Source organism: Sceloporus undulatus, chromosome 9, assembly GCF_019175285.1.
Source record: "Sceloporus undulatus isolate JIND9_A2432 ecotype Alabama chromosome 9, SceUnd_v1.1, whole genome shotgun sequence".
Classification (NCBI taxonomy): domain Eukaryota; kingdom Metazoa; phylum Chordata; class Lepidosauria; order Squamata; family Phrynosomatidae; genus Sceloporus; species Sceloporus undulatus.
The window spans coordinates 29792649-29855306 of NC_056530.1; the positions used below are offsets into that span (position 1 = coordinate 29792649).

Sequence of the window (62658 nt, forward strand, 5' to 3'; positions counted from 1 at the left end):
TTTGGTTTTTGATGCATTTTTCGGGCTCTGGGGCCATGCTCTTGAAGAGTTTATTCCTGACATTTTGCCAGCATCTGTGGCTGGCATCTTCAGAGTTAGTACTGGTATTTATTGTTTATTTATACCCCACTTCTTCCTATATATATATATATATATAGACTTGATGCAGCTTAAGATTTGAAAAAGTACAATATAGCTAAGCCTAGATACCCAAAAGGCAATGGATCTCTAAGCAAGATAAGCCCTGGTTAGTACTTGGATGCGGGACCCCAGAGAATACCAAGAGCTGTAGGCTGTATGTCAGAGTACATACACCTCTGGGTATTCCTTGCCTGAGGGTGTATCCATATGGCAGAATTAAAGCAGTTTGATCCCACTTTAACTACCATTAGTCTATCCTTCAGAATCCTGGGATCTGTAAACTGGTGAGGAACCAGGGCATCAGACTGTATATCTCACCAAACTACAGATCGCCTGATTCCACAGGATGGGGTCATGAGGGTTAAAGTTGTGTCAAAATGCTTTATTTCTGCAGTGTGGATTAGGTCTAAGAAAACCCTATGAGGTTCATGGGGTCACCATGTCAACAGGCTGCTTCAAGGCACGCATACAAACACACATCATCCCAATGATGAAGTTCGGTAGGGTTCACTAGAGCAGTGCTCCTTAAGCTGTTGTGGGTCACCTTAATGTGCCAAGGACCGAGCATCATATTTGTGCCCATTGTCTACAACTTCTTCTTTCATTCCTAGAAAATTGCCAAGAACCAGCAGCCAATACAGACCGGCACTGATCTCCACTGTGAGCAACATTGTACTAGAGCATTGGCTGCCATATTGTGGTCCTCCAGATGTTTGGAGAGGTCACCTCCCAGAAGTCCCTCTCTTTGGCCATGCTGGGTAGGCCTTCATCCTTCAGAGGTCGATCACATCTGGTGGGCTTTGAGATGGACTGAGAAGCATTCAAGCAGAGCTTTTTAACTGGACAATTATCTCACCAAACTACAGATCCCTGGATTCCATCACAAATGAAGCCATGACAGTTCAAATGGAATCACACTGCTACAGCTGTATAGTGTGGACATCCTTGGATGTCAGACATCCCTTAGATGTCGGACATCCCTTGGATGTTGGACATCCCTTGGATGTTGGAGTTTGATTCTCCAAGTCAACACAGGGATAGCTGTGTTAGTTCATTTCATGAGATGTCATCCTCCCATCTATCCAACCTTCTCCTATCACCACTAGTCCTTGGTGGCCCATAATTGTTTCTCTGTTTACTCTTTTTCCTGACCACACATAGGCTGGGTCCTTCCACTTCCCTCATTCTCCAAGGAACAAGGAACCCCTGTAGCCATTCTAGGTTCGGATGATTTGTTTGAAAACTGCTAAATTGCAATCCAGTACGTGCCAAGCCTGAGGACAATGGGAGGGTGGCTTTGATGCTTTCTCCTCCTCCCTTTTTAATGAAGAAGCTGGAGAAAAACAAGCGCCGTGGATGTACCCTCAATTAAAATCTCATCCCAAATTGATGCTTCCGTAGGTGCAATTCACAAATGGGGCAGCCAAACCCTTCCCTTTGAAGGAGGCGTGAAAAATCGGCCTGGAAAAAAGAGAGTCAACACTAGAGTATAGCTGGGTATTCATTAAAATTATTCCTTACCAACTGGTTTGCCAATAACCACTCTCCTTGCTTTTGCTACCCCTTTCATGATGACCAATACCTTGGGAGACGAATCATAGAAACTGGCCGATTTGTGTCCCTGGAAATACAACCTGTGTCCATTTGAAAACTGTGATCCATTTGGGCCTCGTACCTTTTAAACCGGATCACGAATCAGTTCGAACCAGTTCAGACGACCCTGGTTTCCACTGAATCCAAATCATTGAAGCATTCCAAGAGGGGGGGCATGCTCTAGACCAGTGATGGTGAACCTTTCAGAGGCCGAGTGCCCAAATTGCAACCCAAAACCCACGTATTTATAGCAAAGTGCCGTATCCTTCTGGCTTCCTAGTAACAAACTCTGGCAAACTCTTGAGTGATGGCACATGTGCCCACAGAGAGGGCTCTGAGTGCTACCTCTGGAGCGCTCCATAGGTTTGCCATCACTGCTCTAGATGCACATCTTAACCCACATCTTTTTGACACTGATTTTTTTCCACTTCTTTTTCGATAAATCGATTCCGCGCAATGTGTGAACCACATGCGGATCGGAATCGATTTCAATTTGCCCTTCGGACAGCTGGATCAGGTCCGTTTTGAATCGATTCATGCCTATGGATTATTTTAGAGCAACCCAGAATATTTTGAGCCCAAAGATACCCCAACGTCTCCCCATTACCTGCCATTCTGGAGCAATGGTGGATAGGTGCTTGCACATGTGTCATGCTGTGTTGTTCACTGCTGCCCTCACAAATGTCTCCTTCTGAGACCAAAAATGAACCACCCCCCAAGCGTCAATCCCATGGCTAGGCATCTAATTCTGGCCTTAAAAAGAGTGATTCACAGATACGTTGACACCATAAAGATGATGAGGGAAGACATTATATTTGGCCCATGCAGACACGACCAATGAATCAGTGCTGAGATCCACCTACTACTGTACTACTACACTACTGTAATGTTGTATCTTGCTATGGGGATGTAGTCTGATGTTTATTTTATCCTGCTTACTTACCATTAAGCATGGAATGGCTCTGTGAGGTAGCTTCATGAGCTGTACAGTAAATTGGCGGGTGGGTATATGGATCAACACAGTGAAAATCTGCATCAAGATATTAACCTTATGTTAAAGGGATGTTGGCTTGAGACCAATGTTTGTTTGTTGGACTGAACCATTTTAGATGGGTGTCATAAGTCGTGAACTGGCTCATGAGTATGAACCTGACCTTCAAAAGATCATTTTTTAAATTAATCTCTGTCATCATCACAGTTTTAATTGTCTACGGAAGTGATATGTGGCGCGCATCAACAGTAGTGGATGACCTCCATGCCAGTAGAATAGTGAATTCGTTTTGGAAGGATTTTGAACACAGATCTCCTTGGGACCTCCCTGAGATCCACCATTTACCCATGTTTTAGTTCAAGAACCTGGTACCACACGTGGTTGAGAAGATGGTTCCTATGCTGGCAATGGAAAGGCGGGGTATCTGTGAAGTCCCACTCCAATCAGCCCCAGCTAGCATGGATGATGTCCAGAGATGATGACAGTTACAAGCCAATGATGTATAGTGGGCTTTATGTACAACGATGTCCTATCTGTTGAGGATGCTTGGATTGTGACTTCCTGCATGGCGGGGGGTTGGAGTGGATGGCCCTTGTGGTCTCTTCCAACTCTATGGGGCTCAACAGACCACCCTGAAAGGGTGGGGTGGAGGCACCCATTCTTGCTGCTAAGGGACACCACAGCAGCCAAACTGCGCAACCTCCCTCTGCACCAAAAAGAACTCACTAAAAGCGGGTTCTTTTTGGTACCCGTGGCAGATGCCATGAGTGCACCACTGGCGAACTGTCACACATTAAAGATGCAAGCACAGTGCCGCAACATGCAAACGCTGTGCCATGCTTGCATCATGATGGACGTGTGGACAGGAGGCCGCCATGATGGCATCGCCGTTACGTACTAGGGTTCAGGAGTGTGCAGTTGCTCCACTCTCCCAAACCCTAGCTTTGAGGTTAATGTGCCACAAGGCGCCCGTTTGTTCTGGGCCTATGATTCTATGATTCTACAATTTGCTCAGCACTATGTGGGACCTCCATGAACATCTCATCTCCCACCGAATGGTTTTGTTTCTCAAAGAAATGTTTGATTAGGGATCTGGAGAAGAGATGGTTAAGAGGTTAAGAGGTGGTATGAAAGGATGTCATATTGAGGAGGGAGCAAGCTTGTCTGCTGCTCCTCCAGAGACTAGGACCCGGAACAATGGATGCAAACTACTGGAAAAGAGATTCCACCTCAACATTAGGAGGATCTTCCTGACAGTAAGGGCTGTTCAACAGTGGAAGAAACTCCCTTGGAGTGTAGTGGTGTCTCCCTCCTTGGAGGTCTTCAAACAGAGGCTGGATGGCCATCTGTTGGGGATGCTTTGATTGTGATTTCCTGCATGGTAGAATGGGGTTGGGCTGGATGGCCCTTGCGGTCTCTTCCAACTCTACGATTCTATGATTCTATGAATTCAGCTGTTCCAGGTAAACACATGCCATCAGCCAGACAGGATTCCTACTTGAAAAGCTGGCAATTCTGCATGGTTTTTGGAGTTTTCCTTCCTTCTAATTAATTCCTCCACTCCTTACCCTGAGGGACATAAGGAATAAGGAAGCCTATTATTTTGCTCCTTTCTAATGGGGATTTGCTTTAAGTCAAGGTGCAGTAGGCAGAGAAAAGGAAAACAGGAAGCACTCAAACATAAATAACAATATTTCAATGATTTTATTTTTAAAAAAATCAGCACATGGATTATTGCATAAAATATACCAGGAACATAAAAGGGAATATAAATATATGTAATCCTAGACATAATTAGCAATATTTCTTTTAAATTGAAGATGTATAGACCTAAATCCCCATGTTAATCCAACTTGAGCAGGCCCAATGAATCAATGGGAACTTGATGTATAGTAATTCAATACAAGTACAGTCCAGCCGCATCATATGCTGAAAGCCGCATGGGAGCACGCAGGGCACAAGGGGTGGCATGTCCCATTTAGATGAATGGGGTGCGCATGCTCTGCCGTGCCACCGCGCCCCCACATCCACAAGCCCCATTCACTTTTGTAAACTCTTCACTGATTACATTCAGTGATGGTGAACCTTTTCAAGTCCGAGTGCCCAAATTGCAACCCAAAACCCACTAATTTATTGCAAAGTGCCATGTCCCTCTTGCTTTCTAGTAACAAATTCTGGCAAACTCTGTGCTGGGACGATGGCACATGTGCCCACAGAGAGGGCTCTGAGTGCCGCCTCTGGCATGTGTGCCATAGGTTTGCCAAAGAGTTCCATGTCAAGGAGATGTTTCAAAGAAGGCCCTGTGTCTTACATTCATCTGGTGTCTTGACACGCAGCAAAGCCTTTGACGAAGATCTCAAAGAGCAATTATTCATTGTTCGTTAGCAAAATATTAATAGAAACAATAACTATGACAAAAAAACATGGCACAAAATGAACCCTGCCTTCTACAAAAATTGCCACTTCGACACCTGTTCTTCCAGTAAAATGATATTGCAAAACATCTTTTTTTTAAAATGGGAGGGAGTCTGTACAAATTGGTGTTTGTCAAAGGAATAAAAATCAACACAAATTTATTCTATGATTTTAGGATTCTATGCCTAAAATTCCCACAAAAAAAACCTTTTGTCTAAATCAACCCAGCATGAGTTTTTGGCTCTTAATCTTCATGCTATCCAGATGAAATACAGTCAAGTTACTTTAGCAATTTCTCCAGTTATATTTAAAGGCTGATTGACAACCATCAATCACCCTTCTAACTCAACCCAACCCAACCCAACTTGTATTTAAGAAGTATCACATTGACGTGCACGTTTAAACACACCTCGGGTTACATGTTAATATCGACGCTCAGTATTTGAAGACTAGTATCTAGCTCATCTTTCAAGATGAACATGGAACCTCCATTTCTCCAGATTATGATGGTCAACAAGATACCAAAAAGATCCATTGTCCCCTTTTGGCTCTGGACTTATGTCTTGCCCCATGATCTTGTCTTGATATCGTCGGCATAGATGCAATTGTGGGGAAGTTTGTGGGCAACCAACGCTGGATGGAAGATGCTCCCAATCTGACATCTCACTTACCAAGGCCAGTTACCAGCTCAGTAATATTTCTGACCACTGATGGATGTTTTCCCCTGTGTTTGCCATTGAGCTCCTTTCCTTCCATACTGTTGACTCCCTTTAGTCAAATATATTGGTCCTCCCTTTGAGATGCATGGTTGGCTTAAAGACTGTTGACCACTCTTGACTGCAAAAGCTGGTCCTCCCTTTGCCACGCATGGTTGGCTCCCACCTTGTTGGCCTCCCTTAGATATCCCTGCCAAAACTCCTTTGGTTATGCACTGTTGACTGCCATGTTGCTGACCACCAAGCCCTCCTTTTGTTATGCCTTGTTGGCTCCCACCATATTGGCCTCCCTTAGATATCCCTGCCGAAACTCCCTTTGTTATGCACTGTTGACTACCATGTTGCTGACCACCAAGACCTCCTTTTGTTATGCCCTGTTGGCTTGCATATTGCTGCTTACTCTTGGTTATACCTCCCGGCCCTCCCTTTTTAATGCATTGTTGACTTCCATACTGCTGGCTACCTTTCAGTGCACCTTGTTGGCTCCCCTTTAGGGCACCCTGTTGCATGCTCTTCTGGGGTCCCTGGAAATGTTGAGAAACGGACTGCCCTTTGCCTTTAGGAGCACACTGTTGCACAGCTTGGGGCACACATGACTGCTGGGTACCAAAAGACACTGATTTGCAAGGAGGACAGCATGGTCTCTGGATGTACTGGGAAGAACCAAATGAATTCTGCGGTGGAGCGCACTGCTGTGGCCTATGTGGAAAAGAAGGTCGCAGGCAAGGAGGTTCATAGGATGGTTGGCCCTGCAGAGAGCATGGCTGGATGCATGGTGGTGCGCAGGACGATGACCCCTGGGGAGGATATGATGGTTGCATGCTATCCGGAGAACATGATTGGTGATGCTGGGGAGGATATGATGATTGTATGTGGCCTGGTGTAAATGACAGGTGGCTTTGGGAAGGATATGATGGGTGGATGCAGCCTAAGGAACTTGGTGGTTGATGTTGGGGAGGACATGCTGGTGCAATTGATGGATGGTGCTGGAGATGGCTTATTGGTTGTATGCAGTCTGGTGCAAAGGACGGACGTTGTTGCAGTGGACGTGATGCATATGAAGGTTGACACTGGGAAGAGCATGGCTGTGTGGAGGAGTGACCCTGCTGCCGAGGGCATGATGGTATGTACTGGGGCATGCAGGGTTGTGGTCTGTATTGTGGTGCGCACGCTGACGCACCTTTAGTGCCAGCAATCTTCTGGCAGCAAGGAGGGGGTAGGCACACTTGCTTAAACTGCTGGCCACAGCAATACATCATTGATAGTGACTGGAACCACTTCAGGGAATCCTGGGAGAATGGATAATAAAAAAATGGTCAATCTATGGATGCCTCTCGGTTTGAGGACTCCCTTCCCGCATTAAATAAAAACTGCATATACTCGAGCCCCATTACAAGTAATGGGGCTCTTGTGCACGGCAGCATGTGGCAGTGCACGTGTGCCACAGGCATGCATGGCATTGTTGCTTCCAGCATGCATATGCTGAAAGCAGCATATAATGTGCCTGCGTATGACACGGGTGCACTGTACAATTCAACTAATTTGGATTAAAAGCACAAGTTTTTAAAAAGCACAAAATGAATGGATTTTGTGAAGTTTAAATGACCTAGCTTACTAACATTGAAACAAATAAAACAGGCAGTCGTATCAAAATACTTAAAACAGTTTAATATAAGTACTACTCATCCCATAAGAAGAGTCTTCTGCTGTACCTACCCAAAGGTAGACTAGATCAAGGAAATGAGTAGTGCCACTCTATTCTGCTTTGGTCAGACCTCACCTGAGACAATCTATGCCAGTGATGTCCAAACTCTGGCCCTCCAGGTGTTTTGGACTTCAGCTCCCAGAATCCCAGACCATTAGCCCAGATGGCTGAGGCTTCTGGGAGCTGAAATCCAAAACATCTCGAGGGCCAGAGTTTGGATATCACTGATCTATGCCACAAGGGACCCATCACCATATCTACCCTAGGGTTGCCAGGTCAGGACTACCCCGAGAACTAGGGATCATGTCTTATGAAGCCATAGGAGGCAGGTAATGCCATTATCTGTGATCCCTTCAGAAGTGATCTCAGATGCACAGGGTATGCCATTCAAATAAGAAACAAGTCAAACAAATGAGGACATCCGCAAATGTTTCACGGCAGTGCTCTTTCCTTGAGATTCTTCTGCCTTAACCTGAGGAATGGAGGACAGAGTCCAGGTCTTGAGATCTGGCAGCCCTAATCTATGAAGTCAGTACACTTGTCCCTCCATATTCGCTAGGGTTAGGGGCACAAGACCCCCTGAATATGGAAAAACTGCAAATAACAAAAACACTGTTTTTACCTGAGATGACACCTCTCTGGGAATCTCTAGGTCCTCCAGGGCAACTCTGTGGTCAATGTCCGACAGACACTGGCCATAGGACTGCACTGTTAATCTCAAAGAACCTACCAAGAAACGTCAGGAATAAACTCTTCTAGAACATGGCCACACATCCTGAAAAACCCACAAAAATATATGGATGCCGGCTATGAAAGCCTTTGACTTCACAACGAAAGGCACTGTTTGCCAGAAATAATAACACATCCTTTGGGCAGATATATAATTTGGCTGGAGCTCAGGCTGCTCACAAAGAAGCTCCCTGCTTAAGTTATCTCCAAGAAAGAGACATCATGATTAAAGACGGAGACTGAAATCAACCCAAGCTTTAATTCCTGGGATTACAAAACCAAAAACATTATATAGTCCGAGCGAGGAGGAATCTCATTGCTGAATGTCTCCCCATTAGCATTTACCCAAGATTCTCCATGGCAAAAGGAACAGGAGCGAAAGAAGAAGGATCAAACTTACCCAGAAGTAGAGGAGATGAGGGCACCACACGGAAGTCCAGAGCTCAGAGTGGGGACTGAGAATTTATGCAGCTCCTTCCAATGGTCTTGTGGAGATGAGCCAAATGTGATGCATGTGTGTGTGATCCTTATCAGCTAGGCATCTACATTTCTGCTATGCATTGTAGACCTAATGACTCGGTGATAGGGAACGTGCCGCCTGGCTCTCAAGTTATCACTAATGATCATGTTCGGCTAATTGTCAGGTGCAGGGAAAACCACGCCTGGCAGCTCTACCGTGGAAGACAAAGCCATCAAAGAAAGAGGAGAGCAGGTCCAGACATCGGGACTCCATGCTGAGGCTCAAGCAAAATACTGCTTTGGTGCCATTAATAAAGATGGGCATATATGGGGAAACGCTGAGTTGGAACCAAACCACAACAATGTAGAAAGAGGCATGTGTTCCCAATTCAAAGTAGAAATGTTTCCTAACCGGAATGGGAAGACTTGAGTTTTGCAAGGTCTCCTTGATTTATTTAAGCTAATTCTATATCGCCTCGGAGTTTTCTGTAACTCAGCATTACTCTCAAAGGTGAGACAATATCTCGCTACATACTGATTCGACAGACTAATATGGCGGTATCTTTGACTTCCATGGAGCTGAAAATATGGGTGGCGAAACGCTGCCCCTTTTGCTGCGTATCGTTCCCGGAGCAGTTCTATGATCAGTGTCTATCTGACGTTGACCACAGAGTTGCACCAGAGGACCTAGAGATTCCTAGAGAGATGTCGTCTCAGGTACAAACCTGGCGTTTTTGTTATTTGCGGTTTTTCCATATGCACGGGGGTCTTATGCCCCTAACCCTAGCGAATGTGGAGGAACAAGTGTATTTCTTACAGTATTTGGCCTTGCTTGGGGGGAGAAAGAGCAAGGGGAAGATTTGGGTGTTCTCAGGGTGGCTGTAAATTTATATGAAATGTGAACAACTGTAGGGAAGATCGTATCTTGGGCCACCTTCAACTCTTGCCTTGAATCAAATTCACGAATTGCATCAGCATGCGTTGAGATATGAACTTTGCACCTTCTTCTGCAAGAACGCCGGCAGCCAGGCTGGCGTGCGCTGGTGGTTTTGACACATTCTATATCTTCAGATTAGGAGGCCTGGCTGGCTTCCAGAAGCAAATGATAACATGTCCTAGCCGACTGCCAGCATTCATTTGTCTCACTTAGAAAACAAAACCATAAAACAGAATATGTCGTCCATTTGCTCTGGAATTAATTTCTGATGCCTGCCGGGCTGATCGATAGAAAGTGTGGCAAATCAATCGAGACAATGGACTGTGTCTATCAACTTTTAGACATGAGTAATACATCTCACAACTATTTCCCAGTTTGGTATGAGAATGGCGTCTTGTCTCTCAAATGTAGGATGAGCAGGGCATCTACAAGACCCTAAAGGCTGCGTTGGAGTGGTCCCCATATAAAAATATCCTACACATCCATCTCTTTGTGTCATTTTGATTACTGATTGTTTTAATACTAGGATGTCATTTTACTGTTATAAGGGATTTTTAGTAGTAGTAGTACTGTTTTTAATGCTGTGAAGCTGCTCTGAATCCCAATTCTGGGGAAAGAGCCAGATACAAATAAATATAGTAGTAGTAGTAGTAGTAGTAGTAGTAGTAGTACAGTGCGCCTGCATTATACGTGGATGCATTTTACGTGGCTTCCAGCATATGCTGGATGCATTTTACGTGGCTTCCAGCATATGCTGGAAGCTGCAATGGAAGGGAGGGAGGCATGCACTGGAAGGAAACAATGGTGCACACTCCTGTGGCATACGCCCCGCGCACCACCACCGCACCTCCACCGCGGGCACGAATCCCATTCATTTGAATGGGGCTTGAGCATCCACTCAAGCTCAAGCCCCTTCCGGAACGGATACCCCGCGTAAGGGAAGGACGGACTGTAGTAGTAGCAGCAGTAGTGGTACTTATCTAGTCTGGACTTCATTGGTTCCCTGCTCTACAGCAGTGGTTCCCAACCAGTGGTCCTTCAGGTGTTTTGGACTTCAACTACCAGAAGCCCCCTCTAGCTTGGCCAATGGATAGGAATTCTGGAGACTGAAATCCAAAACATTTGTGGACCAAAGGTTGAGAATCACTGCTTTACAGGCTTGTCAAGGATGGATCAGTTAGAATTTATGTGCCAATTCATAAGAATGAGAATGAAACATCTAGTAGTCACCTAGCAGGACTTGACCACTTCCTCCTTTCTTCTATCTGAGCCAGGCCTTACGCTCCCGGAGTGGTATGGTTGCTACTTCCAGGTGGCTGGATTTCAAGGTGTTCCAGGAACACTTGGAATGCCAAGGCTGCGTAGGAGGAAAGCTGGCATCGTCTCGTGCCACGGCTTGACAAAGCACACAGAAAACCATTAGCTTGCATCAGGGTATGGTTACAACACTGGAACATGATGCGTTTCACAGATTGCATGAGATCCAAAAAAATTAAGCTAACTTGCCCCTTAGATGTCACACTGCGAAGGGCGTCTTGAGACTGCATCAGGCGCTCATGCATAAAATGTGGGGCATGTATACATCATGAGTTGTGTATCCCCAGATCTGAAAGCCCACTTCTGGTGCAGAAATGGTTTGAAGGCCCTACATTGGCTCACCTAGACTGAACATTCAGGATGCAAGAAGCTACACTAAAGAAACTCCATTTGATTGTCCTGGGCCTGTGTTTCCTACTTTGGATAATAGCCACTGTCCGCCACATGAAGCAGAACACTTTCTCCTTATTTATCCTAAATACAGGTGGCAGTGAATCAGTATTCATTTATTCATATATGCATGCCTGTGTACAGTTTATATCCCAATGGAAGGAAGGAAGGCAACCAAGTTCCATGTGCAATATGATGGTCAAAAACTTTTATTTCTTAAAAAGCCCAATGTGTTTTGGCCTTATCGCCAATTGGCCTTCTTCGGGAACTATTCAGTGTTCAGACATTTCTGGAGTTGTACTCGGCACTCTCTATAAAAGTGGATATTTGGTTATTTGAAGAAGGAGGCCTACTGGTGGTAAAGAAAAAATGCATTGGGGTTTTAATGAAATACATGTTTTTGTCCATCATATATACATGGGACTTGGTTGCCTTTTATTCTTCCTCTGTGAATATTACTCCCTTCATTCTTTTGGCCCAAGACACACTGGCCAAAAGCAGTGTGCCGGCGTTGAAACTAGGGTTCCAGAGCATGCGGCAACTACATGCTCCAGAACCCTAATCCGTACGGGTGGCGGCATCATGGCGGCGTCCTGTCCATATGGGCATTGCCATGATGACGCTGCCACCACACAGCATCTGCACATCGCTGTGCATTGCGTACGTCATGAGTGCACCAATGGATTTTTAATGACATACACACAGAGAGACTTGAATATTAAATATGACCATGCCTTTCAAGCAATGATGGACACTGAAATATTGAAGCATGATTATACTTTATTGATCATTCCATCAGAAGCAAGGGAGAGCATTGGTAGATTATTAGGGATCTTAGAAATAATAAATAACAACAGGCAGCCCAAAAGATGGTGGCACAGATGTTGCTGTGACATGTTGATTCCAAGATAGCATAGTTCATTCAAGATACATATGTAAAGGCAGCTGTAGGGCAGATGAGACTGTTCATGAAAACATATGGAAACAGGAACCCTGTTGAAGATTCCTCCCATGGAGCTGGACAATGGCTATGTCATGGGTTCAGTTGTTTTCCAGTTTATCTCAATGGAGGTGGCGATTTGGTGAGACTCCTGAACATTGAGAGTTTCTCTTCTTTATCAATACAGTGCGCCTGCGTCATATGCGGGCACACTATATGCTGTGTGGGAGCGTGTGGGGTGCGCAGGGCAGTGCATCCCATTCAGATGAATGGGGCGCACGCCCATGGCATGCGCACCCCGCTGCGCCACCATGCCACTGCATGCACAAGCCCCATTCAAGTGAGCATATGCGGTATTTGGCTTAGGGAGGGTCCAGAACCTAGGGCAGACTATACAGGGACTTGGGGATCTGTTGTTGTCTGCTTAATTCAATCTACACTTTCTGCACTCATAAAGGCAAAGCTCATAGGTTCTCAGTGCCTTGTAGGGGATGTCTCTGCTTGTCCCAATAGCATCTGTAAACCAAGATCCTACATAAAAAAACATAGCTCTGCCCATGCCATTCTATGATATTTTCCCTACCTAGCAGCTGGGGAGAAGAAATGAAGGCACATTCATGGATGGAGTGCATCTTCTTTTCCTTCCCCCAGGAGCCCAGAGCAGCCATCTCTTCATAGTCTCCCTTCCTTCCTCACCTTTCCATTGATAAATAATAGCAGCCCCTTCAACGTCTTGAGCAGCTGCCAGAGGGGCTGGATGGAGCGTAAAGAGAGAAGAATACCCCGTGTACTCCATCTAGATTGGGACGTATGCATGTGCAAACCACCCATAGATGCATGTATGTCACTAACAGAATGATGGCTGGCCTCCACAAGACTCAAAGAAGCAATACAGTATGTGCACTCCTCTTTCCAATACAGAGAAAGATGACACTCCAGGAAAGGAGATTATCATATGGGAAAGAAGTGTATCATAGAGTAAGGAAACATTTACTCAGGACAAGATGGAAATGAGAACTGGGGAAATAAGGATAACAGTCCAGTTAACCTCCCTCAGTGACAGACTGAGGAAAATCAGAGGACCTGGGAGTCTTTTTATGCCTAGGTTGCATCCAGCTGGTCTTCTAACATCACTTGACTTCATAGGCCAAGATGATCTATGTCAAATTTCTGGAATGGGTTTTGGTTCCTGCTTTTGGCCAGCAGATGGCACAGGGAAACAATCTTCACTCGTGAAGATCATGTAGCTTCTGACCTGACTTCCAGAAGGTTCCCTTCCAGAAGGTTATGACCTCAAGACCTTATAGATATGGTATAATATGGAGCTGAGGTTACAAGGTTCTATATATCTGGAAGAATGTGAAACGAACCATTTACAGCACTCCGCCCTAAATCAAATGGATAGTCCCTACTAGAAGAAACCAACTGAGTCAATAGAACTTGGATAAGGGTTGATTCGACAGCTCTGTTTTAGAAGGGCCTAAAAACAAATATGTTGATCTAATGTGTAATCATAAGCATCATCCCATTTGGAAGACTAGATCAAAACTTTGTGTCCTTTCACATATGCACTGGATTGCATCTCCCGTCATCCCTGACCATCGGTCATGTTGGCTATGGATGAAGGCAAGTGGAATTCAGTGCTTAAAAGACAGCCATAGATTCCCTGCAAAATAAATGACGCCCTGTAAATATATAGGTATCTCTTAATACCAGGTGTCAAAGTAAGTCTTTTGTCTTGAGCTGAAACTCATCTAGGAGGGAATTTCGTGGAGGAAGATATTAGATCTGTGACGGAACAGAAATCTGCGGTGGCACTTCCACTTGTAAGCTGTGGGCATCGATAGTTTTTTGTGGGTTTAGCGGGCTATTCTAGGACATGGCCACATAGCCCGAAAAACCAACAAAAAACTATGGATGCTGGCCATTGAAGCCTTCGACTTCACATGTGGGCATTGACTTTCCTTGACTGGAGTTATTAGTTATTCTTATTTGTGTAGACACACACAGAGAAATAAGAGAAGGAGAAGGAGAAGGAGAAGGAGAAGGAGAGGGAGAGGGAGAGGGAGAAGGAGACGGAGACGGAGACGGAGACGGAGACGGAGGACAAGAAGGTTTGGTCCCCAAAACAATGAAATGCAGAGCCTATTCTCTGCAATTTCAAGATAAAGCACCAACATATAAAAGAGACATGTGATGGCCATTCACAAGAATGTTGATTTGTTCCTATATATATATATATATATATATATATATGCCAATTTAACAGTCAAAGTGGGAGAGGAAGCCCCTCTGGTCTTGCCTAGAATCTGCATGAGTAAAACTCACAGAAGCCCTACTCAGTCTGTTAATGCTTACGTTTCCTTTAGGCTCTCTGTTGTGTTGGTATGACAAGTTTCCAAGGGTATATTCTTTTAAAGTGGTTATACCCATCATGGCCCCAAGAGGGCGACAGAGCATCACTCTGGGTTCAGCCAAATGCATAAAGAATGTCTTCCAAATAGACAACTTATTTTAGGAGTAGCTTTGATGGCAATGCAGCAAAATACAACAAAATCCAAAATGCAGAAGGCAGCCGTACCTTTTGGGGGTCAGATGCGAAGCATAAAATACATCATGCAAGCGTTTGAAGATTTTTGTGGGTTTTTTGGGCTATGTGGCCATGTTCTATAAGAGTTTATTCCTGACGTTTCGCCAGCGTCTGTGGATGGCATCTTCAGAGAAGGCATTCTCCGAAGATGCCATCCACAGATGCTGGTGAAACGTCAGGAATAAACTCTTCTAGAACATGGCCATATAAAAAACCCACAAAAGTCTATGGATCCCAGCCATGAAAGCCTTCAACTTCACCTCTGAAGATTCACTGGAGTCTTCATCAGGCAATGATGCTAAAAATCATATGGGAGAAGAAAGGTGATAATGTCGGAGTCGCAAGCCTAGGTTTTCGTCAGAGGTTTACTCCGTTGTCAGTTGAGTTGCTATTAGCTGCATCTACACTGCAGAATTAATGCAGTTTGACACTGCTTTAACTGCCTGCACTCAATGATATTTAATTGTATTGAGATATTTAGCTTTCTCTGCCAGAGAAACAATCTACAAATCCTAGGATTTCTTAGGTTCAAGGCATGACAGTTAAAGCAGATTGAGGGATCTCAGTGCAAGTGGAGGGCACTTCCCTCTTGGCCATGGGAAGACTAGAGACACAGGACAATACAAGAAAGGTAATACATTTTCAACTCCATTAGCAACAGAAAAGTAGGGGTTTATCCACAATGGTTAGATATCCAAGGTATAAAGTATTGTCAAGCCAGTTCCAATATAAAGTTTCCGCAACACAGGAGTCATGGGGTGAATCCACATTCATGTCAGATAAATCAGAGGAAAGAAAGTGCCCTTCACTCCTATGTACCAGAAGCTAAATCCTACTCATAGTAGCATCACACATCCTGCTGGGAACTGCAATGAACAAGTTTTCCATGGTTCCCAAATAACCCCATGACTGGTTCATCCCTGCTTTTTTTCCTTCCCGTTCCTTATATTTCTGCAATCCCATCTCCCAATGCTGCCGTTAAAAAAAAGAATCATGAAGGGCAATAAGGGCCCTATTCCCACTTACACATGAATCGGTTTGCGATCCGAACTGATGGATCGATTCGACAGCGGAGCATGGTTCCCACTACATTTGCCCCGATCGCATTTTTCCCCTCCAAAATAACCCACTTGTGGTTCCCGTTCAACAATGAATCGATTCAAAATGAGTCGGTTCCAGCTGGCCAAAAGGGAAATGTGAATCGGTTCCAATCTGCTTGTGGTTCACACTTGCGCGGAATTGACTTATCGGAAAAGAAGCGGGGAAAAATCAGCACCACAAAGACACAGGTTAAATGGATCTAGAGCATGGCCCCCTTCTCGGAATCGCTTCAGCGATTTGGATTAAGTAGGAAAATCAGCATCACAAAGACACAGGTTAAATGGATCTAGAGCATGGCCCCCTTCTCGGAATCGCTTCAGCGATTTGGATTAAGTGGGAACCAGGGTCATTTGAAACCAATTCACAATCCGATTTAAAAGACAGTGGGAAAGAGGCCAAGATTACGGAAAGAAAGCCTACCAAGGAGCCATCACCCCGCATTGGGATACAGATCGCAACATGATAATCGGATCATTGTAGCCTTCCGTTGTGTTGCCAACTACTTCAGTGGCCAATGGGATAGTTGCTTCTTCTGCTGGTGCCTTTGTTCCATCAGAGATAGTGGTTGCCCTCGGATGGACAGATGGTCTTCAGCTTCTTCAGTAGGACAAGGCTGGTCTTGTGCCAGGGTTTCTTGACTTAATACACGAGGCAAAGTCGGGGGCTCTTTGGGTTGCGCTTCATCTGGTTGCGGATGCTCCCTCTCATTTCCAGATGAAAGATCACGTTTTGACTCCTCTGACGCTGGTTCTGTATCAGGTTGGGAAGGTGACTCCTTCCTTTCATGGTGCTCCTCTTTCGTCTCCTCAGGTGGATTTTCAGGCTCATTGGTTTCTGGTGGGACGGGATCTTCTCCTTCAAGTCCTCGGACCACCGCTGGTTCTGGGACGGATTCAGAAGAAAATTTGCTCAGCGCAGGGGGAAGAACAGAGCTTTGCTTCCTCTGCTGATCCGCTTGCTCTGAGGACATGTTTCCGAGCCTTCGGTCCACTTGGAAGAGATGACTGAAACGTTGAATTTAAATTTAATTAATTAATTATATTATATAATCAAATTACATTTTATTCCAACAGAAGAGCAGAAAGGATGGGGGAAGAAATCAGTTAAAGCTGCACCGAATATTCTCCAGTTTCAGGTTTTGGTTAGAAACTGAAGCAGCAAAAGCTACAAAGAATCCCCAACTAACCGAATTATTGGCGAGAAGATTAGATAGGAGAAACTGAAGGGTGTAAACTAAGTATGAAAATAAGTATATTCTGTATCGTATAATATACCATTTACAAAAATTGTACAATAATAATATTGATTCTCCCCCGTCTAATGAATAATAGTCCTTTTATCACTGAAGCTCTAGGCAACGTATCTCTTCATAGGCTACATCCCACTACAGAAACAATCCAGTTTGACACCACTTTTAAAGGTCAATGCTGTTGAATTCTGGAATTTGTCGTTTGTTGTGGCACTAGAGCTCTCTGACCATGAAAGCTAAATGTCTCACAAAAATGAATTCCACATTGAGATATGGCAGTTTAATTGGTGTCAAACTGGATTATTTCTTTAGTGCGGATGCATCCATATCTCGGTGATGATCAACAGTATATTTTATCCATCTGCAGAGAGGGCTGCGAAGAAAATCTCCATGATAAGTTCACCTTAGGCTCGCCATAAGTCGGAAAAGTCTTGAAGGCGCAACAACAAGGAACCTATCTTTATTTTTTCCATGTTAAAGAAGTCATGCCCAGGAACACATCAATTTGGTTCGCTGTGGTTTACCCATAGTCTACACTATATTCTATGCGTGTGTGTTTCCTCTCATTGAACCCATCACTCTGATCAGCAAGAAGGAGAGTAAGTATAATCATCACTCACCGAATTGTTCAAGTCCAAGGAGAACACCCCAAAGTTGTCAGTTCTGGAGCGAAGCGAGACGTTCCCCCCTCTTTTTAAACAGCCGGTCTGGGGCTGTACCAGCGGATGAAACATACCCCTTTGCAGCTGGCGACATTGCAACCTGATCAGCTCATCCAAAATATTTGGCTGGGCCATTCCAAAAAGAGAAAACTCCCAAGCTTGGCATTTTTAAACACAAATCTCTGTCTAGTATTTTTGTCAGACCGGCCAAACCCAGGCTCACTGTTCTCCCCTCCATCCCTAAATCACAAAGTCTTGGGGGGGAAGAAGAGGAAAGAAAAATATTCTTTTGCTGAAGACGAGGCTAGAAATTAATAACTGGTTTAAAAATAAAGGTCTATTTTTGAACAAAGGTGAGACCCGACGAGAGAAAGAACACCCAAAATGGCACAGGTTGAGTTTCCCTTATCTGAAAAGCTTTGGACCAGAAGCATTTTCAATCTATATATATATATATATATATATATATCATATTTTGGAATCTTTGCTTATGCAAAAGGAAATATCTTGGAGATGGGACTCAAGTCTAAACATGACATTTGTTTATGTTTTGGATAAACCTCATTCTCATAGCCTGATGGTCATTTTACACACAATGTTTTAACAGTTTTGGGCATGAAACAAAATTGGTGTGCAGTGCACCATTATAAAATCAAGGTGTCACTATCTAAGGCCTGGTACAGATGGGTAAAATGTGTTGTGGCGGAAGCTTCAGTAGGGTTAGGGAACGCGCACCATGCACGCGTTGCCTAACCCTAGTACATACCGCCGGTGGCAAAATGGCAGCGCCCTGTCTACACGGGTGCCACCATTACGATGTGATGGACGCATAGCGTCTGCACGTCACACCGCGCTTGTGACGTCATGAGTGCAATATTGCCCTTGCCCTCAGATGTATGTAGGACAGACAACGCGGAACTTGAGGATTAGAATCAGTGAACATAAAAGCAACATTAGAAATGGGAGCCTAGATACTCCATTAGTAGAGCCCTTTTCTCAATTGAGTCATTCTCCGGATTCCTTAAAGTGTTTTTGTTACTGAATCAGTTAAGTTTGGTGCCTTTAATAGAGGATCTTCACAGAGCAAACTTTTACAAAGAGAGGTGTTTTGGATATATAGACTAGCTTCTAGCAAACCTTTGAACGTTTCGACTTATCCGTTTTTCTGTAAAGACGTTGTTAACAAGTATTTAGAACATACACTATTGTTACATCTATGTTTGCTCTTTGGTTGTATCTTGAATTTAGTACAATTTAGTACAATGTCAGTCATTACATGGCATTATTATCATAGCTCAAAATACATTTGATTCATAGTTTTGTAGCATAATGACATAGTATCATATAATTCACTGGGTTCGGGGAGATCAAATCCATAAAAGGAACTTTCCAGGGTCAGGTCAGAATTGATGTTGTGGCGGCCAGTATACCCCAAAGAGCAATTTCTGTTGTGTAAGATGTAGTCCATCACTTTGATAGCATATTAACTTGAGGCCTCCAGAAAGTGGCCCCTTTTGAAGAAAGTATTGTTCTTACTAGTTATGAAAAGCTTCTAAAGCCATTATTGGAGTTTGCAAGGATGTGAAATTCAACATGGAGAAATGTAAGGTACTGCACTTAGGACGGAAAAATGAAATGCACAGATATAGGATGGGAGACATCTGGCTTAAGGAGACTACATGTGAAAGGGATCTAGGAGTCCAAGTAGACCACAAATTGAACATGAGTCAACAATGTAGCAGCTAAAAAGGCCAATGCGATTCCAGGTTGCATCAAGAGAAGTATAGTGTCTAGATCAAGAGAAGTAATAATGCCACTCTATTCTGTTTTGGTCAGGCCCCATCTGGAATATTGTGTCCAGTTCTGGGTGCCACAATTCAAAAAGGATGTGGAGAAACTGGAGCGTGTCCAAAGGAGGGTGACTAAAATGGTGAAGGGTGTGGAAACCATGTCCTATGAAGAAAGGCTTAGGGAGCTGGATATGTTTAGCCTGGAGAAGAGAAGGTTAAGGGGTGACATGATAGCCCTGTTTAAATACTTGAAGGGATGTCATATTGAGGAGGGAGCAAGCTTGTTTTCTGCTGCTCCAGAGACTAGGACCAGGAACAATGGATGCAAGCTGCAGGAAAAGAGATTCCGCTCAACATTAAGAGGAACTTCCTGACAGTAAGGGCTGTTCAACAGTGGAACAAACTCCCTCAGAAAGTGGTGGCGTCTCCCTCCTTGGAGATGCTTAAACAGAGGCTGAATGGCCATCTGTCAATGGGGATGCTTTGATTGAGAGTTCCTGCATAGCAGAATGGGGTTGGACTGGATGGCTCTTGGCATCACTTCCAACTCTATGATACTATGAAACATGTCAGTCAGAGTCTGCTTCACTAAATAAGTCTCATAGATCAAGTGATCAGTCAACACGTAAGTAAACCTCATCAATTAAATGGGTCTATCCTAGTCAGGCTGAACTCTAGTGACTTGGGTTTGGCACATCAAATCAACTCCTGGCCGCTGAAACAGCAGCACAATATCACATCATGCCTTTTCTTTCGCCACAGCTGGATTCAACCAGTCTGACAGGCTGTCGAAAAACAGCAGAGAAACATGGAATCTGGTCCAAGGGATGAGCCACAAGGAGAAGAATGCAGGCGTGTATAGTACCTTGTAATAATTACGAAGAAATGAGGATGCAAAAGGGCGGGGGAGAAAAGGCAAGAAGAAACAACCCTTCATCAAGCCATTCCAAGGGAGAGCCGTGCCCATGAAAAGCCAGTCGGGCGGCTTCTCCGATGTCTACCAGGAAACCCATTCCAGGACTCAGAACGTTTCCTTCCCAGGTCCTTGCTTCCCTCGGGGAGATTCGTTGTGCTCTGGAGATACCTGCCAATTACAAAGAGAATGAGATCGACGGTAAAAGGAATTATTGACATCATCCTCGAGCCAAGCCAAGGCTTCCTTTCATTTTGCAAGGCTTTTTTTAAGAGCACATGGGGTCGATCCTATGAGCCAGAGAGAACCCCATCAGCCATTCCACCCTGAAGTAGTAGAGGGTTTGAAGGACATGAGAACCACCATCAGCCATCTCTATCAAGATGTATTTCTCCATCTCTGTCATCCAACAAATGTCATTCCACCAGGCTGAGGAACATCCTAATACTGAGAATCCATGCCTGGGGTTTCTTGTTTTTGTTTGACCTCCCCTTTGCTTTTTTGCTTTGCTTTAGAATCATAGAATTCTAGTTGGAAGAGACCGCAAGGGCCATCCAGTCCAAGTCCATTCTCAATCAAAGCATCCTCAACAGATGACCATCCAGCCTCTGTTTGAAGATCTCTAAGGAAGGAGACCACTATACTCCGAGGGAGTTTGATCCAAACCAGTGCTGTGCAGGTAGAATTCAAAGATATGACGAACTGCGGAAGTCCTTGCATTAACTGGGCACTAATAAGATGCTGCTCTGGGTCTCAAGACTGGCATGCGCAAGTAATAGCTGACAGCCCTGCATGATGTATTCTGGACCAAAATATATATCCCCCGTCTCCAGAAAATCCAAAAATAGGACTCTCTTGGGCAGCTAATCGCATCTCTGGGCCTGAACAGACAGGCCAAAATAAAGCTGGTTCGGGTCACTTTGGAGATATGCTGTTTAAATGCTGCATGCATCCTAAGAGGCCAGAAGCAGCACCAAAGCCATGCTCCAGTCCTAAGGACTAGAGTTCAGCTTCTGGCCTCTTGAGATGTGTATGTCATTTAAACAGCATATTTTCAAAGGGATCCGAAGCAGCTTTATTTTGGCCTGTCTGTTCAGGCCCTCTTTTCTAGTTCCCAGCCAGCATCACACCATATTGCAATACTCCCTCCACCATTCGTATGGTTATCTACTCACTTTGGCTTTAGGCAACATCCTCCCTCCTGTCCTGGTCCCTCGTCTTTAGACCTGAACTTGTCACCCCGTCACTATACCCACCAGTTTTGCATTTCTATTTCTACTCTCAAACACAGACTGCTTATAGAGGTCCAATATAATAATGGACATGGATGTCCAAACCATGCATCTGAAGAAGTAGACATTGTCCATGAAAATTCATGCTGCCAGCTTCTCTCTTTCAGTTCGTCTCAAAGGTACTGGATGATCCCTTTGCATACTGATTTTTGGGACTCATGTAGTTATGTCTTTGAATTCAAGCACCCTATAATGGATTCTTTACCATGAAGGATTGGTAAACCTGTGCCCCCCCCCCCCCCCCAGATATTACCGGATCCCAAATCCCAGAGTCCTAGTCCAATGTTCAAACCAATACAACATGCTGGCTCTCTGTATATGTGTGCTCATATGTGCCTTGAAGTTGCCTGTCAACTAATGGCAACCCCATGAATTTCATAGGTGATATTTTAGGCAAGGGATCCTCAGATGTGGTTTTGCTATTTCTCTCCTCTGAAATATAGCCTACAGCACCTTGGATTCACTGGTGGTCTCCCATCCAAATACTGACTCTGCTTAGCTTCCAAGATCAAATGGGATCTGGTTCTTTTAGGGCATTTGAGGAGCTATATGCATCCAATGATATCACTAAGAGAGCCCAGCTCTTTTCAGTCTCCAGAATCCTAGTCCAATGCTCAAACCACTACACCGGGCTGGACATTTTGCTCTTCCCTGGCTGCAGCCCCACTTACAAATAAATTGCTTTGCAAACTGAATCGATGGGTCAGTTTGCCAACGGAGCGTGGTTCACACGACATTTGCCCCAATTGCATGTTCTTGCTGCAAAATAAAATAAAACAACCCACTTGTGTTTCACGTGTACGAATAAATTGATTCAAAATGGACCTGCTCCAGCCGACCGAAGGGCAAATTTAAATCGATTCTGATCCGCATCTGGTTCACACTTGCACGGAATCGATTTATCCAAAATGATAAGGGGGGAAATTCAGTGTCAAAACGACGCGGCTTAAATGGGTCTAGCACATGGTCCCCCTCTCCAAATCGGTTCAAGTGCGAACCATGGTCATTTAAACCGGTTCAAACGGATTTGCGATCCGGTTTAAAAAGTAGTGGGAATGAGGCCCCTGTGTAAATAAAATAAGCCAGAATGCACATCCTTTACTACAGGTTCCTCACCTCTGTAATACTGGCAAGTAAGTACCAGAGGGCGCAGTTGTGTGCAAAATGCACCACAACCCAAATCAGGTTTGTTGTGAAGCTATAATTAGGAATGCGCAAGACAGACTGTCTCCTTGGGCGAGCATGTTCTCACCAGAAGAACCTGTTAGGCTCTTGCAGATCAGCTCAGTTTCTTCCAGTCCAAACACAGCGTGGCAATGGAAGCCGTCCAGGAAGGATGCTCTCGATACAGAAAGCCATGCTGTCATCTCATGGGGCATGATCGTGACGATGGCCATGAACTTTCCACACTTGGAAAGGAACTGACCTGATCCACAGAGCTCTGAAAAAGAACCCAGTGGAAACTTTATTTCCACACTGGAGCCGGAAAATCCTCTTTTCTTTTGCAGCACGGAGTAATTTCAACGAAAGTCGCATCATCACGCCTCCCAAAGCTCATTCTGAGAAAGCATGCACCTTAGTTGGAGCATTTGCACTTTTGCAAGGTGTTCTTCAGAAGCAAAGTGGTCATAAAGTATTGCATGCATTTTAAAGTGTGGAGGGCTCAAATATCATAATTGATTTTTTAAAAAAATACACAGAAAAATAGTTTATTGTGGGGTTTTTCAGGATATGTGACTATGTTCTAGAAGAGTTTATTCCTGATGTTTCACCTTCATCTGTGGCTGCCATCTTCGGAGAAAGATGAAGATGCCAGCCACAGATGCTGGCAAAACATCAGGAATAAACTCTTCTAGAACATGGCCACATCGCCAAAAAACCCAGAACAAAAGTATGGATACCAGCCATGAAAGCCTTCAGCTTCACACAGAAAAATACCTTTAGTGCAGGAATTCAGAAAGTGAGACCTTTGGGCGACATGTCACCCTCGATTTCCTTTAATGTGTCCCTCAGTGCTCTACAAGACACTTCAATAGGTTCCCAAGGTATCCCTCACACAAGCATTTTTAATCCAGAGGGGTTGGGTTTTGCCCCCCAAGTGACAAAACGTAGTCACGACTGCAACAAAACATATTAATTTTGCTCCCCCACGTTGCCCCCCATTAAAAACTCCTTTCAAATGGCCAAAACCAAAACTGGAAGTAACATGGCATGCCTTCCAGTTTCAGCACAGTAGTTTAGTGCGGCCCAACGAAATCCCAGACTGGCCAAAACTGTCCCTGTTCTCCAACACAACTGCTCCCAAACTTTAGGGTCTACATATCCCAGGGCTGCATAGCTTGAAATCATGGCGGCTAAAATGGTGTCAAACTGGTTTATTTCTGCAGTGCGGATGTGGCCTTTTTTTGCAATTCATTCCACTTTATATGGCACTTTGAGTTTGTGGAAAATGAACAAAGGGATGGATGGATGGATGGATGGATGGATGGATGGATGGATGGATTGTGTGAACACCCCCTTGCTCTTTCTAACGCCTCTCTTCCTTTCCATTAGAAGGCCATTGTTACAAAATGTACCAGGATCTTGTTTCACAATGGCTGCAAGATTAGATCGACAAAATGACTAAACTTCCAGAAAATACCAAAAGCGTAGGTTCAGGACCTCCTGGATAAGATACTTGTCGTAGGAACAGGTTAAAGAGATCATGCAAATCTCATATTGGAAGAGGTGATATTATGGATCAATGAAGACTGCCCACAGTTGGCTCATATTTGCAGGGAGAGAAGATGGAAACAGATCTGGGATTCATCCATCCATCCCTTTATTTGTACCCTACCTTTTCCCCAAGCTGGGACTCAAAGTGCTATACAAAGCAGAATGAACTGCAAACAAAATGTGGTTAAAAATATGAAAATGGTCTGATTAAAACTAAGAGCAAAATTAAAACCAGCAGAAACATTACTTTAAAACAGAACATCGAACTTCTGTGTGTGTGTGTGTGTGTGTGTGTGTAGGTGTGCACCTTCAAGACATTTGTCACCTTATGGTGACCCCATGAATTTCATAGTGCTTTCTTAGTTCCTTCCCATGAAATACTGCCTACCGCACATTGGCAGTCTCCAAGTACAAATCAGGGCTGATCCTGCTTAGCTTCCAAGAGGAGATGAGATCTGGTGTCTTTAGGACATTTAGGCCAGAGGACATGAGAGCAAATGAAACCTCTCATTTACGTTGTGTGTGCATACATTTGTGCCTTCAAGTCTCCTGTTGACTTAAGGTGACCCCATGAATTCCATGGGTATTCTTAGGAAGTGAATATTAACAAGTGGCTTTGCTAGTTCCTTACTCTGCAATACAGCCTACAGCACCAGGGCTTCATTGGTGGTCTCCTATCCAAGTACTAATCATGGCTGATCCTGCTTAACTTTCAAAATCAGACAGGATCTGTTGCCTTGAGTGGGCCCCAAAACAGCCCTTTTCTTGCAAAACAACCAGAAGCCCCAAAGCCGGTTGGAATAAGAAGGCCTCCACTTTATCATTTGTGCACCACCTTGGGTAGAATTGAGGAGAAGGTTGGCATATAAAGTAAAAACTAGCCATCAAAAAGGAAGCCAAGGGCTCATTCCCACTTCCAAGAAAATCGGTTTGCGATCCAAATCAATGGATCAATTAAACAGCGGATCATGGTTCCCACTACATTTGCCCCGATCGCATTTTTATCCCTATAAAATAACCCACTTGTGGTTTGCATTCACAAATGAATTGGTTCAAAATGGACCCGCCCCAGCCAGCCGAAGGGCAAAGGTAAATCGATTCCGATCCACACCTGGTTCCCACTTGCGCGGAATCGATTTATCCAAAAAGACACTGAAAACATCAGCGTCAAAAAGACACAGGTTAAATGGGTCTAGCGCATTCCCCCCTCTCTCCGAATTGCTACAGCGAATCGATTCAAGTGGGAACCAGGGTTATTTGAACCGGTTCAAACCGATTTGCGATCCGGTTTAAAAGGTAGTGGGAATCAGGTCCAAGAGGGAGCCAAGAACATGCCAAGAATGCTAGACTTAATCTTTCTCACCTCTAAAGGCAAAAATCATAACAAGCACATACTTGAAGGGAAAAGGCTAAACATAATGTTTATATATAAATTCACATTCCCTAAAGGGGAAAATCAAAACCAGGTAAGATTCCACAAAGTTGGACAAAGACAGGTGTTTGTGGATGTAGGATTCATCCTGGAAATTAATCACCCTTTGCAATTGCAGGGCAAAGACTGCTCCCTTCCTGATCTAGCAAGCTGGAGATGATTTCTTTGCAAGCTGATGTTGTCATATGTGTTTGCAACCCAGGCTGGCTCCCCTCTGTGAGATAGCCAAGGACGGCACACCCTGAAGTCGCCAGTCTTGTCTCACTGGTTGGTATATACAAACACACAGACACACGGCATACATGCACGCAACATTTCTGATGCAAACTCATCGCAACACCTTCCAACTCTGCAGTTGCTTCAGGCTGAAGGGATTTTGACACTAGGCATGAACTCAGAGTCAGGTGTGGAATGAATAACCTGTGGAACGGATTCCTGCATGGCTGTCATCTAGGGTTGGGCCTTCAACTTGGCTCGGGCGACACACCTCTGCCATGCATTCTGTGTGCCCTTTTAATTCCCAATAAATCTACGAAGGTTTGTTGGTTATATTTTGGATAGATGCAAGATCATGCATCATAGGTGTGAAGCTTAATGTGGAGCTGTGTGGCTTTCTCCCACCTGGTTGTTGGTGGGCACTGCTATGACCATTAAACAGTTGGTGGTTGAGGGAAGGAATCATAGGCCTGTTACAGACTGCCAAAATAAAGCTGCTTCGGGTCTCTTTGGAGGTATGCTGTTTAAATGATGCATGCATCTGAAGAATCCAGAAGCTGCATCAAAGCTGCACTCCAGTGCTTAGGAATGGAGTGTGGCTTTGGCGCAACCTCCGGACTCTTAGTACCCATGCATCATTTAAATAGCATACCTCCAAAGAGACCCGAAGCAGCTTTATTTTGGCAGTCTGTAACAGGCCCTAGAATCATAGAGTTGGAAGAGACCACAAGGGCAATCCAGTCCAACCCCTTGCCATGCAGGAAATCTAAATCAAAGCATCCCCGACAGATGACCATCCAAGAGGGATGATGAAGAAGGAGGGATGATGGTAGATCCCTGGAGACAGTGGTCTCCTCTGGACACAGTGATCACTGGACACAATGGCTTCATTCCCACTTACAGAGAAATCGGTGTGCGATCCAAATCAATGGATCGATTCGACATCAGATTGTGGATTACACTACACTCGCCCCGATTGCATTTTCTGTCATTTCCTGGCACCAAAATAACCCACTTGTGGTTTGGGATGGAAAACAAGGGACTGGTGAACCCCTTTCACCCTCTCCAAAACATGAGCAGGCTTGTTTTCTGCTGCTCCAGAGACTAGGACCCGGAGCAATGGATGCAAGCTCCAGGAAAAGAGATTCCACCTCAACATTAGGAGGAACTTCCTAACAGTAAGGGCTGTTCGACAGTGGAACAAACTTTCTCGGAGTGTAGTTGAGTTTCCTTCCTTAGAGGTCTTTAAACAGAGGCTGGATGGCCATCTGTCAGGGATGCTTTGATTGTGATTTCCTGCATGGCAGAATGGAGTTGGACTGAGTGGCCCTTGGGGTGTCTTCCAACTCTATGATTCTATGATTCTATACTCGAGTGTACCCTCAAGGTACACATGCCTATGTCCCTAACAGGATTGCCGCCATATTTTTATTTACGCTGCTCTTCCCCCAAAGAAATCAGGATGAAAGAGTTCTCAAAAGACGCAATTCTTGATTATAGTTCTTGTTGAATGATCTCTCGAGTAACTTTAGCATTTTTCTTCCCACGTCGAGAAAGTTTTCCAAAAACAGTGCAGTTTCCAAAGCCTATTCATAGTTTGGGACTTATCCTGTGCAAAATTCACACATTTTAATGTGTGCGGAAAACCAACCTTTTTTCTGAGTAGGAGACAGCATTTTCTGCACAGAAAACATTTCTGTGCAGGAAAAAAGTATTTCCTGTACAGCAAACGCTGCTTCTCTGCAAATCAATCGGATGAAATTTTGCACAGAATAAGTCCTTAATTACATTTTTTGTGTGTGGAGGAAACATTATCGTCTGCATAGAAAATAATAGACCTTCCTGGAAATATTATCCTCAATGCAGAAAATGCTGCACAGAGACTGCTTTATGAGCAAAACATCGCAAATTTACAACGCCTCATTTTTTCTGAGGAAAGTCTCATGAATTTTAAATATTCTTAACTATTCTTTTGGTTTTACATTGCAACATATTGGTTCTGCATTGCAGCATATTGACCAAAGAGGAAGACAACTTAGATGTCCCCAGACTTGGTTAGAATCTGAAGAGAGAATGCATCTACATCTCTCTTCCTTCATGATACCTCCAACCATCCTCCAGCCATCAATGCCTCCTCTCATAAATGCAATGGCAGACTCAACCAATTGTGCTCAGTTTCTCCAAGACCACCGTAACCAACGAAGCTTACTATCTCATGTCAGTTCATTCCCATGGAGAAACGTTTGCTGTCATCACTCCAGCACACATCGGCACACATCGGCACATAGGTCTAGATGTCTTCCAACAAGTCAGAGCCACAAAGTTCATGTTATTTATGGACGGACGGCATGGGACCTGTAGGCCAAATGTAGTCACCCAAAGATGTTTTTGTAGCCCATACTGAACTTGGGTAGCAAAGAAGGAAGGATATTTCCCCCAAAGAAAAGTTATTATGGAGTACAACTCCCAGAATCCCTCAGTTAGCATGGCCACAAGTTGAACCATCTACTCAACCAAACAACAACAACAACTTGTATTCTACCCATTTTATTTCCATTGTGCAAGAAGCTAGGGATGTGCACATCTATCCCATTCATGTCTACAGACTTCCTTATCTTTCCACCTCCACATCCGGTCCTTATTTGCTTATTGCGTGCATTTTTTCAAATTATGTAGACTCATAGATCCTTTAATTGAATGCGGTATGTCTTTGCACATTCTTCGAGGTGCACTTTACAAAGGTCTGCAGTTTGTGAGACGGATCGAAAGCTGTCCAGTAATGCTTGCATTCCAAAACATTCCCACTATGGACCACAAGATGTTAGGCAAGTCAACCTTGATACAACCTTATGTGATAAATAGGGGAACAGCAAAAGTTTCTCCTTGGGATGAGCTGCCGTAAGATAGTGAGCTTACAGTGGTCTCGGAGAAATGGGGCAAAATGTATTGGTCTTGGGTAAAATCATTTCTGTTAAAAGTGCAATGTTACACTAGGTTGAAGCGCCTCTCTCCTCATATAAGCCCACCAAAGTATTATCTTTTTTAGGATACAGCTTTATTTCTTTCTGATTTCGCTTATAGGGTCATCTGGTGAGGACATGAGAAGGCTTCCTTGTCACCCAATGTGATCAGTACCCCATGCACCCCTGAATGACACCCCTGCCCAAAGACACATAACAATAAAGGTGGGATACAGACTGGCACTTTGTGCCAACCTGTGGGTGCAGTCACAGTGCAGTGTCAGCAAGCTGGATGCCGTGACCCCGCCCCCATGATGCCATTTTGGCATGTGCCCATTTACTCCATGATGATGCCATTGTGCTACGGCACCCAAACAGCATAGCGTGGAAGAGGCGTCATCATGGTGCGCTGCCGCACCTATGACGCTCCTTCCAAGGAGTGAAAAATAAGCCCACTTAAGGACTTCTCTTTGTTCCCTGCGGAGACTGCGGTGTGCAGTTGCCGCAACCTCAATCTGGAGCAAAAAGGGGCAGTGTTCAGCCATTTGTCTGTACAGCCCTAAAGTTTCTAGAATGAGGCATAGTTTCTAGTTTGAGGCCTGGAAGCATAGGCAGTTTGGACTTTAATGTCTGGTTTGTAATCGGAGGCACAGTGTTTTATAAGGAGTCGGTGATTTCAGACCTGGGCCAGCGCCAGGACTCCAGGAGAACAGGGTTCAAATTCCTACTCAAGTATTGAAACTCACTTGGTGGCACTCTCTTCAGCCTTAGAGGAAGGCAATAATAAACCTTTCTCTGGACCAATCTTGCCACAAAATTCCTGTGATAGGTTCCCCTTAGAGCAGTGGTTCTCAACCTTCCTAATGCCGCAACCCTCATGTTGTGGTGACCCCCAGCCATAAAGAGGAGTGGTGTCTCGGTTCCTAAGACCATTGGAAATATGTGTTTTCTGATGGTCTTAGGCGATCCCTGTGAAATGGTTGTTCGATCCCCAAAGCGGTCGCGACCCACAGATTGGGAAGCGCTGCCTTAGAGCCATTGTAAGTTGGAGATGACTTGAAAGCACACAACAAGGAGAACATCATTATTGCATATTTAGTTTAGTATAGCGAGGAATCCAGATTCACATAACATAGCAATGAGAATTTTTTACCCTCCCCATCATCTTTTGAGGAAGTCCAGCTAAGGCTTACGCATTAACCAAACAAACTTGGGCAAAGGATATAGGCAAGTCAGCAAACCCATGACAGGCTGTTTCCTTCCTGGTTCTCCCTCTTGTGTTGCTAATACAATCTCTGGTACGTCCTGTCAGGGCGCTTAGGTGGACAAAGTAAATATCCTCGCCTGTAGTTCCACCAAGGCTATTACCACTCCATTGAAACGCATTGTCCAATGGGCTTCCGAACTTTAACTGATCAACTGGCAATCCGGGAAGCCTTGGCAACATCCTTCATTGGGGTTACCAACAGTTTCTTCTGCTGTTGACACTACATCAATATTCGGGAAGTCTTGATCTGTTTGTGAGCGAGGCTTATTTATTTATTCATGCCTTCGAGGCATCTATTTATCACCTTATTTACTTATTCATGCCCAATCGACCAAGACACTTTAAAAACATGTCATGACTAAAATCCAATTAGAAGCAGTCCAAACTCCTCTTTTAAAAACAGTGTAAAAAAACAGAGAAACAGCTTTAAAAACAACCCAAGCAGATATCTCTAATTTCTTTTAATTTTTATTCAACATATATAAAAGAACAATATAACCAACAAAGACCAACCAACATATCACAAACTATTATACAGTGTGCCCACATTATAGGCAGGCACACTTTACGCGGACTTAAGCATACGCGGTCAAGCCGCGGGGAGCGTGCGGGGCACAAGGGGCAGCTTGTCCCATTCAAATGAATAGGGCACACGCCCATGGCGCCCCACATGCTCCTATGCTGCTGCGCCGCTGCACACAAGCCTCATTCAAATGAATGGGGCTTGAGCATAGGCAGAATTCACCTTATGCGGGGGGGAGGTCCGGAACGGATTCCCCGCATGAGTCAAAGGCCCACTGTACAAACATACAACCATATAAACTTCCCAAGGTGTGCAAATGGAGTTTCCTTGGATAATTTTTTAGTACACTAACTCTTAATATCCTTTATCTTACTATTCGAAGAAAAATAAATCCCTACTGTAACTTAGAGAGACCTGATCGACAATATATTCCTGGATGTACTTCTCTTTCAAACGCTACTTCGAACAGTAATGCTATTTAAACGTCACTTCTTTTTACCCTTTATATTCCCCCAATGAACACTTAATCCTTTCCAAGCATATTTCCAAGTATATGTTTTTCATCTAAGAACCTTTAACAGATATGTCTATATCTATATTCCAACATAGATATCCCTAATTTTAAGAGCCAAAGGCCACATGCAATGGCACAATTTTCATTGCTCACCGGAGAGTTGCAAAGAATGGGTCAAGCCTAACCTTTCTCAGGAGGGACTTGCACAGTCTGGGTGCTGCTACAAAGAAGGCCCTGCCACAGGTACCCACCAGGCTAGCCTCACAGGATGATGGGACATGTCACAAGACGTCATCACAGGATGATGGAATATGTCACTAATGATCTTGGGTTTCAGGCAGGTTCATCTGGGAGGTGGAGGTCTGTCAGATATCTTGTCCCCGAGCTATTAATCTGGAAAAGCCCATGACATTTTGGAGACGAAGGCAAAGGACGGAGCAGTCCAAGATCCTCCACCATCATTTCGACATATGAAAATGACTATTTTTGGTATTGTTATTATCTCTTACCTACATCTCGCTACGGACTGAGATATGGAGGAACAGAATAGACAAGTGTTATGTGCCTTCAAGACACTTCCAACTTATGGTGACCCTAAGGTGAAGCTATCATGAGGTTTCTGAGGCTGAGAGTTGACATGTTCTTCTCCCTCCTTGGAGGTCTTTAAACAGAGGCTGAATGGTCATCTGTCAGAGATTATTTGACTGAGAGTTCCTGCATGGCAGAATGGGGTTGGACTGGATGGCCTTTGAGGTCTCTTCCAACTCTACAATTCTATGATTCAATGAGTTACCCGAAGTCACCCAATGGGTTTCCATGGCTGAGAAGGGGATTGAATCCTGGTCTTCAGAGTCTTCGCCCAATGCTCAAACCACTATATCACATTGGTAACGTTAGCAAAAATGTTTCTGTTGGGCATTATGGATAAAGACTTGGATAGTTAATATGTGTTACTCTATGACCAACTTCCAAAAGGAAAGAAGGCTTGGATAGTTAATATGAGTTGCTCTATGGCCAACTTCCAAAAGGAAGGAAGGCTTAGATAGTTAATATGGGTTGTTCTATGGCCAAGGAAGGAAGGAAGGAAGGAAGGAAGGAAGGAGATACAGTAGGGATCTGACTACCCATCCCATTTTTGAATGTAATGAAAATAATATATATATTCTGTCATTACAGATCCACTAAATAATCCTTCCTAGGCATCTGAAGGTCTTCTAGCATGACTCTGTTGGAAAAAATAGTATTCAGTGTTAACCACATTTTCATTTATCCACACTAACTATGGGACTTGATCCCCCATGAAAAAGGGGCCATACTTTACCCTTTGAACAGGACATATACCAATGATATTGGATATTGTCAGTGCTCAGAAGCACTATAATATGTTCTGTAATGTTATGTAATCTAAGCTGGATATAACAAGAGCTAAAAGGACAGAGAGCAAGGGAGAGAAAGATAAAGAAGATCAGGGATTGAGGAACCAAAAAACCTGACAAGAGAAATTAAAATGGTAGTGAACCTGAGGGCTCCATCTCAGATGAACCATCAGAGTAATAGAGACGGAGAGAACGAAAGGAACATTAAATTTGTGGTTTCAAGTTAAATGAGTTAAGCAGGCTTAGCCTGGAAAAAAGGTGACTAGGAAAGCAATAAGGTCACCAACTGAAAGGCTTGAATCCTGTCATTAGTCCCAATTAGAGGAGTCCCACTGAGTCAATGGGATTTACCTACGGTTGGCTCACCATTCAACCATTGAGTCAATTCATGTTCTCTAGTTGGGACTTCCCCAAGTTGGGATTCAGACCAAAACGTCTGAGCAGCTCGAGGTGTTGCTTCAGAAGATAGATCTCTGGAGGTCTAAGTTGGTCATGCACCAGGGAAGGATATTTTGACCTAATGTCGTGGAGAAGTTTCTGGGGACACAAAATGTCCAAACATGGAACAAATTGCATCTGAAGACTGTGGACCCACTTTTGTCAAAGGGATGTAAGCAAAGAATGGAGGGCCACCAAACAAGGATGTTGTAACAGCAATTTCTGAACCAGTAGCTTGGGTTTGGACAAGATGATGTTAAGGTCCCTTCCAATCCTGTGTTTGCAGGTATCCTGCACATTTAGAGCAATCTGGTGCCCTTTTAACTGTGGTTGCCCCGTCCTATGGAATCCTGGGATCTGTAGATTGGTTGAAATGCTCAAACATCTCTGGTACAGTAGAGAACTCTACCTTTAGTTGGTGGGAGGAATATAACTGATAGTACTATTAGCATCTCACTGTACTACAAATCCCAGGTTTCCATGGGATAGAGCCAGGACTCCAAAGTGGTATCAAACAGCTTTAACCTTGTAGTGTAAGTGTAAATCCATTGTTCTATTATTTTATGGGGCAGACTACTCCCAACAAAACTGGACATGAAAGCATAAATATTGCATTATACAATCAGAACTTTTCATCCTGGAGAGAAGTGACCAGTGGGGTGTCCAGTGGGGCTCTGTCCTGGGCCCAGTGCTATTCAACATCTTTATCAATGACTTGGAGGACAGAATTGGGGGGTATACTTATCAAATTTGCAGATGACACCAAATTAGGAGGAGTAGCTAATACTCCAGAGGACAGGATCAAAATTCAAAATGACATGAATAGACTTGAAAGCTGGGCCAAAGCTAACAAAATGAAATTCAACACGGAGAAATGTAAGGTACTGCACTTAGGGCGGAAAAATGAAATGAACAGATATAGGATGGGAGACACCTGGATGAATGAGAGGTATTTACGTGTGAAAGGGATCTAGCAGTCCAAGTAGACCACAAGTTGAACATGAGTCAACAGTGCGATGCGACAGCTAACAAGACCAATGCGATTTTAGGCTGCATCAATAAAAGTATAGTGTCTAGATCAAAGGAAGTAATAGTGCCACTGTATTCTGCTTTGGTCAGGCCCCACCTGGAATATTGTGTCCAGTTCTGGGCGCCACAATTTAGAAAAGACATTGAGAAACTGGAGCGTGTCCAAAGGAGGGCGACTAAAATGGTGAAGGGTCTGGAAACCATGTCCTATGAGGAATGACTTAGGGAGCTGGGGATGTTTAGCTTGGAGAAGAGAAGGTTAAGAGGCGATATGATGTATTTCATTTTGCTCCTTTGTGACTCTTTATGACTGACAGATCTACCTCTTATGAGGATTTACCTAATCCTCTCCCAAAGTCTTCTAAGCTTATGTGTTTCAGTCAATCTTAATCGTAACAAATCCTGTAACTGTGTTGTGTGTATCTATGTGTTGCATCAAGAAGCACATCCTCTCCGTCTCATTGGTCTGAAGCCTGTTAGTGAGCCTCAACTAGAGTAAACTGATGGAACCAACCATGAATGGTTAGTCAACACCAATATGATTTCCACTGATAGAATGGGTCTTCTGTAGTCAGGAAAAGCTTCTGGCCATTGGCTCATTGGATGGCCAAATTCTAGCCATGTACAATATATATATATCCCTCCTTCTCTCAATCTTATTTGCTTGCTCGGGTTTTTTCATTCCACACATCACCTTTGTTGGTCCTGGCTCCATCAGTCTATAGACTCAATGGAATTAACCTAAGTGTAGACTTACTATTAATTGATTGAACATGCCTACTCTTGTTGAACATGACCAAGAGGACTCAGGCCAATGTTTTCTGTATGACAAATGTTGCTTTATGCCCAAAAGGTGGTTATTATGTCCGCAGAAAAGAAACAAACTTTCTTCCAGTGGAGAGAAAAAGGGTTGAAACGATCTAATAAACAACGACTAGACAGGCGGTGTGTTATAACTGTCCCTAAAGGAAGAGATCTGGCAAGCCCTACTTGTTTTGAGATGATATTCTGAGCCATATTGCATTTTCAATTACCCTGGAGCAAAGAGAGAGACAATCACACAGCCTTCCCATTGGGGAACCTAAATATAATATTAACCTTCCCAGATCTTTTTATTTCCCTGTGCTTTGAATCTGTAGCATATTAAACCAAATTACAATCTGGCCCCCCGTTGCTGTTATCTTGTGGGACCAAGGCGGTTGACACCAACGGAAAAGGTGATGGGTCAGTTTTCAGGAATTCTGTTTTTTAGAATAGCTCCAGGTATGTTGATCAAGGAAAGGACTGGCATAAATTGCCTTCAGCCATCATAAGGGGAGAGTCCAAGAAGGGTGTTTCCTTCCAGAGGCAAGGAAGAAAGACGTGATGCATATCCATTGTGAAACATCCATGTCATCCTGGCTTACACACACTATCCGGAGGAGGGACTTGAGGACTGTATAAAAGGCATTTGCAATTCCCAGAGCCACAGAATTCCTTCAAGCACCATTGGCGCAACCAGTCGGGTAAGTCTCCTTCTGCTGACTTGAAGGGAAATGTCTAAATGTTTTGCAAGGATCGTTGTAGTCAAAGGAATCGCTGAGAAAGAAGTAGTGGTTAACCATCTCAGTGATGGTGCGAGTAAATGCGTTTCCGGCAATGTTAGCCGTTGAAAAGAGCATCGATGTTTGGTTGTAGTTGTGATGTTAATGATATTGCAATTGGTTGGATCATTCTATTTCTGGTGACAGTTCTCTTTGCGTCATTGTCTGAGAAGAAGAAGTAGGACTTAGAGCAGCGATTCCCAACTTATGGGTTGCAACCCCTTTAGGGGTCGAATGACCCTTTCACAGCGATTCCCAACTTTAGGGGTCACCTAAGACCATCGAAAAATGCAGCGCATTAAAAGACACAGCATAGTTTATGGTTGGGGGTCACCACAACATGAGGAACTGTATTAAAGGGTCGCGGCATTAGGAAGGTTGAGAACCACTGAGTTATAGGTTGGGCACCTCTTTTTAGGAATGATATAGACAAGCCGGAGCAGGTTCAGAGAAGGGCAGCAAGGACAATAAGAGGTATGGCAAAGAAAGCATAAAAGGAAAGGTTGACAGAGTTGGGCGTGTTCAACTTAGTGGAGAGAAGATGGAGAGGTGACATAATTTCACTCTTTAGAGATCTACGGAGAAGAAGGGGAAGATTTGGCCTCTGATGTCCCAGAGGGTAAAACCAGGTCTAATGGTCTGAAGCTACTGGAGGGTAGATTTCCACTGAACCAGAAGGAACTTCTTGACAGTAAGAACTGTTTGACCATGCAACCAACTACCTAGAGAGGTGGCGGGGGTCTGTTTCTTTGGGCATCTTCAGAAAGAGGCTAGAGAGCTACCTACTTTGGATGCCCTAGTTCAGTGGTTCTCAACCTTTGGGCCTCCAGATGTTTTGGACTTCAATTCCCAGCTGTCCCAGTCAGTATGTTCATTGTTCGGGAATTCTGGGAGTTGAAGTCTCAAAAATCTAGAGGACCAAAGGTTGAGAACCATTGCTCTAGTTGGATTTCTTGCATTGATGTGGCGGGTAGAGTCGGTGACCTATGGGGCTGCTTCCACCTCTATGAGTCTATGATCTCTGGTGCCTCAACCAACTACAATCCCTGTAGAGTGTTGCCATGGCAGTTAAAGTAGAATCATAATGCTATAATTGTGTGATAAACGGAACCATATATGGACAATTATGCTGATTTTAGCTATGTTTCCTTGAACTCAAGGGGTCTTATCTTGGAGTAGACACAGACTAATAAAACCATTGCATCTTAGCGTAGGAAGGGACCACAAAGTCCATCCAATCCTACCCCTTGCTATGCAACTAAAGTAGAAATGTCCATTCAACATGTATTTGAAGGTTGTGAGTCCACCACCTTCCATGCCAGTGCATTCCATTGCCAAACAGCTCTTACAAACAAGATGTTGTTCCTAATATTTAGTAGGGATCACTTTCTTCTTGGAATCCATTTGGTCATATGCTAATCTCTGGAGCAGCAGACAACAAGTTGGCTCCATTCTTTATATGACAACCCTTCAGAAATGTTAAGATAGCTATCATGTCTCCTCTCATTCTTTCTCCTCTCCAAGCTAAACATACCCACCTCCCTCAGTTGTTCCTCCCAGGTCTTCTTGGAAGACTAGGCTTCCATTCTCATCCATGCATGAGGCGTTCGGTTCTTGCAATAGCCTGTTATTGTTACTTCGGTGTTCTGGGTCTTCTGATATTATGAGTCTTTTGCATAAATATTAATCATTGCAAAATGATATCCTCCCACACAGTCCCAAGTGATGTGGGACAAGCCCAGCTTGCATGCATTTATCCCAGGTCAAGAACTTACCTTTAATCCTCTTCTAGGCGAGGAGACAGACGTCCCTCTTTCCAGTTTTGTTCCCATTCTGCCATGATAGAGTCCATTGCCTTTGCAAATAAAGCCACATTCCCCATTATCATCACATATACTGGGAGTTCCATATGCTTTTTATAAGGAGGAGGGGAAAGAAGACTGAGAAGGGCCTTGACTGGGGTGCAAATCAATTTCTTTGAGTGGTTTTAAATTCTAACTAATTTTATTTTAAAGGATTATTGCCAATTAACTGTAGTGCAGAGATCTTTCTTGGCCAGAGGCCCACCTATGTTGGACTACAACTCTCATAGAGCTGTGACACAATAGGAATTGTAGTCAAGCACATCTGCAAAACATGACATTGATGGAAATCCTGGATAATTTCAGCTGTCTTTCCTTGGACTTTCCCCATGTTTGCAACATCTTATTTTAGGATGGAATGCACAGAAATAGCAGGTTTCATATTCTTGACCTAGAAGAGTTCTAAGGGGGAGCCAGGATATATGTGTCCCTTCAAAGCCGTTGGTCATGGTGGAGCCAACCTATGCATTTGGATGGTCAAGGACCTACTGAGTCCTTCTATGGCTAAAGACCACCTATACCCTCAGTTCAAGCATATAGACCATGTTTAGAGTGCTTGCTTTGCATGCAGATGGTCCTAGATTCAATTCCCAGTGTTTCCAGGTAAGACTAGGAGGGATTCTTGTTTGAAACCCTGAAGACTCACTACCTATCAGTGTAGATAATGCTGAGCTTGATGGATCATGGATCTGACTCAATAGAAGAGTAGCTTCCTATGTTCATGAAGAGGTGAGGTTAGGAGAATGCAAGTTCTTTGCTTCTATGTACAGGTATTACAGGGTGTGTGGACTGTATGTAAAACCTTTTTTCCTCTACCCTACAGGCTAGCTCTTTGGGACTTCAGTGAAAAGAGAAAAGACAAGAAAAATGGCTTCCTTTAACAACCAGCATCAGTGCAAGCAAACACACACCTTGCCACCAGCATTGTGCAAGAAACACCCAGAGCCATCTCCATGCCCACCAGAGGTGAAGATCCCACAATGTCCTCCAGAGCCACACCAGTGCAAGCAGACCATCACTTGTCCTCCGGTGATCTGCCCTCAGCCGAAACCATGTAGCCCAGCGGGACCACCACCATGCAAGGAGCCACCAGTAGTGGTGGTGCCCAATCCATGCTGCCCAGAGCCAAGACCATGCCCTCAAGAGAAGCACCCAGTAGTGGTTGTCCCAACTCCATGCCCATGTCCAGAGCCAGCTCCATGCCCAGAGAAGAAGCAACCCTGCAAGGAGACACCAGTAGTGGTTGTCCCAACACCGTGTCCAGAGCCAATACCTTGCTGCCAAGAGAAGCCTCCATGCAAGCAGCCACCAATAGTGGTCATTCCTACTCCATGTCCAGATCCAATACCATGTCCTGAGAAGAAGTCTCCATGCAAAGAACCACCAAGAGTTGTTGTACCACCTCCATGCTGCCCAGAGCCAACTCCGTGTCCTCAAGAGAAGCCACCATGCAAGGAGACTCCAGTTGTGGTTGTCCCAAATCCATGCTGCCCACAACCTTGCCCTCAGGAGAAGCAGCCTTGCAAGCAACCACCAATAGTGGTTGTCCCAAACCCTTGCTGTCCAAAGCCAACTCCATGTCCTGAAGAGAAACCAGCATGCAAAGAGCCTCCAATTGTGGTTGTCCCAAATCCATGCTGCCCACAACCAGTTCCTTGCCCTCAGGAGAAACAGCCTTGCAAAGCACCACCTTGCAAGGAGCCACCAACAGTGGTTGTCCCAAACCCATGCTGTCCAGAGCCAACTCCATGCCCCCAAGAGAAACCAGCATGCAAAGAGCCTCCAATTGTGGTTGTCCCAAATCCATGCTGCCCTCAAACAGAGCCAGTCCCTTGCCCTCAGGAGAAGCAGCCTTGCAAGGAGCCACCAATAGTGGTTGTCCCAAACCCTTGCTGCCCAGAGCCAATTCCGTGTCCTCAAGAGAAGCCATCATGCAAGCAACCACCGATAGTTGTCGTTCCAACTCCATGCCCACAGCCTCCCTGCAAGGAGCCAACTCCTTGCAAGGAGCCGGCTCCATGTTCCCCACCAGCAACAAAATGCCCATCTCCCATTGCTCACCAGCAGAAGAAACAACCATGCACTTGGCCACACCAGAGCAAGTAAGCAAGCAAGAAGAAAGTATTGGAGAAGAAAATCTTTTCTCCCCATCTTTTCTCCCCACCTGGTTTCCTTTTACAATGTTAAACATACCTCATCCTTTTGTTCCTTAAATGCTAGAATGAAAGAAACAATTCTCTTAATATGTATGAACTGCCGTCCACATGCTAATCAGCGTAAATCACTAAATCTCCATTGACATATTTATGTTTAAATTGTTTCTTTATTTACTTGATCTTTCTAAAACCGAATGTCCCATCTCAGAGAACTGGTTATTGGGCTCCATCAATGGTTTCTTCAGCCTAGCGAAACACACTTATTAACGATTGCAATCCAGGCCAGCACATTAAATTTCCAAAGCTATTTGGTTCTAAGCATGCCTCTATGGTTTTTACTGTGAATTTAATTAAGGTATAATTACAGAAACGAAGCTGATTTTGTGGGTCTACTTCCGCATGGTGAGACTATTGGAGGTAATTACCTACTTCATAGTGGAAACGTAGCACCACAAAGGTGCCGATCTCATGACCTTACTGTACTTATAGTTAACCTATCTGTCGATGATCTTTGGATTATACTGATAGAACCTATTATTCCAAACTTTAAAAAATAAAACATTTAAGCAAGAAGTACCATGTTTTGTTTTTGATATGTCTCTGTTTGTGCCCATTCTATTCTATGTTCTATTAAAGAACATAATGTGAACTCTGAGGGCTACTCCCTAATTTCTACTCGGTTTGGGGAATATAACATTTAATTGCCCAAGCCGGTTCAACTGCTGTTTCTTTCCAGACCGTCTCATCTCCTTTCCTTCTCCAAGAAACATCCAGTGCTCGCCAACATAAATAAATGAATATATGATTGTTCATTTCAGTTGACAGTCGACAAGAAGAGAGAAGAAACACACATGAAAAGTATATGAATACTACCCAGTGCTGCCCTTTCATACTACACAGTTATAGCACTATGGCTTCATTTGAACTGCTGTAGCTACATCTTATTAAATCCTTTTTTAATTTGATGACTCCATAGAACTCCCCGGCATCAAATTCTAAGTGTGTTGCAGTTGTTTGTTGTCAAGCAGGCTTTAATCTATGGCAGTGATGGTGAACCTTTTCGAGGCCGAGTGCCCAAACTGCAACCCAAAACCCACTTATTTATTGCATAGTGCCATGTAACTCTGGCTTTCTAGTAACAAAGTCTGGCAAACTCTGTGCTGGGACGATGGCACATGTGCCCACAGAGAGAGCTCTGAGTGCCACCTCTGGCACGCGTGCCATAGGTTCACCATCACTGACCTATGGCAACTCTATGACCGAGCGACCTCTATGAGCCCTGGGGGTATATCCACACTGCAAAAATAAATCAGTTTGACACCACTTTCGCACAGAATCCTGGGATAACTCTTTGGCAGATCAGGCCGAAGTTGGTAGTTGGGTGAGACGCCCAACCTCTTTAACAGCCCAGGCCGAATCCCTCACCGAACTACAAATCCCAGGATTCCACAGGATCCAGCCAAGACAATGAATGCGGTGCTTTATTTCTACCTGTGCTTTATTTCTATGTCTCCTCAGGTAGTATGGAAACAGTGAAAAACATGCATAAAATACTTTTTTGTGGGTTTTTCAGGCTACGTGGCCATGTTCTAGAAGAGTTTATTCCTGACGTTTCACCACCATCTGTAGGTTCTTCTCTGAAGATGCCAGCCACAGATGCAGGCGAAACGTCAAGAATAAACTCTTCTGGAACATGGCCACGTAGCCCGAAAAACCCACAAAAAGCTATGGATGTGGGCCATGAAAGCCTTCGACTTCACAAATGCATAAAACAGCTCAAAATATTCCTCGCCAGGGACCATAATGTGAGTCCTAATCTGAGCAGAACTGTAGGTTTTATTCAGAAGGTAACTCTTGTTGCATTATAATGTGTATATAGTTTGCCCTCTGTATCCACACAGATTCCTTCTCCATGGATTCAAGGATCCACAGCTCCTCATCCATCAAACAGTTTGGGGTGAGGCACAAACAGTTATGCCTGCCAGAATTTGGTAACTTCTTTGGCATCATTTTTCCTTTGCGTCATCCTTTTGATCTGTGGTTCCCAACCTTTGGTCCTCTATTTGTTTCAGACTTCAGATCTCAGAAGCACCAGACAACATGGGACTTTGCGAAGTCAAAGGCTTTCATGACCAGCATCCATAGTTTCTTGTGGGTTTTTTGGACTTTGTGGCCCATGTGCCTAGAAGCGTGCTAAGATTATCACACATGTCATGATTACAGAGGGCTTTTCTTGGGAATATCAGGGAATAACCAGCAACAAATCACTCGCAGGGAAATCCAGTGAATTATTTGTTGTTGGTTATTCCCTGGATAACCCCACTCTAATCTGCATGTGTGTGATAATTTTGCCGCGATTGTGTGACTTTCCCTGGATAATGCCTTTTGAATCCCCTGATTTCCCCTTTTGATTAGGTCCACTGGTCAACCGTCCAGGATTATGAGAACTGAATTTTGCTCTTGTCATGGAGAATGAGGGGAATTGGCCAAGGGAACAGTCATGGCAAGCACTGGCATGCCAAGATAGTAAATTCTTCACCTGATTTTCATTCTGTTACCTTTCTTCTCCCAAACTTAGAAGAAAGGAAAGGATGTACAGTGGGCCCTTGCGTTATGCGAGAATCTGTGTGGACCCCCCCCCCCGTAAGGCTAATTCCATGTATGCTGGAGCCCCATTCATTTGAATGGGGCTCATGCAACAGAGGCTGGGGCGCCCAAGGCAGCACCCCATTCATTTGAATGGGATGCAGCCATCCCTTGCCCCCAGCACTCCCCACGGCTTGAGCACGTACCTCAGTTCTCTAAAGCCCGCCCGCGTTACAAGCTATGGAAAATTCAATGTCTTGAATACCTTTAGAAGTACTTTGAAAAAACACTATTCATGTCACAGTAGCATCATTTCTACTGAATGCATTCCTTTTGAAAAGTGAACTTTATTGTGCTTCTCGACACACGCAAACACATGCATGGCAGCAGTGATTACATTGCATGTGTGTGTATTTCGTGAGATCTGGTATTGACATCTGAACCTGCCATGGTCTGAAAAGGTCTGGCATGTTGGAGAAAATCCAATACTCTCTTGGGAGGGGATGGAATGGACTCTGTTACGAGGCCCATGGGCCACATGTGGCCCCCAACCTCCCACCGTTCCCAAATCCCCAACATGCTCAAATTGGATTGTGTATTTAATCGCTGTAAGACCTCCCCTGGGTGTACGTTTTATGGACTAAAAAATTATATTATATATTATTATTATTTATTATTATATATTATTAATATAAATTAGATGAAAAACACACAAAAATTGATCTTCGAGGCAACCCACGAACCCTTGTGTTATGCATACTCTCCATCCATATCATATATACTATGTCATATATATAAATCCTCTGCAGTCCCCTCTCAACATGGTTACGCGGAAAGGACCCTGTGTTATGTGCATATATTAAGGAACCCCTGTTATTGCATGCATTGTAAATCCTCTGCCAGTCCCCTCTCAACTGGAACAGGAAAGGAAGTGGATATTACTTCCCATTGCCATTTTGAGAAGAATTGCAGAGGAAAAATATTAAACAATTATTATTTTATTATTTTATTTATTATTATTATTATTATTATTGCCTGTCTCTCCCCGAGGGATCGAAGGTTACAGCCATAAAATAAGACAAATAACAATTATTGCCTTATTTACGGCTGCATGCTGTGGTTGTTGTGGGAGTGTGTAACTTAAGGAAGGATTTAAGGGGCCTTCACATATTGCCTACAATATCCCTTGAGCAGATGTTATGCGCCCTTTGGAGGGTTGCCAACTAGCATTGAATTGAAACCACTTAGGGAGGAAAGATCTAGGATGAATTAAATTCAAAGAAAACAGTACACTGAGAATCGTTTCAGAGGATTCTATTAACATTATTTAGGTGTTTCCATCTGCGAGTGTGTGAAAACTGGCCAGGGGAGCTTAGCATGCTTCGGTTGTTGGTGGGTGAGGGATGACAATTTGGGGGCCATCATTTTGGCCCGACGTGGCATTGACTTGAACATTCAGTCGACTCTTGGCAGGGACTTCGGTGGATCCTGGGCAGTGATGTCAATTGACCCATGGCACGGTGGTGGTGAGCACTGCCTGACTTCCAGTTGACCTTGGCACGGCTTCCGGTTGAGCCTGGACACTGAATGTAGTGGATCCCTGGCACCCTGCTGGGGGCATGGCTTTGAGCAATCAGAAACAGTGACACAGGAGGTTGGTGGGCAGGCGGGCGCTGTCACTGTTGTTGGTGTTGATGAGACATTTTCTTTGGGTCTAGGGAAACTGAGAAAGAAATGAGAGTCAAATTGCAGAAGACTATGGGAGAGTGTGAATTGTTTGAATATGGCAGGATACAGACCCGCCCAAAAAGGGGTGGTCTGTGCCACGCCTTGTTTTGCTGTGTGAGGGAACCGCAGAGACAAACCGTGTGAGGCTCCCTCGCACAGCAAAAAGAACTTGCAAAAGCGGGTTCTTTTTGTGGCACCACAAGGATCGCAGTGTGCCAATGGGCCAATTGTGAACATTCCTTTATGGGGACTGATGTGAGACGCTAAGCATCCGTCACAGTCAAAATGGGTGCCCTGTGTATAGGCACAGCCATTTTGACATCCCGTCATGTGCTAGGGGTGAGGGTATGTATGGGCGGTACCCTCGCAACCCCGCCACACACCCCATCTAAATAGGGCCTATGTTATTTTTGTATGCAAAGAGAACAATTCTCATACTTGAATGCTGCGAGAAGAATTGAATCAGTGGGGGTTATCACACAACCCCATGGGATGCTCCCAGAGCGGGATTAAAGGGGACGGATGGGAACAGAATGGGCTATAATGCATTTATTCAATGCCAGAATCTGCCGATGTCCGGAGGTTCCCATTCCCAATCTGTCCCAGAGGAGGATTTTCAGGATGTTCAGAAGCGTTCTGAATTGCCTCCACGGGGACGGATCAGAAACGGAATGGGAACTTCAGGCGGCGGCGGTTGGTGTGTGTTACATCGTGTGATAAAATGCATGCTAGCCCCCATTCTGTTCCCATCCACCCCCTTTAGTTCTGCGCCAGGAGCATCCCAGGGGCGTGCAATAAGCTCCATAGAATCATAGAGTTGGAGAGACCCCAAGAAGGCCATCCAGTCCAACCCTATTCTTCCATGCCAGGAACTCACATCAAAGCATCCCCATCCAGCTTCTGCTTAAAGACCTCCAAGGAAGGATACTCCATTACACTCCGAGGGAAGGAGTGCGTTCCACTGTCGAACATTGTATGTTTCTGTGGGGGAACCCTGTGTTTTTGTATTCTAAAAATTCTGGGAATTAACTGTACAGAAATGCACTTCATTTTCTGCACAAAGAACTAGGGAAGAAGAGAGGATGTTCCAAAAATGCTCCCAAAACGTGCTTTCTTGTGTTGAACACCCCAATGAGAAGAAATCCTGGACTGAAACAAAATCTTTGCAATTCAGGACTTTGCACAAAATGTGCATGGCGTTATTTTTGTACACAAAATGGCATCATTTTCTGCAAGGAATGATATTTCTGCATAGAAATGTTATCTTCTTTGCAGAAACGCTTTTGTCTCGTGTAAGGAACCCATGAATTGTTTTTGCCTTTGCCCAGATAGGTCCTGAATTGCGAACAGGCTTTGAAAGCTGTGTGTTTTTGAAAACTTTCTTACAGTGGAAGAAACTTGCTACGAATTAATTGTTGCTTCCTTTAAGAATAAAATTAGTTAAGAATTATATATCTTAAACAAACGTCTGTATATAATTATCCAGTCACCAATAACATAACCATGTAAATCTTTGGCATGAAAAATTTCACCCGGTTGGATGAAATAATTACAGAATGTAACCACAGCTGTGATTTTCAGATCATTGGATGCCTTTTCAATTTGGGCATTCTGCAAAAACAAATTATTCATGCAGGAAGATACATTTTGTGCAAAATAGAGGCACTAAAACCATCTGGCAGTCTTCAGGTGGTTAATCAATGGGATATACTTCAGTGTTGGCTATGGTTTCCCATGTGATTCAATAGGTTTATTCTAGCTCAAATTATCCACAGGTTTCAGACCATTTTTATCTTTCCATGCAAACTAAATATTTTCAAGAAAACCCCTCCATGCACATTTTTAAAGACGTCAAAAAATCGGCTAAGATGTCAAGTATTATTGTTTATATTTTATCATGCCTCGATCCTACAGGAAGAGGCCAGATATAAATATATATTATTATTATTATTATTATTATTTTGATTGTGTGAAACATCCTTTCTTCCAATTTTTTTTGGGGGAAAGTAGGATCTACATAAATGTAATAACAAATTAAATGAATAAATATTTATCTCAGTGAGGATAAGAAAAATTAGAAATATTTTTCAAAGGGACTTTGTCCTGGTCTTCTAACCCCATATATATATATATATATATATATATATATATATATAATTATTTATAATTATATTATTATAACAGTACATATAATTGTATGGATGACGTAATAATAAAACAAGCTGATATCTAAAAATATATGTGGTGTGTCATTCATTTTATAATAACATATTGATCCTGTGCTTCCAGTTTCATTTCAATTCTATAAACCATTATATAATTATACTTTGAAAATAAATCTTTACCAAAGATCGTCACTGCGTGAAATTTGTATTGGTCCTTTCAATCATCTATTCTTATATCATTTCCTTGTAGGACCATATCCATAACTCATCCATTACCCCTAATATTTGTTGTTTGATGGCCCCATGGACTCTTGCTACCAATCTTTGTGATGGTCTCCTTCTCAGATGGAAGCCTCCGACAATAGGAAAATATAACAAAGAGTCAACTTACCCCACAATGCGACTGGCAAAGGAGATGGAGCGGAGACGAAAAGGAATAGCTTGCCGAGAGCAAAAAGAAGAGGTCTTTTATAGGTCCTTCAAGCACCAACTCATCCAGGAAATGGGGATGATGATGATGACCCTGGAGTCAGCAAAGATTGACATAAGGAGAGTCCACCCTGCTGACTGACAACGCTTTTTGAACCCAAAGTCTCTATTTTGACTCAAAAAAGGGAAGAAGAAAACCACCCTTTCCAAGAACGACATGTTCGCTTTATATGGAGTCTTGATAGATCACTGACAATGGACCAAAAGTAGTATTTAAAAAACCCGTCATCCTGTCTGGTAAGCTCCAGGACCAAGCCTAGGCTTATGGGCCTAGCCTTCCCGTCATGATCTCAAGATGTGGGAAGCCAAACTGGACCGCTCCCAAAATACATGGCCGGGAGGGTTCCCAAAGGCAAAAGCCCTACAAGACTGGATGCTAGCCAAGACCAAAGCGGCCCAGGCTGTAACATGCTTGAATAAGATACAATAAATTAAAGAGTTTATTCCCAACGTTTCACCAGCATTTGTGGCTGGCGTCTTCAGAGAAGATGCTGGCGAAACGTCAGGAATAAACTTTTCTACAACATGGCCGCATAGCCCGAAAAACCCACAAAAAACTATGGATGCCACCCATGAAAGCCTTCGACTTCACATATAATGAATAAGGTGTCATTATACCATAGGAGAAGCCAAGAGCATAGCTAGGGTTGGGGAGTAAAAGGAAGGATCTAACCAACCTAATGCACCCCGATTAAAAGTCCCCTCTCCTTGACAACATTTTCATCAAGTTTTCAAATTTCCACCATTGAAGGGAGGGAGATGTTGAAAATTATTCACACCTAGGACTCCTTCATTTGATGTGTGTATACTTCCCAAATCCCAGGATTCTGCAGGATGGGGCAATGTAGATGCACCCCTAGAAGGAGAAAATATCACAATGAAATGGCTGTCATAGACTCATAGAGTTGGAAGAGACCCCAAGGGCCATCAAATCCAACCTTGCAGGATACACAATCCAAGCACTCCCTGTGACAGATGGCCATCCAACCTCTGTTTAAAGGCCTCCAAAGGAGAAGACTGCACCACTTTCCAAGGGAACATCTTCCACTGTCTAACAGCGCTTACTGTCAAGACCTTCCTCCTAATGTTGAGGTTGAATCTCTTTTCCTGTACCTTGCATCCATTGTTCTGGGTCCTATTCTTTGGAGCAGCGGAAAACAAGCTTGCTCCATCCTCAATATGACACCTCTTCAAATACTTAAACAGGACTATCATATCACCTCTTAACCTTCTCTTCTCCAGGCTAAACATACCCAGCTCCCTAAGACATTCCTCATAGGACATGGTTTCCAGACCCTTCACCATTTTGATGAACCTCCTCTGGAAACGCTCCAGCTTGTCAACACCCTTTTTGAATTGTGGTGTCCAAAACTGGACACAGGAGTCCAGGTGAGGCCTGACCCAAGCAGAATAGTGTGGCACAATTACTTCCCTTGATCTAGACCAGTGGTTCTCAACCTTCCTAATGTCATGACCTTTTAATACAGTTCCTCATGTTGTGGTGACCCCTTGGATACAGGAGTGGTGTCTCGGTTCCTAAGACCATTGGAACAATAGGTTTTCTGATGGTCTTACAGGACCCCTGTGAAAGGGTCGCTCGACCTCCAAAGTAGTCATGACCCACAGATTGAGAACCGCTCTGAAGCCTCATGCATGATGGGAAATATGTCTACTTCAGTGACTTTCAAACCTTGGTTCTCCAGATGTTCAGGATTTCAACTCCTACAGTTCTTGGCCTTGGTCATATTAGCTGGAGTCCCTGAGAACTGACGTCTCGAACATTTGGAAGACCAAAGACTAGGAGTACCATCCTGGTTGATTCTCCAGCCTGGTTTTGTGAAGAAACGAACATACACCAAATCCTGGGTAGAAATGAACAAACATTTAGGTAGTGGTTTGGCAACATTGCTCTGTCATTAGGCTTCATCCACCATTACCAGAATCTATCTTATCTTTCAGTCCTGTTAAAGACAGGATATATATTCTTATTAAATAGGACAGATATCTGAGAAAGGGTGTTTTCTCAAAAAGAAATTAACTCATGCCCATCATAGGAAGCCCAAGTGATGACAGCAGAGTGGATCTGAGCTGTGTCAGTCTTAAGTCAGTGTAGATTCATCATATCTGTTTCCTGGGAGGGTAGGAACTGAAGCCCTATTAAAGCCCTTGCCTTCCTAGAGTCTCCAAACCGTCCTTCGCTTCTACACTTGTGGATCTCTGTCCGCTCTCTGTGTTGGGTAAGTTGACCGTTGGTTGTGTTTTTCTCCTTTTGTAGTGAATCTTAGTGAATTATTTCACTAAGCAGTGGATAGCAGATCCAAATGTTGGAAGATTCTGCATGATGTGCTCTTTTTACATGAACTGACCTCATTCATATTTCTCAGTTAATACATGGATCAGATTTATGGTGATCCTATGAATGAGAGACTTCCAAGAACCCCAGCCATCAAATGCTCTGCTCACGTCTTGTAGAGTCAGGCAGCTGTGGTTTCTTTCTATCCATCCATAATGTGGTTTTCCTATTTGCCTATGACCTTATCATCTTTTGCAATAAGTCGCATCATCTCATGGTACTGTGGGCCCTTGTTATCCACCGGAGTTTGGTTCCAGGACCCCCCCCCCCCCATAGATACCAAAATCCGTGGATGCACAAGTCCTATTAAATACAAAGATATGGCAAAATTGTATCCTTTATGTAAAATGGCAAAATCAAGGTTTGCTATTTGGAATTTATACCTTTTTCTAAATATTTTCAAGCCATGGATGCTTGAATCCGTGGATAAGGAGGGCCAGCTGTATGTCCAAAGTACCACAGATGTCATAAGTCAATTCATAGGGCTACCATAATTCAAAGTTGACTTGAAGGGAAATAACAGTGTTGATGGGGAAACAGTTCTACTTTGGACTGTGTGCTTCACTGAATGTTGCATCCATCCTGGGATTTGTAGTTTAATAATCCAGATTCTCTGATAGAGTGGTCTAGTGCCCTTCCCTGAACTGCAGTGTCTGTCTAAGTTTCAAGCTTCCATGGATTTGATCCTCAGTCCCTCTCTTCAAAGGGAATTACAGTCCAGTGAACAACCAAAGCTCTGTAGCAAGGAATTTTATGTCTTTCGTTAAACTAAAAAACCCTTGGCTCCATAGGATGAATCTAAGATGGTTAAATATGGTATGTGACAGCTATAAAAGTGTAGTGGAGAATGAAGATGGGAAGCATTAGGTGTGTTGGGATCTGCTTATATTTTTAAGGGATGTGATATCAATGGTTCCTTCTAGTTTTGCAGAGCATGCTCCATCTGGAACTCACAGATCTATCTGTCCATGACCACCACCATTTGCTCATGTTTAGAGTTATTCTACCTCTGAAAACCAATTATGGCTCGGCAGATTCAGGGGTCAAGATTGACAGAGGTCCATAGTACTTCCCAAAAATACTTACTTAGCCACTATAAGAAGTAGAATGTTCAGTGATAAGGACTTATTTGTCATGCTCTATTAGGATTTTGGAGCATCCATGTAGAGACACAGTATACCCCAATAAGTATTTCCCAAGGTCCAGTCTGGCACAACAACCACTGTATCTCATGATTACGTTCATGTCTTGCTGTGGGCTTCCCAGAACCATTTGGTTAGCTATGATGTATGATGGACAACACTAGACACTAGATGCCTTAGACAAGTCATGGCCAGTTGACATGCTGACTGTTGGATTCTGGAAGCTGTAGTCTGAAAAGTAACATTTCCATGCTCTGATAGAAACTTTGTAGAGTACAAACAAATGGATATCTGCCCCAGAAGATAGTTCCAGTCTACCATTTGGTGTTGGGCATTTGTGATCTCCTTCCCTTCCTTTGTTTTTCCAGGTCTCCCTCAAACTAAAAATAATGTCTTACCAGCGTGAGCAGCAGTGCAAGCAACTTCCCATGTGCCCACCAGCATCCTGTGTGAAGCCATGCTCCCCTTCAGGATACTCAAAGCCATGCCCACCTTCAACCTGTCAAGGGTCAACTGGAACCCAGTGCCAAGGGTCAACTGGGACTCAGTGGCAAGGATCATCTGGAAACCAATGCCAAAGATCAGCTGAAGCTCAATGGCAAGGATCATCTGGAACCCGATGCCAAGGATCAACTGGAACTCAATCGCAAGGTTCATCTGGAATACAATGCCAAGGGTCTACTGGAACCCAGTGTCAAGGGCCATCTGGAACCCAATGCCAAGGATCAACTGGAAATCAATGGCAAGGATCATCTGGAACCCAGTGCCAAGGATCATCTGGAGGTCAATGGCAAGGGTCATCTGGAACCCGATGCCAAGGAGCAACTGGAACTCAATGCCAAGGGTCATCTGGAATGCAATGTCAAGGGTCTACTGGAACTCAATGTCAAGGGTCATCTGGAACCCGATACCAAGGATCAACTGGAACTCAATGCCAAGGGTCAACTGGAATGCGATGCCAAGGATCAACTGGAGCCCAAAGCCAAGGGTCAACTGGAGCTCAGTGTCAATGGTCAACTGGGAATCCATGCCAAAGTTCAACTGGGAGTTCCAGCCAAGGGTCATCTAGAACCCAATGCCAAGGGTCAAATTCATGGAGATGCTCATCAGGTACTGGTAGTGGTTCCCAGTGTCGGTACTACCAGGAACCCAAGCAATACTAAACCATCAGCAAAGTCATCCATCACAAGATGAAAGAAGATCAACATATGCTCCTGAAATCAGTTTCTTGATTGCCTATTCTTCCATGTTCTTCATTGCATTAGCACCAATCAACACTCTTTCTCATAGATAGATAGATAGATAGATAGATAGATAGATAGATAGATAGATAGAGTTAGGTGGGTATTATTAATTGCTTGACTGACTGATTGATTGATTGATTGATTGATTGGACCTACTCTAGAGCTACTCTACTCTAAATAACTGTTTCTAGACCCGATAACTGGCTTGATCTGCCCATGACAGGCTTTCTAATTCTTCCAACTCAGTAAATTCCTTTCTCTGAATGATTGTGGTTTAGCTTGGGATCTTATATCAGTCAGCTCCTGTCAAGATATAAGAAAACACTCCTAATAAATCTTCTTGCAACCAATCTCATGTGACTTGTTCTCATTCACTCTAGCGTCTCCAGTTGTTTGCTTTTGAATGTTCTTGTTTGGAGAGCGTGTCCGCTTCCACATCAAAATCCAGCTTCGGACCCAAATCAAATTGAGTTCCCTCTCCTTCCCAAATTGCCAAATCAGGATATGAACTGGGTCTTTTGTTCAATGCACAGACCCTACTTTGTAACCCATTTGAAAATGCTGAAGGACACTTCATCCCTGTTGCATAAGGTAACAGATTTGAATGGTGGCATCCATAAACCTGTGCAGTGGTCCCTCCACATTCACTGGGGCAAGGGGTAAAGGATCCCCATGAATGTGGAAAAAACACACATTTAAGTACATATATATATATATTCTTTTTCCCTGAAAGAACACTTCTCTAGAGGTCTCCAGGTCTTCCTGTGCAACTCTATGCTCAACATCTGCCAAATGTTGATCACAGAATCACGTTGGAGGACCTACAAGTGTTTTCTCTAGGAACATCTGGGTTCTCCAGTACAACTCTATAGTGAACTTCTGGCAGGACCGACATTTCTAGAGAAAACATTACTTAATTAATTAATTAATTAATTAATCAAAACCCAAATGATCGAATTCACGAAAGTCAAAACCATAGATGTAGAGTGCCAACTGTATTTGTTGATGCCATGAGACCTATCTGCACTATTGATTTAAACAGTGGAGGAACACTTGAGTAGATAAAGAAGGACAGGCATAAGCATCCAAAGCATCCTTCAAACCATGCAAGAAAATCATCTCTATGCCCGGATATTTAGACCTAGAATGAGTTCTAGACTGAAACAGGCCACATCTCAAAGAATTATTTGACGTATTTAATAGTGTTTGGGTTCACTTCAATGGAGCTTTGGAGCTTTCCTTTGAGCATCAATACCTCCATGATTTTCATAGCAGGACTGTAGCCTTGAGGTGAGAGCTTTCAGGGATGGAAAGGTATGGGGAAGTTGTGGTCCACAGGCCAATGTGCGGGTGATATATCAACACAAAAGTCCCCAAACCCTCTGAAAATGACATGGTTTCGCTCATCCACTCCCAAAAGCTATCAATGTCCCCTTAACCCTGAGAAAATAACTAGTTCCTCCGGGCTTTTTATTTCCAAAAAGCTGCAAACTTTTGACCCACACTGAAGCTCTTCATCCTAAAAATGGCTCTGGCATGTTCTGACAAGGTGCATCAGAAGAGCCTCTTTTGTTCTTCTGACAGCTTTTAGGAAATAAAAGCAAACCGAATAATTAATTTAAACCCTGTGTCAAAGGCACACCTGTTCCTTTTCGGGTTGATGGAGTCATAATTTAAAACTCTTCCTGCCATGTTAGTAAAGGAGCCAACTGAATCCGTGGTTGGCGTTGGGTGTCTTCAAGTTGACCCCAAATTATGGAGACCTTGTTGTAGGGTTTTCTTGGTAAGGTTTATTCGTGGGTAGTTTGCTTGCCTACATCACCCTTGATAGTCTCCCTTCCAAGTACTAAACAGACCTGTTTCTGCTTTGGGGGGATTTTTAAATCCACCATAGACAACATTGAGGTTATGTTTTGTCCCACCCAGAGGCGTTTCCTTCACTTTTAGTGAAGGTAGGAAGAGGTTAAATGCAAAGGCCGCTTTCCTGCTTACAAGTACAGTGGTACCTCGGGATACGAAATACCCAGGTTACGAAATTTTCGGGATACGAAAAAATCCCATAGGGAATTATTGTTTCGGGTTACGAATGTTTTTTCGGGTTACGAAAAAACTTTTGGTGCTTTTTTCGGCTTTTTCGCACGGAATCGCGGCTTTTCCCCATTAGCGCCTATGGCAATTCGGCTTACGAAGGCTTTTCGGGTTACGAAAGCGGCCGCGTTACGAATTAATTTCGTAACCCGAGGCACCACTGTAAATCACTTTGCGATTCGAATCGATGGATTGGTTTAGCAGCAGAGTGTGGTTTCCCTCATTGCATTTTCTTGCTGCAAAATAAAATAAAATAACCCATTCCTGGTTCACATTGACGAATGAATCAATTCAAAATGAATCCGCTCCACCCGGTTGAAGGGCAAATTTGAATCGATTCTGATCCACATCTGGTTCACACTTGCGTGGAATTGATTTTTCCAATGGGGAAAAGATCACCATCAAAAAGACATGGGTTAAATGGGTCTAGCTCATGGCCCCACTCTCGGTTCAAGTTCGAACCATGGTCATATAAACCGGTTCAACCCGATTTGCGATCCGGTTTTAATGGTAGTGGGAATGAGCTAAAAGACAGAGAAAGAGAGTCTTTCTCTGAGATCTGCATCTGTTGATCCAAACTCCACTCATCCTTTTTTCCCATTGGAGGGTGAAAAAATCTATGTGTGTGTTTTAGTCTGTAGTCCCTAATATATAGTTACAACCCCTCCTATTTATTTTATTGTGCCGCAAAATCAGCTTGTCCTTCGGCCTCATTCTCACTTAGAGTCACTTTTCCATCAGCCTGAAAAGTCCTACAGAGAATTATCGCCTCAAGGACCTTTTCCACCAAAACCAGTCACTCCAATGCACTAAACATTTTTGCAAAGAACAATATTTTTCCCCCTTCCTTTTCTCTGTCTTGAATCTAAAGGATTTAAAGAGAGACTGGGGTGATGCTGCAAAGCAGTAGATTTTATTAAGTGCAAGCCAGTACACTACATTTGGAAATGCTAGGATGAAAAGAGAAGAACAAAGATGGAGATTTGGAACATTCGATAGAAACACACATTGGTTTCCTGTTTGGGTGCATGCAGTATCCCAAACAGATGGAAGAATCAGACAGTTATTGCAAGGGAAACACATACATGTAACACTGAACAGGCAGAATATAAATAGTAAGGACTGAACATTTTGAACCCCTAAAGAGAAACATTCCCAAGAGCTGAGTCAAATGCTAAGATGCAGGCAAGAACAAGCAAAGGGGCTTTCCATGAGTTGTGTAAATCCAGATTCCAGAACCTTCTGTGGCGTCACAAGGGATGTTAGCATGCCTTCTTGCTGCACGGACTCACAGGGACACATGACTGGGCAGCAGGGGCACACTTTGGGGCACACTTTGGAGCACACTTTGGTGCACAAACTGATTTGGCTGGAGCACATGGGACGCACGACTGAGGAATGCTGGACTGCCCACAGATGCTGGAAGCGCATGGAGCTGCACATTGTGGGGCACACACCCCTGAGCACTTTGGAGAGCATGGGGAAGCGCAGACAGGAGAGCAAGGCGATTGACCTATTTTGGCGCATGGAGAGGCACATGGAGAAGAGCAGATGGACTGGCCAGAGCATGGAGAAGAGCAGATGGATTGGCCGGAGCATGGAGAAGAGCAGATGGATTGGCCAGAGCATGGAGAAGAGCAAATGGACTGGCCAGAGCATGACTGCCCACAAGGTTGGCACACGCTTCCACATTTGGTGTCACATACAGATTTGGTGCCGCATCCCTTCCCACAGATGGGGGGTGGCAGGCAGGGCTGCTTACACTGCTGGAATGGGCAAGCCATTGTATATTTCCTTGCAGAGTTGCTGGAGAATCTGCAGAAACAAGTGAAAGAGAATTAGCCGTGTAGGAACATTGGAAGATATGTTGATCTGAATGGGACCAGGGCTTCATCAAGCTCAGCTGAGGCTCTTTAGCCCTCTCTGTCAAAGAGTGATGGCATCTCACCAAACTAAAAATCCCATGACTCTGTACGTTGGCACCAGTTACAGAGCCATCAAACTATACCTTTGGAAAGATGCTCAGAAATCCCTTCCAACAATGCGGAGCCTGGCTTACAGGATAAAACTACAGCAACCCAGACAGATGGTAATCCAACCTCCGCTTAAACACCTCCAATGAAGGAGATCCTATTACCTTGAAATTTTCCATCTCTGAAAAACCTTTGCTGTTGGAAAGTTTCCCTGACATTTATCCGCGATTTGCCCCTTTGGGCACCAGAGAACTCAGTCTTCTAAGTTATAGAAGACTGTCTATCATTGAGTCATGTCAAGAAGTTCTCCTATCATTGATCTTCTCTTCCCCACACTAAAGCTCTCCAACATTTTCAGCTGTTCTTCACCATGCCTTTGGACTACAATTTGTCTAGAGCAGTGATTCTCAACCTTTGGTCCTCCAGGCATTTTAGACTTCAGCTCCCAGAATCCCTGATCATTTGGGCAAGCTGGCTGAGACTTCTGGGAGTTGAAGTCCAAAACATTAGGAGAGACAAAGGTTGAGAACCACTGGTCTAGAGCCTTCCCAGTCTCTTCTTGCCTTTCCATCTTCCTTCTCATTGTTCCTTATACAGTTCCATCTGGTAAGCACATATGTCACACTGAATCTAATCCAGAACCTACTTTGACCATGAAAAAGATGCTGAACCTACTTTGGGACTTCCTGGGAACCAATGGCACTATAGGGATGGTTTTGATCCATCAGCTAAGATGCCATAAATTAAATTTAGAACATTGTAACGGCTTCATATTCTCATTTGCAACCATGAAACTATTGACACAAGGGCAACTGACTCTAAATAATAATAATAATAATAATAATAATAATAATAATAATAATTGGGATTTATTTATATGCCGCCCAATCACTAGGAATCCAGGCGGCTTACAATAGAGGGGATAATAGACTGATAATAAAGTCCATCTTGAGAGCCATCTGGAAGAATGAAGATCTGTGCTGCTGGAGAGTGGACCATTGTAAGATGGCAAGATGGTCAACTTTCTCCTTCAAGTAGGTGGATCACCATGAACAGCTTCTTTGGAGTACAGCTAAACCCTAGTGCAGATTCCCCATCCCACCCAGGGATGTAGTCAAGGGGGGGGGGGGTCCTTGGGGTCCAGACCCCCCTTCTGTTAGATAAAATGAATAGTGTGTGCCACCACGCTGCCGCATCCAAGTCCCATTATAATGGTGGCACTTAGTCTGGACCCCCTCCCCTTCCCAAAATCCTGGCTACATCCCTGTCCCACTGATATGGAAACCACAACCACCAGTGGACCTTTCACATAAAAATACATGCTCTACTACTCAGCCATGGCTTCTCTCACAAGAACATAGATAGAGCCACGTTAATCTCTGTATCAGTGAATAAACGGATCTTGTAGCACTTAAGAGACAAACTGCGAGAAAGAAGTTGATAGCATAAGCTTTCATAAACTCAGTCTACTTCACCAGATTTGAGAACATGCTCAGATCTGATCATCCATCTTAACAAAAGAATCTTGAAGCCAAACAACCTGAACCAATGCAACTCTTACTGAAAACCACATCTCAGTTCCATAAACAGGGTAAGAGCAAGATACAAATCAGGACAGGTACATTGAAACTCACCTGAATCGACACCAAGCACAAGTAGAGGACAATTTGGAACGAGGACGAGCAATCTCTTTTTATATGGTTTTGTCCAACCAGGTTGCGGAAGTGAGGCACCCCATGGCTATGAAGCTCTGTTAACTTTTTAACAACCCCGACACGTTCTTCCTACACATCTTTCAACTGCCAGTTTTGAATCACCTTTTTTTTTCCTCCTTCCCTTTTAATGAGGTCCTCCCCAACTTTAGGGCACAATTCCTTTCGCAGGTTGTTTCTTGGAATGCTCCATGTTGCCCACGTCATCCAGCTGAACATTTTGTTGAGCCACTGGGCCGGAAATGGGGTAGAACTCGGGAAACGATTCAAAGGACGGCACATTTGTAAACATTTGTAAACAAGGGATTCTGAGATGGTTAGATCAGCTATGGCAGAAAAGCAAGTTCCTTGAACGATGGCAAGCCTGAAGCATGAGAAGATAAACACTAGGAATGTGTATCCACTACATTCAACAAAAACATTGCTTTATTGTACAGAAGCTATAGCGATTCAGAGGTTGGGAATTCCAGTGCGAAATGTCCTGTTCCACAACTCCTGGCATTGATGGTGACTGATATCTCCTATGGCAGTAGAGTAGTAATGAATCTACTTTGGGTTTTGGTCCGAACGTCAAAGGAACTTAACAAAGCGCCAAACCTATCTGGTGGGACCTTGGCTAGCACCTTTAATACAGTCAGCCCTCCTTATCCATGGATTTTTATGCACGGATTCAAGCATCCACGGCTTGAAAATAGTCCCCAAAAGTATAAATTCCAAACAGCAAATCTTGATTTTCCATTTTATATAAGGGAATACACCATTTTGCTCTGCCATTCTATTTAATGGGAGTTGAACGTCCATGGATTTTGTTATCCACGGGAAGGTCCTGGAATCAAACCCCAGCGGATAACAAGGTCACTGTACTTGGTTTTGTATATTTGTTTAACGTAAATAAATATTAATTTGTATGTCACGATTGTTGCTGTGGTTATATCTATTTATGCCTCACTCTTCCTCATAGAAGCTATAAAACAGCTAACTATCCCATAAAAGCATACCATTAAACCACCGATTTCCTGTGAGTGACATAGGCGAGTGTACGTCCAACATATGCCTGCTTTTTTGTTTGTTGTTGTTGCGTAGGTTGATAACCTCAACCTGCTTCCACAACAATTTACCATTTGACCCTGCTTTCCAAGGCCATTCAGTACAAAGAACTGGAGAAGCATCTGGCTATGTCCCTGTAGCCAGATGCAAAATGATTATATCATCTGCTGATATACCAAAATGATTATATCATCTGCTGATATACCAAAATACCAATGGATCTCAGTGGATAGTGTGCTTGACAATGGGGACATGATGTCCATGGGGACATAAATACGGTAAATGCTTCTTGGATCCCTCATTTTGCCCTCCATTCATTGAATGGCCATGGATGGGGGGCTACAGAAGCTAAAGAGTGAGTGCTGTGAGACTGAGAGGAAAGATGCAGAATAAGTCTGCCTGCAAAATTATTGGCAAGACACCATCTCAGCCCAAATTCCAGACTCCACTAATAATACAAACAAAGGTAGAAATCACTTGCTTATTCCCATAAAGTGTGTACGAATGCGAGGAACAACTGGATCTGTAATGGGACAGCATTCCAAAACTGAGGTGCCACCATCAAGACCACATTCCCACTTACAAATAAATCGCTTTGCGATCCGAATAGATGAATCGGTTTGGCAGCGGAGTACGGTTCACACGACATTTGTCCTGATCGCATTTTCTTGCTGCAGATTAAAATAAAATAACCCACTTGTGGTTCACATTGGCGAACGAATCGATTCAAAATGGACCTGCTCCAGCCGACCGAAAGGGCAAATTTAAATCGATTCTGATCCACATCTGATTCACACTTGTACGGAATCGATTTATCCAAAAAGGCGCAGAAAAAAATCAGCATCCAAAAGATGCAAGTTAAATGGGTCTAGAGTGTGCCTCCCTCTCCGAATCACTTCATCGATTTGGTTCAAGTGTGAACCATGGTCATTTAAGCCAGTTCAAACCGATTTGCGATCTGGTTTAAAAGGTAGTGGGAATGGGCCCCAAGAAAGCCCAGACACATGTGGCAGCCCCAGAAGCCACATCACTCAGTGGACTCACAGGTAGACCCACCTCTACACAAGTTGTATTGATTTCCTTGCAAAATTGACCACATTGGGTGAGTCTCATACACAGACAGCATTGTAGCAATAGTAGCGTTGTTCTTGGCATATTGTTATAATTGGTGCATAAGGCATAAAAAAAGAAAAGGAAGGAAGGAAGGAAGGAAGGGGGGAAAAGGAAGAGTAAGATGGGATTTACTTTTAATTTTGATGCTGAAATATCTCAGAAGTACAATGTTTTAGATGTGCTTCTGGCAATGCTCGCCAAATTGACCAATTATGTGATTCTATCTCATGTGCAGAAATGGACATTAAATTGTTGTTTAACACAGATGGTTGATGACAGAGTAAGGATTCCTTGGAGATGACAACAAACAGAAACAGAAGGGTGATGTTTTAGTCACTAATTGGGCAATTGGAATTTGATGAGGATCCTGTGTGAGCAAGGAGAACGAACCCAAAATTTCCCCCAAGCTATTTATATGTTTAAAAGAAATACAAGCAGGTCCATCTGATGGAGTTCCCCCTACTTCTAGTCCAGTGATCTCCATCTGGATGACACCACATGGGTCCTGTCTACATGGGTCAGGATAGTCTGGGGGCCATCCAAAATATCATGGTCCCACAGCTGTCTCAAACTCCCACATTACCTGGCCATTCATCTCTAAATCAAGGTGGCTGTCTGAAGGGGCATCCTGCTGAGCTGCCTGGAGCATTCGCTACACATAGGTAGGTCACTCATAGGTTTATTGCGCAAGACTTGAAGAATGGGAACAGAGCGGAATAGAAGGGAATGGAATGGAATGAAACGGAAAGGGAGGAAACGTATGTTATCGTGTGGGAGAATGCCGCCGATGTCGCCGGGAGTCCTCAATCTGTTCTCCAACCGTTCCTCAGTAGCCAATTTTGAAGGACTGTTCAGAATCATTCTTCAAAATCGGATGCTGTGCAACAGTTGGGGAACGGATTGGGGACTCCTGGTGGCATTGGCAGCATTCTTCCATGCGATAGCATACATTTCCTCCCCTTTCCATCCTGTTCCGTTCCCTTCTGTTCCGCTCCATTCTCATCCTCCAAGTCCCATGCAATAAACTTATCAGTTTTGAGGTCAGAACAAGGTGCCCAGTGACAATCACATGGCTGAGCATCTTGTTCTGACATCAAAGTGAGCAACTCATACCAGTGGCAGATATGGCAGCTGGCTCAGGGGGACATCCATACAGACAACCATCCCAGTGTAGAAATGGAGAGCTCCACATCTTCCCAGAAGATCTGGAGTAATAGGTAGGTAGTTTTTAAAAAAATAGGGTTGTTTTACGCTGGCTCTTTTTCTCAGTGTGCCATATGTTATCCAAACCGCTTGCACCAGAACCAGGATTTGGGTCATGTGTCGTCCAAATAGGACAATGCCAGAGAAAACGGGCCTTTTGACCTTCTTTAGACCAGGCCCAAGTCCATGGTTGGTCAACTATGGAGAAGCAGGTCAGATAAAAGTACTTGTGGACGTACTTCTTCAGCATCATATCTCTAAAGAATGGGATTCGGTCTTACAGGAATGATTGAATTGTTTGTTTATTTAGGCCAGTATTCTTCTGGCCTGACGCCTTGCAAACCTTTTGGAAACATCATTCACCCATGCTCTGATCGCCAGCTACATGGATCTTCTTGTCATACCGCTGATGTCCAATAAATCAATTGGTGAGGGAGTTACAGTCATGGCAATAACATCCCAGTCATCATGGCTAAATAGCAGTCATGAAAACGGAACAGTTACAGATGAGTAAATCTGTAAATGGTACAGCCTTTTCTACTATCAAACAGTTCTTACCAACATTGGGAAGGTTTTTTTAATGTTTTGATTGAATGCCATCTCTTCAACTTAGAATCCACTGATTCATGTTCTTGTCTCTGCAGCAGCAGAAAGCAACCTTACAGCATCTTCTGCATGGCATTTCTTCAAGTATTTACAGATGGCGGTCACCTCTAAGTCTTGAATTTCTAGAGCTCTCTGGTCGAAAAAGTGGAGATCTCTGGTTGAGAATTGCAAACACTCTTCCCCATCTTGAAACCCCAGGATCCCATAGGATGCAGCCATGGCAGTTAAACTGGAATCGTAGCACTATAATTCTGGAGTGTGAAAGAGTCCCTTGTCTAGATTATCTGTACTACTTGAAGCAGTTGTTTCTCGCACTTCAGAAAAGCTTCAGCATAGTAGCCCGGCTGAGAAAGAGCATTACATTAAGATCTTCAAGATGGCTTCCAGTAGAGAGCTACTGTTACAGTACTATGTAGCACAGCTGGCAAAGTGCCTATGTGCATTGTGCATTGATATGCATCAGTCTCAACGTGCATCTTGTCGGTGTCTCGATACACATCTTCACAATTCACTAACAGGGTTTCTTAGTATCTGAATATCAGATCTTAGCATCATGGACATCTGAGGAAGTAGACTTAAGTTTATGAAAGCTCATGCTGCTAACTTCTCTCTTTCAGTTTGTCTCAAAAGGTGCTAGAAGATCTCTCTACAAGGGTTTCTGAGTATTTCCTCTACTTAGTGGAATATACGTAAAATTACATTAGCTAATAATATTATTATTATTTGTTATTATTACATAAGGTAAATTTTATGGGGTGTGGTGATATAGGATTCTGGATATAGGATTTATAGTGATATGGGATTCTGGGGTACTTCCCTAAATGAAGGAAGGTGCTTCAGAATCAATGTGTTTCTATGACACTATGATAAGGAAATCCCCACATAGGAAGCACAACCCTGTCACTCATCCGAAAACACTTGCTGAGTTTATGTGTGATAAATATCAGAATCAGAGAGAACCAAACAGATACACACACACACACACACACACACACACCCCAATTAAATGGAGTCTGACGATAATGTTTGGGGTATCACCCTCCATAGAAACAAGGAAGGTATGTCTCCAAAGTCAGATTAGCCAAAAACCTTTTTAAAGGTCGTTGCGCTTGTTCATTTTAATTGTTCGGCTCATCAAAAGAAGCTTTCATAGGCAGTTTGGGGAGGCAAGTCGTTCTGTGTTCGCGGCGGAATGCGTTTTATATAGC

General features: G+C 43.8%; 1 protein-coding gene across 1 annotated transcript; it reads left to right on the forward strand.

The window, feature by feature from the left end:
- The first annotated feature begins 35882 nt into the window (after positions 1 to 35882).
- LOC121915833 (extensin-like) lies at positions 35883 to 40575 on the forward strand. The gene is made up of 2 exons (XM_042440376.1): positions 35883 to 35905; positions 38669 to 40575. Exon 2 carries the CDS (start codon positions 38713 to 38715, stop codon positions 39949 to 39951), a length of 1239 nt encoding a protein of 412 aa, XP_042296310.1. The 5' UTR covers positions 35883 to 35905; positions 38669 to 38712; the 3' UTR covers positions 39952 to 40575.
- Positions 40576 to 62658: the final 22083 nt, after the last annotated feature.

Bases quoted from the DNA above. Each gene is read 5' to 3' on its own strand.
- LOC121915833 (XM_042440376.1), top strand. From the start codon at position 38,713: ATGGCTTCCTTTAACAACCAGCATCAGTGCAAGCAAACACACACCTTG.